The 72,089-nt window shown below is 32.2% G+C and overlaps 4 protein-coding genes across 7 annotated transcripts in view; 2 read left to right on the top strand and 2 right to left on the bottom strand.

The window, feature by feature from the left end:
- Window positions 1–1,281, bottom strand: part of LOC7455214 (aspartic proteinase 36) — a 6,536-nt gene extending 5,255 nt beyond the window's left edge. The window contains exons 1-3 of one of the 2 annotated variants that reach the window (XM_052449593.1): window positions 793–1,281; window positions 319–448; window positions 1–208 (exon numbers count right to left, since the gene is read on the bottom strand). The exon at window positions 1–208 is cut by the window's left edge and continues 40 nt beyond it. In XM_052449593.1, the coding sequence (XP_052305553.1) occupies window positions 1–208; window positions 319–448; window positions 793–1,016 (562 nt within the window). In that variant the 5' untranslated portion in view covers window positions 1,017–1,281. The remainder of the gene's footprint in view (window positions 209–318; window positions 449–792) is intronic. The other variant, XM_002325441.4, reaches the window with a different exon arrangement.
- Window positions 1,282–18,965: 17,684 nt separating this feature from the next.
- LOC7459228 (thioredoxin F-type, chloroplastic) lies at window positions 18,966–20,479 on the top strand. The gene is made up of 3 exons (XM_002325871.4): window positions 18,966–19,491; window positions 19,992–20,091; window positions 20,192–20,479. Exons 1-3 carry the CDS (start codon window positions 19,163–19,165, stop codon window positions 20,327–20,329), a joined length of 567 nt encoding a protein of 188 aa, XP_002325907.1. The 5' UTR covers window positions 18,966–19,162; the 3' UTR covers window positions 20,330–20,479.
- Window positions 20,480–20,526: 47 nt separating this feature from the next.
- LOC7455213 (THO complex subunit 2) lies at window positions 20,527–48,664 on the bottom strand. 3 transcript variants are annotated; one of them, XR_008058227.1, is made up of 33 exons: window positions 48,340–48,664; window positions 48,139–48,264; window positions 47,870–47,911; window positions 47,093–47,152; window positions 46,913–46,975; window positions 46,423–46,503; window positions 42,537–42,608; window positions 42,400–42,447; window positions 42,223–42,291; window positions 41,983–42,116; window positions 40,016–40,091; window positions 39,563–39,756; window positions 37,405–37,485; window positions 36,977–37,187; window positions 36,643–36,885; window positions 36,475–36,555; window positions 36,241–36,360; window positions 36,080–36,139; window positions 34,579–34,706; window positions 29,887–29,983; window positions 29,668–29,796; window positions 28,665–28,768; window positions 28,060–28,240; window positions 27,668–27,849; window positions 26,897–27,503; window positions 26,545–26,649; window positions 25,604–25,759; window positions 25,427–25,507; window positions 24,896–25,357; window positions 23,493–24,620; window positions 22,111–22,421; window positions 21,632–21,774; window positions 20,527–20,766 (listed from the first exon to the last, which is right to left on the bottom strand). XR_008058227.1 is itself a non-coding variant. In XM_024591376.2 (32 exons), the coding sequence occupies exons 1-32, from the start codon at window positions 48,478–48,480 to the stop codon at window positions 21,705–21,707; spliced, it is 5,643 nt and encodes a 1,880-aa protein (XP_024447144.1). In that variant the 5' UTR covers window positions 48,481–48,664; the 3' UTR covers window positions 21,421–21,704. The 3 variants fall into 3 exon arrangements, 1 of the variants encoding a protein (XP_024447144.1); XR_002979346.2 differs by lacking the exon at window positions 20,527–20,766 and adding an exon at window positions 20,902–20,920; XM_024591376.2 differs by lacking the exon at window positions 20,527–20,766 and having other exon boundaries at window positions 21,421–21,774.
- Window positions 48,665–66,568: 17,904 nt separating this feature from the next.
- The window catches only part of LOC7459227 (glutamine--fructose-6-phosphate aminotransferase [isomerizing] 1), a 10,018-nt gene continuing 4,497 nt past the window's right edge, over window positions 66,569–72,089 (top strand). Inside the window, exons 1-5 of the mRNA XM_024591500.2 lie at window positions 66,569–67,079; window positions 67,433–67,605; window positions 69,669–69,780; window positions 70,471–70,616; window positions 71,621–71,785. Coding sequence (XP_024447268.1) covers window positions 66,884–67,079; window positions 67,433–67,605; window positions 69,669–69,780; window positions 70,471–70,616; window positions 71,621–71,785 — 792 coding nt within the window. The 5' untranslated portion in view covers window positions 66,569–66,883. The remainder of the gene's footprint in view (window positions 67,080–67,432; window positions 67,606–69,668; window positions 69,781–70,470; window positions 70,617–71,620; window positions 71,786–72,089) is intronic.

The raw sequence follows: 72,089 nt of genomic DNA, 5'->3' as shown, positions 1-72,089 counted from the left end.
TTCCAGTGACTCGCTCGAACTGCACCGCGTCACTCACAAAGTATCCAGCAGTTGAGCTTCCATCCCCATAAACGACATTGTATTGGCAGGGCAATTCTTTTTTGCAATCAGGAAGTAAGCCATTGTATGTGGAAGTACAGAAATCGTCATCACAAGAAACCCTTGTTGCAGACACAGAGCTGGCTGGATCATACAGTGTCAATTTTATCTGTCACAAAATAACAGAAAAGAAGGCGATTCTTAAATAGAAGTCCTTGCATAATTAAGAAGACATATATAACAAAAAAAAAAAACAATCACAATGATGAAGAAGCATACACCAAGGTCACTTTTTGTGGGACACTTGTCACAGCCGATGCAATTCACCCATAGAATATCGCTCCCAGTATCCACTTGAACATAATAGTCCTTTGATGGATTGCCAAGCCCAATCTTCGCGAAGTAAAGGCTTAACCAATGAACGAAGTAAACCAAATAACCAGCCAGAATAAACGATACAATAATTATATCATGAAGAACCATATATCAATCCACAATATTCAAAGCAACAGTAAAATCAAACCAACTACAGCAAACCCCCACAAAAAAAAAAAAAAAACAATTCAACCGATCTTAACTTCGGATCCAAAACAAAATCAGACCAACCTATCAGATAAGTAGGTAGAAAACGCTAATACCAAATTATTATAATCATAAGAATACATACATATACATAATACAAAAAAAAAACAAAAAAAAAAACAAGAAAGCAACTGGAAGTGGTTAATACAAAAAAGAAAGGTAAAAACAAACCCAGTTTCAGCAGGATGACCATTGCCACCTAAAGGAAGGTCAACAGAGGAGAGAAGGCGGCTGTGACGGCGAGCATCATGGGCTTTAAATTCAGTAAGGTTGCGTAAACGGCCGGCAAATTTATGCTGGACCTTAAAAACCACGTTTCCTAATGAGAAAGAAACCAAACCCAATTGAACCACCAGCAGTACCATTAACAACGCCACCAATCTCCTTAGATCCATTGCCACCGACGCCACCGCCACCTTCTAAGAAAAAAAAAGGAAAGATTGTCCTTTTATTTATCTTATGCCTAGAGAATGTCGTTACTGTAGTTTCGGGGAGGTGGAATTAATGGCTTTGCCTTTGGTTTTGGTGTCTGCTTTTGTTTTTTGTTTTGGTTTGGGATTCTTGTAAGAGAGAGAGAGAGGAAAGAATTGAAAGGGAGGAGAATTGAAGAGGAAACAAGGAACGTGAGGAGAAAAAGCGCGTTTTCCACGGCAGAGGGCACGTATAAGCTTACATGTATGTTAACTGAATACTTTTATTTATTTATTTATTTATTTATAGAAACTACTCTCTGTCCTTTTGCTTTTTTTTTTTTTTTTCATGCTCCGTGGAACAATTAATTGGTAAATCCTTTTAGCTTCAAAAATTAATTAATTAATAATTAACAGTACTTCCATGTCATTAACTCACATACAATCTACAGGGATAAATTATAGGGAGGGAGGGAGGGAGGGTATTTAAAAATTTAATAATTATTATTTTTTAAAATATATTTTTTTATTTTTTAAAAATTATTTTTAATATCAAAATAACATCAAAACGATTTAAAAATATAAAAAATTAATTTAAAATAAAAAAAATTAAAAAAATCACAAACAGGTCTAAATACCATATTGTTTAATTTATTTTAATTTAACCTAATGTTTTCATCATTTCTATGCCTTATTTAAACTCGTCAACAGGAGATAGGAGACATTAAACTGCCTAGAAAATCTGGAAGAAAATATATGAATTAATAAATATAGAAATGTATAATTTCTTTTCGACGTGTCCTCTCATTGGCGTGCTTCTCCTTTGTGGAGTCTGAAAAGGCCTTTTATAAAGATGGAATTTTTTTTAGTTCAATAGAAAACCCGACAGGGTCTTGACTTTCGTTTGTCTCGACCATCTGGACTTCTATCTATTTTAAGAACCGCCGTTTCTCTTTGGTCGTTAGTGTTTGTACTCTGGTACGGTATATATTGTTTTTTCCTTTAAAAGTAATATTTTTTTAGTTTTTAAAATTTATATCAAAACTATATAATAACATTAAAACTAGAATTGTTCCTTGGTTTGATGAAAATTATTTATTTATTATTTTGACAAAATATGTGAAGAGAAAAATTATTATATAGAATCAGTCTCAAAATATAAAACTATATTATAAACTAAAAAATATAAGAATCAATAACCAAATGACATATTTTTATTGTATATAATTCTAAGAATCATGAAATGATGGCAAAAAAATATTGGTTATAGTAATTTAAAACATTGATTTTGATAATAATAATAATAATAATAATGTTCACTAGTAAAATAATGTATATGTATCTATAAGCTGCCGAATGGAGCAATCACATTTTCTAGGATAAAATACTCTATATTACAGTCCTTGTAACATGCAGGCAAAACAACATAAACAAAGATTAAAAATTAATAAAAGAGATTTAAATCAAATAAAAATAATAATATGAAATTAACTTTGAAAATATTAAACCTCGAATAGTAACTTTTTAACCTTATTTGAAAGTTTTTTTTTCTAGATTATTGCAAAATTATATCTAATGCAAAACATGATCTCTAGAATCTTTTGACATGATTTTAAATTAATTTAATAGTTGTATTAAAAGTTATGCTCATTAACATCAGGTTTGCAAGATAGAAAAAGATATCATGCATCAGTCTCTTCATATTATAAAAAACTCGTTTTTTAGTTCAAATTACTCTTCCTACGATCTTATAAATGTCAAATCAAAAGTTTTCAACTTTTTACATGTTTTTGTTAGAAATATCAAAGCTACCAGTATCATACTTATCCTCCCTAGCAACATTATTAATTTTAGAGTTACGATGAAGACCATGCACAACAATTCTAAGGACCAAACAATCTCTTTCAATTATCGTTTATATTATCATTAACAAGACTTCTGTTGGTTTCTCTAATTTTTTCATCTTATTCTTCGTCAATTGATAAGATAATTTTTCAACTTGTCTTTACAACTTTATCACTGCTAGTTGACGAGTTAAATATGTAATTTTCCTTTGCATATATTTTATAACTAGTTTTTGAATATTTTATTCCCAAGAGAGAACCTCTTTTTTATAACTAATCATTAGGAATTATTGGTCTTTGATAACAACTAACACCGATGGAAACAAAAAAAAAAAAAAAAAAAACAGCAAGCACAATCAACATAGAATTATGTCAAATAGGGCCACCTAACAAAGATCCTAATTCAATATTTTTTAATCAAAACTCAATACTACATTTCTTCTAGGCTAGTTATGTAGTAGGAAAAAGTCTTAAACAAAGATTTAAAAAATAATAATAAAAGATATCTAAACCAAATAAGAAAAAAAATCCCAAGTCAAATAGAAAAATATTGTAAATTCCAAATAATAACTTCTAGAACTTATTTGAAAACATTCCAATATGAAATTTTAATTTTATAAAAAATATAACATTTAGAATCTTCTATAAAAATTTGAGAAGAGCCAATAATTAGATAAAGAGTTATGCTTATTAACATGAGGTTGCGTGGTAGAAAAAATCTCATACGTCAATATTAAATTACATGTATTTTGTTTAATGCAGGATGGGTCTGCATGAGTTTGTGGTCTATAAAGGAAAATTCAACTTGGTTTCGTTACTCTACTCTTCAATAACAAAATGGGATGGTAAAAATATAGTGTCTGTCTCAATCTTACTTTTAATTTATTCAATATTTATATTTAAAATTATAAATATGAAATTTCACTTCACGTTCACTTAAATCATTTTATCCTCTTGATAATTTATCTTTTATTTTACTAATATTTTCGGTTTTAATTTATTTTTACGTTATCAAATATATCAAACACTTTATTGATATTTTAATAAACTAAATACAAGTATGTATATTTTCTATTGAAAGCATTTAACTCATTATATCGATTAATATCCTTTAATTTAAACTATAGTGGAATGCATATGTATACATATTGTATGTATATATTTATGTATGTATGTGTATATCATTTAAGATTAATCACGGCTTTTCCTGTATTCAACGGATGAGGCATATTATATATGGAATCATCTAGAATTAATGACGGTCCTTTTTATATTCAATGATTCATATACCATTGAATTTGTTGTTGCGGAAATTGTTTGGTAAAAACAATTAAATATATTTACAGGATAATAAAAATAAAAATATTAAATATTAAATTAAAAAAAAAGTACTTGTAAAATGGTAGACTTTCGAATCAAAACCAAAATCATGACAATAAAAAAAAGTTAATGTCAAAGATTATACTTTTTTTTTATAATTAAGGCTAAGTTACCCATAGTCTCATTACAAGTTGCCTTTTAGGATTTCAGTAAGGGGAGCACAATAACAAACAAGGCAGAGAGAAAAAATAAAAAATTTCTATTTACATAAATACCATGTCAAAATTAATTTTTTCAACAATTCTCCACGTGAATGAAAATTATTAACCAATATACCAAGATGTAATGAATCATAGGAAGAAAATGAATTGGACAATCACTATATCAGAATAATATAGTAATCAATAAATTTCATATTCACAAAGAAAGGTTTTAGACAATATATAAATACAATGTTAAAATTATTTTTTTCAACAATCCTCCACATGAATGAAAATTATTAATCAGTATACCAAGATTTAATGAATCATAGGAAGAAAATTAATTGGACGATCACTATATCAGAATAATATAGTGATCAATAAATTTCACATTCACAAGAAAAAGTTTTAGACAATATATAAATACAATGCTAAAATAATTTTTCTCACCAATCCTCCACGTAGTAAATGAAAATTATTAACCAGTATACCAAGATGTAATAAATCATAGGAAGAATATGAATTGGACGATCACTATATTAGAATAGATAGCTTTTGGTTGTGAACCTTCCTTATAAAAGTGCTATCAAATTTATTTGGCTAATTAGTGAACATGGTATAATGATTATTTTCTTTGTGTAAACTAAGACAATAATATTCACGTAGTTCTCTTTCTAGAGTTTTTCTTTATTAATTCTTATAGTTGTGTTTATTTTGGATCTGAACATCTCTTGATTTTGTTAGTGTTTTAGAGAATTCATATATTTTTCAAAAAAATTAAAAAAATGATCATATTTCTCACTTATATAAATAGTTTCTCATTAAACGTATTTCATTTAGTAAACCAAGATATGAGAATCATTAATAACACATTTTATCTTTATCACGCTACATCTAGCATCTTTTTTTTAATCATAGAAATAGACAAAATTCTAATTGCTCTTTTTCCTTTGCTTTCTCTATTTTGTTTTCTTTCTTCTCTAACCTCACACAATCTGTATATGATTTTTCTATTTACAATTCTATTGAAGTAAAGGTCATTTACTCTAAAATTTACTTTTAGAATATATGATTTTCTAGTGAGGCTTTCAAGCTCAATCCATGATTTTAGAGTTGTTCAAATGTTTTATTTTTTTATGTGCATCATCTTTGTTTTAGAAAAAAAATATATTTCTAGTTGTATTGGTTTGATTTATGTTTAAAACAAGTTTTCGGGCTCTAACCTTGAAAATTTTAAATTATTGTATGCTTTTCTACTCGTAGCAACTCGAGTTTTTCTTTTGTGTTTTAAAGGCTACCCGTTTCTCTATAATGGTCTCAATTTTATTTTAATTAGAGGCTATTTTATTAGTTTTTTAATTAAAGCCACTTATGTTTTTCTATGTCCAATTTATTACTCTTCATTCAGCTGGACAAACTTTTGGTCATACCCCAATGTTTTGTCTTTAGTAGTAACATTTCTAAAAGACCAAAAGAAAATGACCTTTCCTTCTTGTCTTGCTTTTATCATGTAGTTTACTTTGCATAGATGTGCAAACAATTCAAAAATTTTACGTAAGCATGCAACCATGCAATAATGTTAATTTCTATATGCTTGGTCTGAGAGTATTGGATAGGGGGTTTTGATCAAATTTATACCATGATACTAATGCATGTCGTAGGAATTGGCAAGTCTTATTAGTTTTTTTTATTGACTGTGCAACCAACAAAGTTAGAGTCTGAATAACTAATTAAATAGAAATTATTCATACGAGGGTACCAAAAACCCAATCTAATTGTTCCTTTAGATATCTAAAAATACATTTAACAACACGAAGGTGAGACTCTCTATGACTAGTTTTAAATCTAGCACATAAACCGACACTAAACATGATATCGGGTTTACAAGTTGTTAAATAGAGTAAGATATCAATCATACCTTGATATCCTTTGATGTCCATCTTTTTACCTTCGTGTTTGTCAAGTTTCGTGGTTGTGCTCATTAGTGTAGGACTTGAACATAGGGAATCCAAGTCAAACTTTTTTTTATTAGCTCCTTGTTATATTTAGCTTGCATGGTGAATATACCATCATTTTATTATTTGATTTGAAGTCTGAGGAGGAAAGCTAATTCTCCCATTATGGTCATCTCAAATTCCTTACGCATACAATGTTCAAATTCCTTACACAAGGATTTGTTAATAGCACCAAATAAAATATCATCAACATAAATTTATATGATAATTAAATTATGATTTTTGTATTTTAGAAATAATGTTGAATCAATCTAACCTATGTTAAAACCTTTTAAAATTAAGAGTTTACTTAGTCTCTCATACGAAGCTTGAGGAGCTTGCTTAAGCTTAAAAACATAGTTTGAAAAATTATGGCTTTCAAAACTAAAAGGTTGTTCTACATAAAATTCTTCCAGGATATAACATTTAAGAAAGTACTTTTCATATCCAATTGAAAAAAGCTTGAAAATTTTAAAACATGCAAATGCAAGCAACATACAAATAGATTCCATTCAACACGCTTTTCACATTCAATTAAAAAAGCTTGAAGATTTTAAAACATGCAAATGCAAGTAACATACAAATAGATTTTATTCTTGCTCTAGAGCATAAGTTTCATCATAATTTATTCCATCCTCTTGGTTTAATCTTCGGGTAATGAAGTGAGCCTTGTTTCAAACAACTCTGAATTCATAAAGTTTGTTGTGAAACACTCTCATTTGGTTTCAATAATTGAATGACCTTTGAGCCTAGGAACTAATTCCCATACTTTTTTTTTTCAAATTCATTAAGCTCATCTTGCTTGGAGAGTATCCAATACTTATCTTACAAGGCTTCATCATAACTTTTAGGTTCAAGTTTAGAGATGAAAGTAACATTACCGACTTGATTTATCATGGAAGATCATGTCCTAACTCCATTTGATAGGTCATTAATTATTGAATCTTGCGAAAGTCCTCTTAGTTTTCAAATTGATATGGAAAAACTTTGTGAAGCTTGCTCTATGTCGTGTTGATCATGTTCTTGAGGATGGAATTGAGGTTATTTCTTTTAACCATTCCTTTTAGATGTGTCTTCTTGTGATTCATTTAGGTTTAACCTATCAAAAATAACTTATATACCAACATATTCGATTAAACACATCATATATAGATTCTTCAATTACTAGAGTTCTTTGATTATATGCTCTATAAGCTTTACTAGTAGAGGAATGACCAAGAAATATACCTTTATAGGATTTGACATCAAACTTTCCCAAATTATTTTTATGGTTATGAAGCATTTTGATCCAAATACATGAAAATAAGAAATATTGGATTCTATTTTAAACTAAAACTCATATGAAGTTTTATGTAAAATAGATCGAAGGAAAACTCGATTTGAAATATAATAAAAAGCGTTTATGGCTTCCTCCTAAAAATACTGAGGCAAACTATACTCATTTAGCATAGTTCTTTCCATTTCTTGAAGATAATGATTCTTTCTTTACATAACCCCATCTTATTGTGGAGTTTCAGGAGTAGAAAAGTCATGGTTATAACTAGTTTTTAAAAGCAAGATTTTCAAATTCTCTACCATGATCACTTTTAATTTTGGAAATAAAACAATCTTTTTCATTTTGAACTCTTTTGCAAAACTTTGAGAAAACTTGAATTGCTTCATCCTTGTGAAAAAGAAATAAAACCCATTTAAATCTAGTATAATCATCGAATATAACAAATGCAAAATTTTACCACCAAGACTTGAAACACGCATAGGACCAAATAAGTCCATATAAAGAAGTTGAAGTGCATGATTTGTGAAAAATTGATTATTAACCTTGAAAGAGCTCTTGACTTGTTTCCCATTAACATGCATAACATATCACTTTTTTTATACATAAGATGTGGAAGGCCTTTTACAAGACCTTTCTTTGACAATTTAAGAATCAATTCCTGTTAGTGTATATGTCATCTAACCAATCAGTTGATTATATGTGATGCTAACTTTATTCATGCAAAATATATTAATAATTAACAAATACTTTTATTTATCTTTAATATTCATTAATTAATGAAGCTGATATTTTAGTAATGAATACAGAGTAAAGATAAAATTCTTGTAACAAAAATATTTTGCAAAGAAAATTATAAAGTGGTTACAATAATAAAAACTCTTCTTGATCACTTTTACTTTTTATGATTGATTTTAGCCTTCTTGTTCATGTTTGGTAATGAACAACTATTGTTCTTATTGAGTTGGCACATGAATATATATTTTTAGCATAAAAAATGCAAGAAATTTAGCATAAAAATTACTCAACAAAATATGGCACAAAAACCAAATGAATACAAACCACACTTGCAACAAATGAATATAAACAACTTTACATGAAAGTAATTTTAAAGTTAGAATTTTTTAGGGGAAAGGATTTTCATGTTAAAAAAAAACTAATACAATGACAAACATGCACACAATTTTAATTATAACTACATCAACCTAAAATTGGTTGTGTCATGGATTTTACACAAAAAAACTTAACATAACATGAAAGCAATCAAGCAATAACAATGAAAATAACATGACAACAAACATATATTTTAAGCAAAAATTTAAAATAAAATAATATGATTTTTATATCAATATCAAAATTGGTGTAGTAAAGGTCATGTACATAGCTCAAATCCAATAATAACTTTATAAAAATATATTTTAAAGCTAAACCAATCAAGCACAAAAAAACTTAATAAAAAAAATCACACTGAGAGCAAATTATAATGCCTTGTATAATTCAAATATCAACACTCAATCTTTTCAGCCTTATTATGAGATGTTGAACCTTACATTAGTACTCCTTACAAGTCCTCGATGATCTCTGCCCTAACCTCTAAATTAGTTCTCAATAATTTCCAACTTCTGAGACCTCATGCACTGGTACAATAAAAGTCTTTGAAATATCACAAATACATACAAATATAGAGATACCATAAAGTATAAAAAAGGATAAAACTACCCTCAAAGCATGCTAAACTTGGCTATTGACATGGTGGCATGTAAAGCCTACTATTATCAATACATGGATCCATACGTCTAGAGGTTAAAGTGTTGCATTATGGAGAGGGGGAGAGAGAGAGAGAGAAAGAGAAAAAAGGTCGTTAATGCATGTGATTATGTGTTGTTGTTACTACTGTTTTAGTGATGCATTTAGAGGTTACTCGTGATTGATGCTGATTTGTGGCTAGTTCATTTAGGTGGTCAATGATTATTGGTTTATTTAGGTGTTAGGGTTGACTCAATTGTAGTTCGTATAGGTGTTAAATGTGACTCAGTTGTGAGTCCATATCTAATAAAACACAAAGTGAATTTGGATTTGGAATTTTAGGCCCAAATCCATATGTCAAACCATATAAACAAAATACAAGTTCAAAAACTATTAACAAAAAATCCAAGATAATAAAGATATGTGCCTTAAGCTATATAAACCTGCCAAATTATATAATTTAAAAATAAAATCTAGTTCAAGGCTCAATTCTATTTTTCTCCATAAAACAAATCTATCATGAGAAATTCATTAGTGGCATTAAAATAAAACAAAATAAAAACATTCAAATAAAAACAATAATTCATTAGTGACCCAAACAATTTTGGAAATGGACCAATTTTATAAGATTTTATAAATGCATTTTTCATTTATATATGATCCTCTTATAGATAAAATAAAATGTCAAATAATACTTTTAAGCTATATTTCTTGATTTATAATAAATGACAATGTCATAAAGAAAATGATATCATTAAAAAGTGTTGTTTATCCCATATGAAATAAAAAAGAAAATAAATTGTTTCTGAAAGCAACATTTTAAAAGTTTGACCCCATCTCATTACATATTTATAAAACCATCTCATTCCATGCCCATTAATCTTCACATGATCTATGTTGGCAATTATATAGTTTGGAAGAGGATTTGTTCTTGTGATAGGCAAAACTAGGTTCCCTTCAAATGAAATCCAACTATGTTTAGTCAGTATTTAAACTTTAAAAGTTTGACATTACTAAATATTATATCCTACTAACCTTGCATGGTCATCATATTTATACTTAGGTTTGTATCCATGTGGATATGGTAGCGGGACTAGATTCTTTAGTGTTGTAGTGATTTATCTAATATAGTTAATGTGGTTGAGCAGTTCACTCAATATCATGGATGTAATATCTCAATTTTAATCCCTTCTTTCAATCATTTTTTTCTACTTTGTTCCAAAATAGAAAAAAAAAATACAAAGTTTCCATGGAAAATGCATTCTTGACACAATTTGAACAATTTTTAGCTATTTCACATTTTTAATCCTTTTGTTACCATTTTTTAAGAACAAACGACAATGTTTTTCTATTTTTCTTTTTCATATCCATAATAAAAACCTCATTTTTATTTTCTCATAAGAACAAACCAAAACTCATGCTTTATCTCTCTCTCTCTCTCTACTATTGTATGGCTAATTGCAGCCATAAATTCACCTTTAAAGCTCACATAATCTGTTATAAATCATGTCAAGAGGCACCCTTTCCATCCTTTTGTTATTTGTTTCAAAGTTAAGCCATAAAAACTCACATTTCCATCCATGTTCTACCTACAAAAAGAGCTAAAATGACACCTTTTCAAACCTCTTTTCATTCTTTAAATATTGTACAATTTATCATGAAAATACAACTCATATACCCTTTATTATTGCTATAAAAAAGGCCAAAAACCACACCATTTCATCCCTAATTACAATTGAGAAAAGAGTAAAAAAACCACACCATTTTGTCTCTTATTCCAGTTATAAAATCAACCAAAAGCCCACCTTTTGAAACCATTTTTTATCTTGCAATTGTGCCAATAATACAATCCTTGTACTTGTTGTCATAGTCTTCATCCTATTTTGTTGCTGCATACTTTGTATAATCAAGTAAAAAAATGAATCCTTACACCTTTTTTTTTGTGTTGCATATTCTTCCAAAACTTCAATCTTTGCACCTTATTTTTATGCTATAAAAGCATGCCAAAAAATATACCATCATAATTCATGCAACTGCTATACATTCTCCACAAAATAACACCTCATTATAGCATCTTTTTTTAGCTGTAAATGTTGTATGATCAAACCATGAAAAACATAGCTCTTCATCCTATTTTTCTTACAACCAAACCAAGCAAAAGATACCCCTATTTGTCTTTCAAAACCAACAACACCATTACCATAAAAGACACATTATTTCATCTTTAATAAAGACAACTAGTAAAGAGAGCTGGATGGAGAACATTAATTTTACAAAGTTAAGGGACAAGACTAAGTGTTGAATGAGAGGTTCTAGATCCTTATTTAAGGCTTATAAAAGGGCAAAAATATTGGAAAAAAGAGGGGAAAGAACGATAAAGAGGCTGAAAAAAAAGATATACACCAAGAAAGGTTTGATTTGGAAAAGGCAGACTGATCCAATCAAATCAAAACACTATTTGTTTTTTTAGTTCTAGTTAGAGCTTAACACCTTCTTTTCAAGCATTCTTTATCTTTTAGAAAGTTAATACATAGGACTAAAACTTTTATAAAGAGTCAAAAACTCAATCCTATCATTTTAAAGTTCTAAACATAAAAGAAATGAAGAAGTCTAAATCTGTCTAGAAGCTTACTACAACTCAAACCCTATTTGGTTTTTAACCTACATCTAGAGTTATATTCATAATAAATCAAGTTTAAGTTATTTGTAAAGATGAGAATGAGATCTAAAACTTTTGTAGGAGCCCAACTATAAATATTGTTATTTTAAGTCTCTAAATCTAGAAACAGTTGCATCCTTTTTGTAATAGCAGCAACAACCTTCATCAAGGTATAAACCCATGCCCTATTTAGAATAAATATTTTGGTCTATGTTTAATATTTCATTTCAGACCTTTTGAGATGCTCAAGTTATACCTAGCTTTTGATATGCATCATAATACCATGATTTTAAATATTATGAGTCTAGGTGAAACCTAATGTATTTTCCCTATATAGTTTGTGTTTTTGTATTCCCCCTTACTATTCTTTGTTTAAACTTTCTAAATATTCAGGTTAATAAGTTTCTTAGTTATAGAGATCGATGTAGACCTAACAAATGGTTTCTAACCCTAAAATGAGTTCAAAATGCATCGATGAGCTTTCATCGAGTTTTAGTCAAGTTGGCTATATTTTGATTAAACTTGATTTTCAATGGTAAAGATGATAAGTCTCCTGGTTTTAGGGATTGACATATACTTAATACATTATTTTCAACCTTAAAATGAGTTTGAAAATGCATTAACAAGTTTCCAATGAGTTTCTGTCAAGTTTTCATCAAGTTGGCGATGTTTTGGTTCAATTTATCTTTAATTGTTAGGTCAAAGAGTATCATAGTTTTAGAAATTGATGTAGATCTAACACATGGTTTTTAACCCTAAAATGAGTACCAAAATGCTTTGATGAGTTTTCATCAAGTTTTTGTCTAGTCGGTGATGTTTTGATTAAAGTTGGTTTTAATAGCTAGGTCGATAAGTGTACTTGATTAAAGACTTGTTGTATTATTTGAAATAAATAGATGGGCTACACTTCTTAATATCCAAGATAACAACTTATATTTCATTTATCTTACATACCAAGAGTGATTAGCAAAACATTTTAGACATGATGTTATTTTAATAGAAAAAGAAATGGGTTTATGAAAGATTTAGAATGTCGGTCCAATAAACCTTTTAACGTAGGTCAAATCTTAATGGATTTTTATAAAGAAGTTATAAGAACTCAATATAAAAACTTGTAATGTCATGAAAAAAAATTTCTTTTTTTTAGAAAAGATAATATGGAAATAACATGTAAAAAAAAGGACTTATAATAAAAAGCCATTTAAAAAGTTCTAATCCTCCAATTTCTAGATTAACATCTAAAAACCTTGAATTTTATTTACGAAATAAATAATTCATCATATAAGCAATTTGAGCATGTTTTTTTATACAAACTCTAAGATACTTATGATTTTATGTCTTTCCTTCCATTTTTCTAGAGCACATCTAAGATTGTAAAAATATTGGATCGCAGAAAATAAATTTTAATGCATATCAATAAGTGGTGGAGCCACATAGAGATGAAAAGGGGCAATTGCCCCTTTAATATTTTTTAATATTTTTATATTAAAATATTAATATAATAGTTTAGTGAATGGTTGATACACGGAAGGAAAGTTGTTATTGTTGACTTATATCTTAATAGAATATATATAATATATATGTCCAGCTCTTTACCCTAAATTTTTTCCTTTTCTTTCTTTTTCTTACCCTAACTAACCGAGAGTCTTTTTTTTTTTGAGCTGTTGTTTCCTGTCTCTCTTCCATATGCAAATTTCTCTTCAAGTACAGTTAAACAATTAACCTCTTTTGCTTTTTGCTTTATGCTTTACGTAAATTTCCTTCATTTTTTCTATTTGTTTCATTGTCTAATTTTAATTTTATTCTTTTATAATTAGTTATTAAAAATATTAGGGTTTATGATAATTTAAGGGTTTTGATATTATGGAATCATTTAATTTTGTGTTCATGCTTTATTATTTGAGAATGATACTAGCAGTTACTAATGAGTTCTCAAAAGCATTACAAAGAAAAGATCAAGACATAGAAAATGCTATGAGTTTATTGAAAACATAAAAAAAAAACGATTCAAAATAATGAGAGAGAATGATTGAGAATATTTATTAGAAGAAGTGTATCTTTTTGCATCAAACATGATATTAATATTCTAAACATAGATTACGAGTACAAGCTTTGTGGGCGTTCAAGGTGAAAATCTCAAGGGATTACAAACCTACACCATTTCTGTTATGAATTGTTTAACAATATCATTGACATGCAACTTACTGAGTTAGATGATCGTTTTACTGAGACGAGTATGAAGTTACTTCTTTGTGTGGCATGTTTAAACCCAAATGACTCTTTCTCTACTTTCAACAAAGAAAAGTTTATTCGCATTGCTCATTTTTATCCCAATGAATTCTCTATAGTGGACCTTATGGTACTTGGTGACCGACTTGATACGTATATTATTGATCTACGTGGTGATGATGAGTTCTCTGGTATTGAAGGTATTGTTAGTCTTGCAGAGAAAATGATAAAAATAAAGAAGAATTTGATATTTCCATTAGTATATATCAAATTGTCAATACTTTTACCAGTTGCAACTGCTACAGTGACAAGAGTTTTTTTCTGCTATGCATATTGTCAAAAGTAAATTGTAGAATAAGATGAGAGATACGTGGATGAATGACAGTTTGATTATATACATTGAGAAAGATATCTTCGATAAGATTAATAATGAAGTTATATTATGAAGCGGTTTTAAAATATAAAAACTCGAAAAGAACAATTATAATGTAAATTTTTTTTATTTTAAAGTATTTTTAAATTAATTTTACTTAATATGAATTAGTATATATGTTTTGAATTGATTTCTAACACATATCTATATAATATAATATAATATTTGTTAATAATTTGCCTACTTGTTTAAAAAACTCTGGCTCACCATTGATATCAATATTATGTGATTTTTATGTGACTTTAAATTAATGACCTGCATTTTATTTGCCTCTCATAATTTCAAGGAATAAACATTTATTATTATTATTATTATTTTACAGATCATGAAAGTACATGCTGGCTTATCAAAACTCATGACAGTAAAGTAATAAACGCAGAAAATATACTAAGAAACCCTAAACTTTAGCCACTGACAATTATTAACCACATGATGAACTCTCTCGGTTTTTTAATTGGGTTATCTTTCTATTTCTTTTCACAACATAAGCTGAACTGATAAGCCTAAGCATTTAGAAGGGCAAAAATTAAAAAACTGGGTTGCAAAAAAAGGTTAGCATTGGATCAGCATGTTACTTAAAGGAAGAACTAGCAGCCTAACATTCTCTACTTTCTGCAGATTTTGAAAACTGGGTTTAGAAACGATTCTTTTAGAAGGAAAGCAACTATCTACTGATCTTGCATGTATATTGACATGCCAACGTTCGTAACTGGAAAACAAAATCAAGTGGCTGTTCATCTAAATTCCTTGGAATTCCGGTGAAGAAACACATTAGCCCGAAAGCACATGCTCCTATATTTCTTTTCTTACTTCTATTCCATGCAAAACCTAAGTGATAAACTTTAAGATTCTAACAAAACAAGTTGGTTAAGAAAAGCCTGAAGTGCATTCAATTTTAAATCTACAAACATGCAAAAATAAAACACGTGTCATGTTAGTTTAATATGTTTTGTAGTCAATCGGTTGGTTATACGTGGTATTATTATATTCAGGTAAATATATATTCATTATTAATAAAGAATTAATTTATCTTTAATATTCATATCATTTAAAATCTATATTATGTTCTTTTCTTTGTGAAATGATGCATTTGTTCTCATAAATAAAGATATAGGGGATACTTAGAACTAATATGTAGGTGTTTGTCATAAGACATGTACACTGAATTGAGTCGCATGAGAATTTCATATGGTAAGATCATCTATGTCTATAGAAAGGTTCACATGACAGTTGTATAAGTGATCCTTAGACTTGAGATCACTTAAGTTATCTTATATAAAGAATGTTATGTTTGATTCTGTTATATGTTATATTAATCAAGGAAATGAAACGGCAGACATTCGATATAATATTGCATGCTTCAATTCTAGTTATTGGCTACTATAAAATAATATTTCTAACACTTAGAATATTGAATCAAATCTAATTTGATTATTTCCCAAAAAAACAAATTTTATTTAACATAAATTCCACAAATATTTTTTCAAAATTTAATAAGAAAATTAATCACATTAAAATTCTTATTAATATCCTAAACTATTTATTAAACAAAGGCATAAGATAATAAATTTATTAAAAATAGATTTTAAAAATATTAAACATAAGTTCAATAAGAATTAAATATGTTGATTTTCTCATAAATAAATATATGCAAGTGATTGTTATTCATAAAGAAAAGAGGTCAACTCTTATAAAATAAATAAAAAAAGTAAAGAACATTTCTTGGTTTTGGATAAAGATTTTTACTTGTGTATTATATAGCTCATCATATTATTGCTTATTGTTAGCCTGAAAATACCATTTAAGAAAAAATTTGGGTTAAGATTGACAATTTAATGTTACTTAAGAAAGCTATCAACTAACCAATATCTTCTCTCTCTCATTCATAATTATAAAATTTATTCTGATAAAACTCAAGTCACGAATTAAGAAAATCAATTTAGATTAATCTAAATTGATTTAATTTACTTTTTAATAAATATTATTTCTACACTTGAACCTTAACCCAAAATCAAATTTAAAACCCAACCTCCTATAACATCATAATTTTTAGGTAAAAGTTTTTCATTATCCTTTATTAGCCCATGTTCAAGTAATAACCACCCTTCACTCCTTTCTCTTTTTCTTTTAGCTTTAGTTGTTATTTCAAGTGGCAATGGATATAATTTCTAATAGATCTACTTCTTGTGCTCATTAATCAGATTAACTTTAAAATTATAAAATCTCATCCCATATAATCTTGACTCTCTCTTCTTCGTTTCTCATTGTGACAATTGATTTTCATCATTAAATTTTTGTGTGTAACTTCTCCATACGACACCATCAAAGATTAGAGCCTCCCACAAATTATAATTTATGTTCACTAGCCCGAGTATCAACTCACTAACTTGGTTTTCTTTCTCTCTCTATTTTTTTTTCTTCTAAGAATGGAGGTGAAGCAATGCAACAAGAATTGATTTCGTGAAGTTATGAAGTAGAAAAAGGATCAAGTTGATCATGCTTTGTTACCAAGATATTTAGAGAAAGTAGAAAATATTATGAATGTGAAGCTTGGAGTTGATTTACGTGTTTGAGGATAACCAAGTCAGGTTGGGAACTAGATTTATTTTGGGTTGATTAGGTCATGGGTCGACCTGGATTTTAACTGGTTCAGTCCGAGTTGTTTCTTTATTTTTTTTTCAACTCAAACCACCTCAAATTAGTTAGGTCCCATGTACCCATGTAGGCTTTAAAACAATGCTCCCACTTGTCAACATATGACATGTATATAAAAGTGAAAAACTTTACAACACTTGAGACTGCAAGGTATAAATACGAGAAACATTTTGGATTTCGTTAACTATACTCTCTTTGTGCTTGATAGCTGGAGGTCGGCCACACGATGCAAGGGACTAAAGGAAGCATCAGTACTGGCATAGCCATACTAATTAGTACTGTACCAATTAAGGACATTTTTCTATTCGTATCTATTCAATCATTTATTCATGAATATAAAGATTTCATAGCGTTCTTCGACTTCTTCTATTCGAAATTAATTTGGATAGCATCCAAGGGATTATAGCTTTCTAAAAGCACTAGACGTATTTGGAGGATGCATTCATAACATTGTTGAGATGGCAATTTAGACTTTGTTGTTGTATAAGCTAACTCGAAGATATTTTTAAATTTTGAAAATATATATATAAATATTAATGTTCGGGTTAATTTGCGCGCATTTTAAAAATATATATTTATAATACAGATAGTGAATGGCTATAAAATGAACATTAGATTACCATGTCATGACCTTATAATTGATTATCATGCCATGACATAAAGAGATGATCAAGGATAAGTAAAATAACCGTGAGAAATCAAATTAACAAAAGAAAAGGTGAATAGAAAACATAAAAAAATCAATTGATTTTAGTTTTAGATTTGACAAACCAAAAAATCAAACTAATTTTCTTTTAAATTGAAAAAAAAAAAGCTTAGGCCAATTACATTAAAGCCTAGAAAAAGCCTAATTAAAAAAATCCACGAAAAAATTTTGATTTTTAAATAGGTAATAGAATTGAACTGATTTTTTTAATAAAAAAAATAAAAGTTTAGGCTCATTGGTATAGTTTGGTTTTCTATTTAAAAAAATTGAATTTATCCATGAAACTCTTAATTGAGTTTTTTTTTAAATTTTTTTAAATAGAAAGCCAAACTATACCAAATTATTTGGTTTGTACTAGTTTTTTTATATTTCAATATAAGTTTTTTTTTTTAAAATAATTTAGTTGAATTTCTTATATAAATTGAACCAACTGAAAGATACTCACATCTTAAAATATCAACGACTTAATACTTATGAGGTTATGGATAAAGATAAAACTAAATTTTCATTTGTTAAAAGACTGGAGAAAAATTAAGATTTTTCAGAATCACAAGTTTTTCCAAAATCATATATTTAAACAAAAATCAGATTTTCCTTTTATCATCATCCATACGTTTTCTTTTACCCTAATTATCTCCAGCAACTATCCGGAGTCTAATGACTAAAATATCCCCATTTTTCTGTCTTTTCTCGAATTCAATTAACGGCCACTAGTCTCTTGCACTTACTTGCAAGATGACCAACTTACCCGCTCCCCGTCTCTCAATGAAATGGCATGGAGCTGGAAACTGGGAGGTTAATTCTGTCATTCAAAATCGAGAATAAGACTATTTTTTTTTCTTTCCTGGCGTGTCTCAGTCAAACTGTCTCCAGCCTCTCTTTTCTTGCCTTAAACTGACATAAACACCCCCAAGATATTGTCTAAAGGAATCCCAAAATCATATTTCCGTCAATCTCCCTCCCATCTTTCTTCTGCAGCTCATAGAAATTTCCACCACCGGCAGCAGTCCACAAGCTATTATTAGATCACTTACATACAGTCGCACAGCACAGAGTCATTTGCTGATCAACAATGGCTTCGATCCAGTTCTCACTGTCTCCTACTTCCTCCATCCGCTCCTCACCATCCTTTGCCGGTTCTCCTGCAAACCCCATCACGCCCCAATACTCCTCTACCCCCACAAAGGATCTCTCCTCCTACTGCAAGCTATCGTCAAGGCAAAAGAATGTGATCAAGAGGAATGGCAGCAGAAACCTGGTTTCTACAGTGAGGTCGAGCTTGGACACGGCGGGTCCCACTTCCGCTGTTGGACAGGTCACTGAGGTCACCAAGGACACCTTCTGGCCCATCGTTAACTCAGCCGGGGATAAGACTGTCGTCCTCGACATGTACACCCAATGGTAATACATATGTTATGTTTGTTTTTCTTATCTCTTCTTTTAAAATCAATTTGCTCTTCGACTCTTCATTGGATTGGATAATAGTAGTATGTACACCTACGGGTTGCCCATCTAGATGTTCATACAGATTATACTACTCCTTGTCAAGAATTCAACTCTCTGGCTTTAAGATTGAGCTTGATTCTGAGAGTCAAGAACAGCTCGCCGTTTGACTGGTATGAAAATGAATCGAGTTTTAATTGGATATAGCATGTGTTTCAATGCAATTAAACATCGGCGTTTTACCCTCACCATGCTCATTCATCCTTTCCCCGTTGAGCTAGCTACATCTCATGGGACGTAGTGCTTGTCAAGCAATTTCACTAGCTATAAGAAAAACTATCGCGTGTTTCATACTGATTGCATAATCCGACCACATCTCTGGATTGATACTTGCTTCAATCCTTCCATTTCAGTTCCCATTACTAGTGTTGACTGTGTTTGTTCCTTGTGATTTTTAGGTGTGGCCCTTGCAAGTTAATAGCTCCAAAGTACAAGGAATTATCCCAGAAGTATGATGATGTTGTGTTCTTAAAACTTGATTGCAACCAAGAAAACAAGGTAAGTAGCTGCCATACCTTATTGATCGAAGCTTAATGACATGCACACACGAGAAACACCACCTGGGAGACCACCCTCTGAATTTGATAATTGTTGGCAGCCGTTGGCAAAAGAGCTTGGCATAAAGGTAGTACCGACCTTCAAGATTCTCAAGCAAGGCAAGATCGTAAAGGAAGTCACCGGGGCCAAATTCGATAATTTAGTTATTGCCATTGAGAGTGTCAGATCCGCCAGCTGAATCTCCTTTCTACTATTCCCTCTCGTGCAAACCATTCTGCTTCGAAATAATTACTCTTCCTCTGTGTGTACTTATTTAATGTTGTACGGGTGGAAATGAAATGGTTTAAACCTACAGTTAAAGAAACTGCCTGTGATGGATTTTTGTTTTTCTTTTCCTCTAATGTCGTTTCTCTGGAGCAGCCCATGCATACATAATAATCCAAGTACCAAGGGTAAATTACATTTAATATGATTTGTTCGTGGTAGGTAACAGCATTTCATGTATTAAATAGTGCATAAATTAGGTGGCGTATTGTGCTGTAAGGATTTGAGGTGCGAAATGTTACCACACTCATTGTTGTGAATCGCATGGCATTAACTTGTGTCACGCTTGCCCTGCCTTTGTTGGGAGGTAAATCCAGAGCCAGTGCTGGAGTTTTTTGATGGGCACGCCAACTGTCGATCAAAGAGAAAAATAGCCTCAGCTTTCTAGGTGAATAAAATGACTTGCATAGGGAGGTGGCAGAAGCACTCTTCCATAAGAACAAGTTATCCATAATCTTTCTTTGTTTTGCGGAATATTTCATGTAGATTGCTTCATGTCTTGCATCTCTTCAAGAACAAGGAAACACCTATGGGATCTCATATAAAAACCAAAAGAATATAAAACTATCTCTGATATCAGGTTTTCTTTAAGACGAATCAGGTTCTCTTTATGGCCGCTACTTTCCACAATCTTTTAACATTATTGATTACAGAAGCGCCAATCTCCCCTTGTATTCTTCTTTCTTTTTACGAAAAAAAAGAAGAATAAAGCCCTAAAACACGCTAATTATGCATTCAGACAAAAGCAGCTCAATTTGGTGGCACAAGGAACTGATGGATAGAGAGGTGACTGATTATGGCGCTGGAACCCTTTTACCGGGAAGTGCTACTTGCATGGAAAAAACAATATGACTCACTAATCATGTCCCACCAGCAATCATGAAGTAAAAGTCTCTCCCTTTTTACCAATTATAGCAGCTAGAAGCAAACATAGACTACCATTATAACAGCAGCTCTTGTCATTCTTCGAGTATATTGGATGCATCACCAAACATAGAAGGGATAGGAGGCAAGAAAATCTATCTCAAAATTTATTTTTACACTTAGTTTAGGAGAGAATTGGCAAGTTTCACTGTACTACATAGCTCACACTTTTACAATAGCATACAAAAAGGGCATAAATCTAACTTGCCATTCCTGAAACTTTAGACAACTGGCAAAAATCTTGAACTGTGGTAGAATTAAATGGATAAAAGAATTAAGACCAGGAACTCACACAATCAAGCACATCCATTCCCGCTCAAGCTATGGCCCATCCAGAAAATACATCTCAAGCTATGGCCCATCCACTACTTGCGGTGCCTCCGCTTTTGTTCAGCTCTCTGCCTCTTGTCCTCATCCCATTCCCGGTCATACATTCTAAAAGCTGATTAAGGACTTGCAATATAAAACAACGATCTTCAAAGAAATAGCGAAGCATGCATTGTATTCGCATCACAAGCTAGCTTGACGGCAAAACTACAACATTGTAATGCTGCATGCCTAATGCACATCATGTCCACAAGCCAGTACACAACTAAACGCAAAATGCAAGGTGTACAGCTTAATGTTGAAAAATTACCCCATCACAAATTACAATTTGCAGCGGACAGGGAACAGGGATTTAAACAATTTTACTGGCTTCCAGATCCCTCAATTGAATATGCACATGATGGCATGCATTATTAATTACTAAAGAATGGATTTTAAGGATACGGATCAGCATCACGACGAGCCATCTTGCCAGCTACGTCTTTACCATGAATCCTTATGGAAGGTTCCTCCAAGTAACTTGTACGCTGAATCGTGCCCCCCTTCCGATCTCCCCTATCCCTACCATCATATGATTGTGACATGCCACTACCAAGGGGAGGAGGTGGTGGGGCAACAGGAGAATATTCACCAGCTTCCCCAGTTGGCAGATGATCTCTTTTAATTTTCCGTCTCTTAGCAGCTGCACCAGCATCCATTTCCTCCTTCAAGAGATGGGTTTTCTCCCTCTCCCTTTCTCTTTCCCTCTCTTCCACCTACAAATTACCAACTCAGAGATATAAGCAAAAACCTCTCTTCTTCTAAACACAAAGAGACCAATAAAAGAATAACAGCATCTAGTTGTTCTAAAAAAATAAAAATAGACCATCATCTATTTCTCTTTAATAGTTTGGATAATATTCAAGGCTTATTTTTCTTGGATGATTTCATCTTTAAATGGTACAATATCCAAATTGACAATTGTAGTTCGTACAGTGTAAATCATTCCAGACTCAGACTCTCACAAATTTATGATGTCAAAGCATTTGCACATAATGGATGAATCAGAGCACGGCTGTATAAATATCCAGGGGAGAATCTCTTGCTTGTCTAAGTCGGTAACAGTTCCAATTCAAACCAACAAGCACCAAAATGCAAAACATGATCCATGCCAAGAAGCGATCAGATGAACTTGTAATTTATATTGTCTCTACTCAAACAAGGTAGAACATGTTAAGCAGAGTGTTGCCCTCTGCAAAAAGTGCTAAATATCCAGGACAAAAGAAATTATTCATGATACAGATGACTGAAGCCATTGGGCTACAAAGAGAGCCAAACACCAAAAACTATGGAGTCCAACAATGGGTATGTTATCAAGACCACAAGAAATATCATACATCAACACGGCCCAATGAGAAAAATTTGCTTGACAAGCAAACTAAAACAATTATGAATTACAAGTGAAACTATGACATTAAAACAGCTCACTTTTATGCACTCATGCTCAGAGTCCATATGACCATAAAAGATAGCATTCTATCAATATGCCAAAACATGGAGGAACAAATACCATATGACAGCAACAGTTAAATTATGCAGGTGGCAAATAAAACAAACCTCCTATCACAAAGGAGAGCAAGCGACTATAAGAAACTAAAGAAAACAAAAGTACAAATATCAGTTATACAGGTATATGTTGTCCTCTATTAAATGTCATTGCCATTCCTAGAAATGATAAATCAGATTCAACTGTTTCATACTCAGTCCAATCTTGCATGTATTAAGTGCTGAATGGCCACTTAATTAAGAATCAAAATGGAATCAACGAGTTAGCGGCTAATTCATACCTTAATTGACAACCCCTCTCGCTCTTCTCGCTTTCTCTCACGAACATCATCTTCTTTTCTTCGTTTTGTATCATCTTGTGAAACCAAGGAATTTTCTTCTGATCGTCTTCGTTCTTTCTCGTCATGCCTAGGAGAAAGCCTCTGGGCATGTCTGGTAGTTCCAAACCTTCGGTCAGCATCTTCATCTCTTCTACCAGAAGTAACTGACTGGGGAACCATGTGAGGAGGTAAAGGTGGTGGTGGAGGCAAGTTTTGCCCATGAAAACGATCATCACCCTGAGATTTTTCAGCAGATGTATCATTGTACCGTAACTTGCTTCTGTCATCTTTGGCTTTGTCAGCTAGTCTATCGAAACTCCTATCAGTACCCCTATCCATCCCTCTCTCATCCGAACGCTCTCTTCCATATCTTTCCATTGATTTGTCTCTCGATCTGTCAGCTAAACTATCATCCCCATGGGATTTATCAGGACGCTCCGATCTTTCCCGATGATCCCTATCATATCTATCATTACCTTTATCTTTTGACCTATCCAAAGGTTTATCCGTACTCCTATGCTTATTCTGTTCATCATTTCCCACTTTATCAAGATCCGCAGATCGAGTATCTGTAGACCTCTCTCTTTCAGAGAATTTAACTTCACCCTCTAAATCTCTCAATTCACCATCCCCTTTTCGCCGTTTACTTGATCTGTCAGGTTCTTCAGCAGGACTCGCTCTTTTTTGCAACTTATCACTGGACTTTGAAGCAGCAACAGAGTTATCATGCCTAGGAGAATGAACAAGTTGAGGTGGCTTCTGCACATCAGCAACTTCAGTTGCTTCAGCTTTTGGCATAGGTTTGTTAAGTCCACTATCTGACTTTGATTCAGCACCATAAGAATCAGATGCTCTTGTAGACAGGGTAGATATTTTTCCGGATGTTGAAACTGCATTACCATTCAATGTGAGTGCAGAAGAAACATTAGCAGCACCCCCTTGCCTGCCCTCTGATAAATGAACCTGGATGTCTTTGTCACTTGTGGATGAGGATGGAGTTCGGCCAACAGCTTTTCCAGATTTATTATCATCTTTTACAACATCTTGCTTTGGTGTTTTGGAAACCAGCCGCTTTGTGGAAATTTTCATCTGTCAATAAAGAGAAGGAAAAAGAAAATCAGCCAAAGGTAAATTATAATATATCCTTTTAAGGATTCAAGAAATAATAAATATCTTGTGGGTCCCAAATTGTAAAATCACTACCTCGTGTCTATTTCAACAGAAAAAAGGTATTGTTTCTTTCCCTCGACACAAGGAAAAAAAAATCTCACTACCGCTGTTCAATAAGAATGTTTAACATTGCCTTCATTGACGCACTATATAAAATTGTCTATGTACCATATTGAACACAATCTAGACAATACCTCAGACTCCGCTAAGTTCTTTGGAGCAGCTCTGACAGTGCCATCCTCCAATGTTCTATTTGATGAATCATCCACCCCCTTTCGATTTTCTGATCTTGATGCTCCTACATGAACAGCAGCTGCAGAACCAGCTGACTGGGCATTTGACCCATTGGTTGATGAACCACCTTTGGATTTTTGATGCCCTTGATCAAATTTCGAATGTGAGACATTGTCTGTTCTATCTGACCTCCCATCAGCATGTTTTGCCCTGGATATCTGCTCTCTGGTTGAATTCCCAGGATCTCCATGTTGGCTTCCAGTGTGAGGTGCTCTTCCCTCAGCAGGTTCACCTTGAGAAACATTAAGAGCAGAACTATTTTGTGCTGCAGCTGCATTTCCAGATAAAGATTTTGATGCAGCAGATGGAGGCTTTATTTCAAGATATCCCATGCCAAATTCTTCATCTGTAATCCACGAAGGCTGCAAATAACAAGAAATTTTTTAAATATGTAGCAAGGGAAGCTAAATTCACTAGTGAATCCCACCAACCTTTCTAGCAGCCAAAGCTGCAGCAACACCTGTTGCCAAAACTTTGAGATCCTCCCTTTCATCACTTTTGATTCTAGTTACCTGTATAGAAAAGGAGACAAAGGAAAAGAACTGAAGTTATGGTTTGAAACCATAAAATTAAGATAAATAAAGGTCTCCTTTCTTGACGTCTCTTACTCGTTTTTCAAGGTTAATACCACTCCTTTTAGTAACTGGAAAAACTCCTGAAATTTTTGTCAACAAAATAAGAGCGTTTCGAATTTCCATGTACTCAGATGATTCCAGACACTGAATCAATAGCCGAGACATTCTCTGACTCCATTTCCAGTGTACCTATCACCAAAAGAGCAGATAAAATGAATAAACAATTACCACTAATATGACCAATACCCAATTATGGTATAAAAGTAAACACATAATATCTGGTTTTAACAGATGATTCAATAAATCACATATCTCTGTGCCTTAAATATCAGTAGTGACTGACCAAAAGGTTGAACTTGGCCAAAGGAAAATGATCAAGAAAAGACGAGAGTAAGAAAAAGCCAGCAAAGAAGGGAAAAGTAAGAGGCAGCAATGGGTCAAGTGGAATAAAAACAAAAATGATCTTCAATGTAATATTATCAATGAAGAAAATATAAAAACTATAGTGACCATTCATAAAAAAAAATCTCAAGAAATTAATTTAAAGCTTAAACTTTTTCCGGTTCCCAAGAGGATTTGCAACCAGAATCAATATCATTTAGAAGACCGTAAGACTTCTAGATTTCAACTAATGCCACATATTAGCACTAGTGGATACTTAAAGATGACTTCAGGATTTCCTGAGCATGACTAGTTTCAATATGGGGATCCTACATAAAAATTAGTCCCCAATTTAACACATGTCCAGATATGAACTTAAGAAAAGTAAGACCAATAAGCTCAGTTTGAAAAGTACATTAAAGGCTGAACAATGCATTATGTAGATGAATAGAATTAAATGCAGAAAGGTAGATAAAGAATCAACACTTGATGCAAAGTCATCCAGATGACGAAATATTCAGAAAGAGATTTCAGTTTGTGAAAATGACAACCAGTTGAAAAAAATAAATACAACTTCCATCTCAAGAACTAACCTTGATGAATTGACCATATGTAACCCGTTGGCTGTTTGGAAATCTATAATACACAGCAAATCCAGGCATATTTCCACACTCATGTTCATATATAGATTCATCACTCTGGTAGCAAAGCATTCAATAAAAGAAAAGAAGAGCATTGAGTTAGGGTGCAGGCAAAAAGAAAAGCAAACAAATGGTTATTTCAATCAAACACAAGTGCTAAATTCAAACAAGCACACTCCCATGTGCACTTGCATATAATTTAATTTAGCAAAAAAATAATTTCTTTTACTTTATGAAACAAACTCCAATTAGTGAAAGCAAAAATAAATCTGAATAACAGAAAGGACCATGAAGTTGTCAATACCTTCCAGTAGTAAGCAATCTTTAATGTCTCATACAAAAACCTTCCAAGTCTACCTGCTTCATATTCAGTACAGCAGCATATCATAGGTTGTAATGTCTTACATATCAGAACATCAACATGGTTTACTGTGTTGAAAAACGGAGTGCCAAGTGAATGAAGAGTATGTACAAACATGGCACAATAAACAGCATCTGGCATGCTGAAAGTACAACGGGGAAAAATACAACGCTGAAGGAACTCCATATTGATTTTCAAAGTATCAGGACAGGAAGTCAGCCATTTGTCCTTTTCACAAGAGAGTCGTCTACGAACAGATGAAACATTATCTTCATGTTTACGGAGCTCACTAGTCAAACGATCAAGAGATTCTTGAATCCTTTCCTTCTCTTTCTTCCTTTTAGTAATTGCTGAACTAGAATTATCAGAAAGCTCTTCCAGAGCTTTAAGAGCAGCATGCTGCTTGGCAATTTCAGACTCGTAACGGTTTCTAGGAACATAGAGATCATAAAGTGTGAGTCCCCAAAAAGTTGCATAGAGATCAGGTGAGAGACTATTCCAGGCTTTTGAAGGCAACATGGTTTTCACAGTCTCAAGAAGATCCGACCACCTACATACCATTGATATATGATTATTCTTTACTATAAAAGTAACTTTCTTCATAAAATCGTTGTTTCTTATTAGGTATTCCACACACAAGTTAGTGTATAAGAAAAAGAATCACAGGCCAAGAAATGCTACAGAATAAAACAAAGTAAAAGACAAGATTATTACGTTACAGACTTATGGGAAGAGCCAAGATCCAGAATCACTCCGCCAGAACATTCTATGGCTTCAGGCTCCAGGATTGCACTTGTATTAGTTACTGTTTTATTGTTTTCCAAGGGCCAGAAAACATCTAAACTGCCAGCGCACTTGAAAAGCCTCATGACTGGGCGATATATTAAAAATGCAACCTAAAATGCACAGAGAAATGAAGATTAAAGTTATGTACAAGCATAAGGATACCTGTCATAAAAACTAAATAATACTGCACAGTAAACAACACTCTAAATGTAATTTATAAATGATCAAGCAGACATAATAGGATAAATCAATGACCAAAATACAGAAAAATTAGAGGCTTGAACAATACAAACACACACAGAGAGAAAGGAAGGAGAGACCTCAGGATCAAGGTGGTACAGGTGGACAAGATCATCAAGAGAGGGAATCAACTGAGCATATGCTGAGGGTGGCGTCACAGCACTACAGAGGAATTCCACATATTGAAGAAGGGTTCCATGACACCTATCGAACTGCTCACTGACCATTTTAATGTAAGGTGCATCCGCATTTATGACAACCCTAGAGGAAAAAAATATATGATAAGTCAGCACTCCAACCAACATCAAGCACATCCCATGGAAAAGAGCATGTCAAAAGTTAAGACAGACAGCAAAAATTACTCCAGAATTTTAACATTAAAACAGAAAAAGATTTAAATAAGAAAGAGGACCAAATTGCGTAAACATTCATGAATAGATGCAAAAAGAAATAATTAGGGACATATACCCATTTCAAATATGCACACAAGAATATTCAGATACATGTTGCACTTGGTGGAAAAGGATTTGTATACAGAGGATAAAGTAAAAAATCATCCATGTTTAAAAAATAAACGTCCTTCACAACCTACACCATTTCCATGTTTTCTTCTCAGAAAATATCCTTTAGAAAAAAAATCTATTATTTTAAGCAAATATATAAGAAATAAAGTTGTACTGCTTACACAGAACGATGTTGAGCAATAAGTAACAAAAGGGGGATCGCTGGCTTCGGTTCATCCTTAGGAAGCAATGAGTCTCGTAGCCTGTTAGCAGATTTGAACAGTGCCTGCACAGAGAATAAATTAGACATAGCTTGTAAGTTGCCCTGATGTGTTGGAAATTCGGTCTGGGAATGTCTGTGGTGTAAAAGTGAAAAGGAATATTGCAGAGTCAAAACTTCCATACTTAGCAATAACAATCTCATGCTCAAGTAGCTTGCAGATATATGCTCAAGTTCAGCAACAATAGGAAATGTAAACTAAATCATAACCACAGTACACTAACTACAGGAATATGTAGCAAGCAAGGGCAAACGAGGGAACCCTAGGATGCCTAGCTTAATCTAATAGCATATATTTGCTCTTTGAGCAAGTTTAGACAACTGAAGAATCTGTCATGATTTTCAAGCTTCAACAAATGGAATCCCCAAAGCCCAAATAAGAAAATCCTACATTTCCAAATGGAACTTGTATTTCAATAAACTAGTTTCCGCAACGGTGTTGATGAAATCACCAGGTCACAAGAAACGCTTTTAGCCCAACATCAGGGTATTTTGACATCACATAACCTTGGATGTGTAACATTAGAATAAGCTTCAGAATCCTCAATCCCAAACTAGAGGGTTTGACTACAGGGATCTATATCATTCACTTTTGTTTGTCTATCACATAAATGTTTCCAGATAATATATAAGAATATAGAGGTAGTATATAATGAAATACCGTTTACTAAAGTATGATTTACTTAGTTGATTTTAGTGCACAGAGAAAAGCTAGATCATTGTCTTAATTAAAAAATAAATCTCAGTGAAAAGGAAAAAACAAATGAGTTTTCCACCATGAAATCCAAATTCAGGAAGAAACTAAACCACTATTTTACTCGGGCATGTGCCTCCATTGAAATAATCAACTTATTGAAACATAACTTGCTACAGTTGCATGGAACACTTAAAGGGAGCAATGAGACCTTGTTAGTTCGGGTTACACCAAAAGAAGTAGCTTGATACCGAAGAGTCTCACTCCCTGCCATTGCATCCAACTGTTCCTCTGTTAGGTTCTCTGTGTATTGAACATTTGCCATTTGTTGAAGAAGCTCCTGACATAATCATAAGACTCCACTATTAATAGGCAACTGGACGTCTAATTATAAGTTATAAATTTTGTAACTTCTAGATCTGAATGATACCTGCAGAAGAACAAGCTCAATCCCCTGGCCCTTTTTCAACTGATTTCCTAGATACTGGAAAAGGCCTCTCAATTCCATAGATGGATACTTCTTACACCTGAGAATAAACAAACTCTCTTCATGCAATTTCAAGTAATCAAAAACAAAAAAAAAAGGAGAAGAAGAAGAGGTAGTTCTTTACATAAAGTTCCAAGTTCATCAACAATATTATTTGTATAACGTAAAAGAAATCAAAGAAAAAAAAATTATATCATCATCATGATCCATGGAGAGGAAGGGATAGCATTTCATCAAATCACTACAAGAACACCAGAACTTCATAACACGTTATGAACAAGTATGGAAATTAATGCATCATACAACAGATTGAGCATCTCTTAAATGCATAACAGCTAATATATAAGAGACCAAATTAGTAGAAGCAGCCACAAGTGATCTCAACAAGAGAAAGCCCAGATAAAATAATTCCACCAATTAAACTTGATGAATTTTTAAGTGCAAATAAAATAAGTGGACTAGGAAATTAGCAAAAGCAATCATCTTAAGAAATTATGAAAGGCTTTGATGATTTTACATTGCACATAGCTGAGGTGGGAAATAGTCAAGTGGAATTGATCTTTAATTTATTAATGAAACTATTTCAAATAAGTGTAGTATCATAGCAGTTCAAATAAATTCAAAAGCTACTAAAACGGGAAATCAACTGTCACATAACTTCAGCAGGTGTTGAACTTGGTGTTTTTGAAGCTTGAAGAGATGGCACATTCAGCATACATGAGCGTAATAAACTAAGACAATCATCAAAGCCATTTATCCATATCGATGCTACAAGCCCCAGATGGTCAACCAACAATCTCATCTTTACCAGTGACCATGTAACTGTTTGCTTGTCTTGTATCTTATTACATCTCTACTCTTTGCTTTATTAATATAAATTATCCAAGATAGTTACCAAATTATTATTATGCAGCACTGCTATCATTAAGATATGTTCTGACAAACAAAATTCAGACACTCTAACATGTGATACACGCCTAACTGATAAGAGCATTGTAGATCAACAGGATTCTTGTAATTAGCTCCCATCACAATCTAGTAAAGGCCGAAGTCGCCAATTAACTTTGATACTGAAACAATATTTCATTACAATAGAAGTGAATATTGAGGATGCCTAGGCACGCACAGTAATGAAGAATGGGAACAAAATGAAACAACAATAGAATCATGAGTTAATTAAGGAAACATCAGCTGTGAATAAATACATCTACACTAAATATGATATAACCTTGCTAAAAGGTAGATTACCAAATCAACACGGCCAAAATCAAACCTCCTATTGATCCACGGACACAATATACATAACTTTAAAGAAAATCCTTATGTACCACAAACATATCCCGCAGACCAGTCACCTGATTCAAACTCTGATTCTATGACCAAAATCTCTGTGGACTTCACCTCAAGATCCTAAAGATTATTCTCACAGTCAACCAAATCATTTACATCCTACCTCCCCCAGTTCCTCTATCTGCTACAGATAACTAAGCTTGCCAACTGCCAGACTATAGTGAAATTTCTGTTCATAAGGAATTGGAACCAAACCCAAAAGGCCACACCAATCACTTCACTCAGACCTTATCCAAACTCATAAAATGCTACTCGGTAAAAGAATCAGCCTTCTGGATTGCATAGGATATATGCAAGAATAAGAAAAGAGGTGATGGATGTAGTGTATACGCACCTTGGATGAGGGCTTATCTATTAAAACAGGATTCCAAAAGGATGGAAATAAACATGGTGTACATTTAACAACAAATTGAGGGCATTCTAAAAATACAAATTTGGAACATGTGGATTTGGATGCTTGTGTTTTGGTATATATGTGTATGAATGAAAGCATGCAACTAGAATGAATGATATTGACCATGACCACACAGGAGGAAAAAATTTTAGTATCCCTGAACAGATTTGTGCTTATAAGATTATTTAAGCCATGTAATTGGCCACAATAACATCAAGAAGAAGAGCTTTGAGAACGAAATGCTCAGACAGGATAAGGAGGCAAACCATGAAAAGAGGGAGAGGAATAAAAGGGGAGAAAAGGTCAATGTGAAAAAATGAACAGAACCACTTAAATCCCTCGAAAAGTTTGTTAATTTGGCACAGTAAAGACGACTGAAGAGGATAAGGATCACAATCACAGACCAGAACCACCAATCATTAGAAAAGTACAGAAAAGCAATTGATAAGTCTGATATAAACAGATGAATTGTCCCCACTGCTCAAGAGGTTTGATTTTTTCTTAGCAAACTATGCTCCTATAGCTAAGATGTCCAGAGGTAGCAATGACACTTCATTAGCATTCAACACATCCTTTATAGCAGCTATCAGGAAATAAAAAAAAAAATTGATCTCCCTTAGTTGAAACCTAGACAAGAAGTCTATCAAAAAGCAGCCAAAGCAGCATTACCTTCCCTGCTCCCATCTCTCTCTCTGAAATAGGTTTAGCACAGTATTAAGAAAATAACATGAGGAATATTAAGCATGTGCAACCCAATTTTATGACAGTGGTCCTTGATGATTATCCAGTGACTATGCAAAGCACGGAATTTAAAAAGAGGCACAGAAAACTTCTCTGAGACATGTCAGTAAACCCCCATACAGTATTCCCCACCAACCTAGTTGGATGACTAGACAAAGACACAACAAAAGAAATTAAAAGGAAAAAGAATAAAGAATAAACTACAGGTTCTAATCGCCAGAACTTCTAAAAAGGAAAGGGAGTCAAGACAGTTATGCAACCCCAAAAATTGCCAGCCTAATATTTCTGAACATGCATGTGTTGATATGACACTCTTTTTCCAGAATAAAAAATGTTTTGCATATTAAAGATATCCAGCAGCCTATGCACATGCACTATAATCAACAAAAAGAAAAGCAAAGTTTTGTGGACTAAAGTGAACTACCCCCATTCAATGTCTTACTGAACAGCCAGGCAACATTGAGAGCTCTGACATATTTCTGAGTGTCACCTCCACAGAGTTTGATTTTACTTCAAAAGCCTTCATGCCACGCATGGCATTCCAAATTAGCTATGCACGCCTTCCATAATCATGAAGAAATTGTGGAGCCCTGGAGAACATTAATGTCATCGCCAATACAAGCTAATGCAGCCACAATCAAAACAGAGTGCTCTCTCCCCATGTTCAGAACACTCGTCTCATAAAACAACAATACACTTCTGCAGGACTCACATTGGTAGGATGTAGTGAACATCAGTTCTGACAAAAACATATACTGCTTCCACGTTACATTATTGGAAACACTCATTGAAAGAAGCATCAAGGAGAAAGACAAGTCTGACAATAATCTGAAATATCCAGAACCAAACTGCCTTCAAATTTCAGACCATACCTAAACATAAGCTCTTCAGGAGGACAGTAAATTAAACACCAATTCCTAGCCATTTACATGTTCGCTGAGAAAACCCCACCAAATAGCACAATTATGCATGCAAGAGACTTTCCATACATTCCACCATCAATCAAAATCTGCAACTTAAAGAGTATTTCAACAACAAGTACCTTTCAACAATGAACCGTATATCTCCGTCCCTTTTCTTACTTCAGGGTACTAGCTTGCTACCATTTTCCAATAATGTCTTCATTACAGTCACCAATATTCCAAGTTGCATTAGAAACTCTAACGGCAAGTTTTACTGAAAAATCCACCTCTGACACAGAAACAGCCCTTCTTTGAACAGGTTAAGTCATCAATCTTATCTGAATATTTATCTTGAAGAGACATAGAAGAAATAGAACCAAATGGAAGTTTGAATAATGCAATCCCAATGAACCAGGCGACCAACCCCCAAGCACAAAGCCAGCTTTATTGTAAATTTCCACTGTTGATTCATAAAATAACCACCAACAAGGTCACTCATGAATCTCAATGATCAAAGTAAGAATAGTCTTTTTCACCTCCAATCTCAAGTACGTCAAACTTGAAAAGTTGTCAAAGAAATAACATTATTTTCAAGTTTGAATAATGTAATCCCAACTACCCTTCACTTTTCTTCTTTTTTTTGTTTTTTATCTGCCAACTAACTCTCTTACTCAGATATCATTTCCCATTCCAACAACCTTCGACTGTTTCCATCTCCAAATCCCATAGATTTCTCTGATTAGTGCCTATTCAATGCCAAGTCATGTTGGAATTGTGCTAACCTCCTAAATCAGGGACTCAGAAAATCTGCAATGTCCACAACAACCTCAGCTCCAGTTATCCTGCTTTTGCTGAGTTAAATCTGAAACCTGGAAACTGATGAAAAGCTTCCCAAGATACACCTAAAACTCTTAATAGAATAGTTTAACACACAGATAGACTCCAAGGATAGACTCCAATATAACTCATGCAAAATATAATAAAACAAAGTTGACAAGCAGATACAAAAACCAGAAACCAAAAGGGAAAACACCAAACACATACTTATGATTGTGCATATCAAAGTTCAGCAAGACATCCAACCTTTACAATAGATTAAAAGACTCTCAACATTGAATTCTCATCTGCTAAGCAACCATATTTGTTAAAGGCTCTAGTTTTGATACAGGGGCAATATAAATTCTACAAGTAGAAAAACACACAAAAAAAAAAAAGCAGTGTTTTGGAAAAGAGGAAATGTAAACATACAGGTGACCCCAGAATGAAGCCAGTGATTGAAGCCAGTCTGACAAATTAAGGCCATCATCTTTCAGCTTATCACGGCCACCTTGCGCTAACCGCTCAATAACAACATATTCCAAAATATCATACTCGAGCTGCACGGATAAAGAGATATATTGAAATGACTGTCAATAAGCATCCCTAAATAATTGTATACACAAGGATATGCAAATTGTTCATTAATTTTGCAAACATTGTTGGAAGGGTCAACAGATCAGGACTCAGGCTTTTTTGTCAGTGTTCTTGCTGTTCAGATTAATGACCAGGAACACAATTGTTCTATGTGAAGTTGTGGATGTACAAATTGGGTGGTGGTCCCATAGATGCCAAATCCAAACACATCCATAGCTGAATTTAGTTTAGGCAAGTTAGCATTGTGCCTGCATTTTTTATACATACAAATATTCTTAGTCTCTTATTTTGTAAACAATTTTAATCAAGGCTAAATATGTAATTTTCATCAAACACTTTGCATACACTCTGTGGTCTGTGCAGTCACAAGAAAACATCTGCAAATCTTTCCCTCCTATTTAAATGGATGTTACATCTCTCTGTCTCTTCAGCAAGAAGTGAATCTTTTCCTCCTCAAAACAAAATATCATCACTGTTGTCTTCAAAACCAAAACGATCAACTTCAGAAACCTCTTTTTTTTTAATATACCAAAGACCTCCTTTTCTTTTACCAATACCTCTTTCTTTCTTTTCTTTTTTATTACTTTGATGGCATCATAACTCATGCCATTTTTGTCAATTACAGTATTACCAATCTTCTACTTCTAATTTAACATTAAAATAGAGAAAGCTACTGGTCAGTTTTAAGAGCACAATTTCAATCAGCTATGTCTGTTTCCTATCTGAAAGAAAGTAAATAACTTCAATTTCAATTGCCTTAGCAACTACTCTGATATAGCTTTGATGAAACAATGAAATTCCAATCCTGAATTACATGCAAAAGGAAACGAAGGTCCGTCTTTCACATGGACTGTTTTCAAGAAATAGAGATGATAAATTGCAGTGGAAAAATTAGAGAATGAAAACTAGAAACATGAATATCAATTGAAGAGAGAGGAAGCATTATTTTGGAAAATGAAATGACAAAGCCAAAAAAGATTCTCAACTTCGAAAGGCTGCAAGTACAGATACATTCACACACCAACTACAGCTAGGAAGACATGCTAAACCAGTGATAGATGATTCCAACATTTCTAGTTCTTAATTGATTAACAGATTCAAAAATTAGATTTGAAATGTCAATAATTAAAAGAAATCATGTTATTGGAACATAAATTAAATATTTTTTTTCCAGCTAAAATCACATGAAACTGTAAGATTACAGTGAAAAAGTTTGTGGACGTGTAAAAGTAGAGAAGATCATTAGGTCCAATGCAAGAAGCTTTTATGGCTAAGTATGACTTCATATTTCAAATGCTCAAGGAGAAGTCATTGTAAATTAAGAGAGAATTCAAACCTGAGTCAAATACTTGAAAGCATCTACAACAGGAGAGATCATATCCCTGTACGACTCAATCTGCATGCCAAAAATCCAGCAAATAACTTTACCTTAGATTTGATTTATGAAATACAGATCAATGACAACAAATGCAGCATTTTCTTTAAAAAAAAAAGCACCTGGTGAACAATTGTTCTAAGGACAGTCATCGGGTTAGCATGAGCTAATTTTGCAACCATCCTACCCAGCTGCTTCAAATTTTCCTTCGCAAGCCTTTTCAATATCCTTCTAGTATCCAACTGCATGATAACAAAGAGAAACATACAACAAACACCAGTAAATAACAATGAATAGAGTATGATTATCTTAAAACACCAAGCTTGCAACAGTAAATTAGGATATGCATATGGTACCTTGGCTGTTTGTCTAGCAGCCAAAATCACTGGATTCCGCTCATCATCTTTTTCCCATTCACCATATAAACGATATCGCACCTGGTAAAAACAGAAGAAATTTATCTGTCAAACTTAACCAACATCAAAACTGGAAGTATCAAAAGACGGTTATAATGAAAGGCCAACCTCGTAAGGAAGGAGACTCATTACTTCCCAGATCTCCTGCCCAACAGCTGGATTTGCAGGTACCAACTGTAAAGAAGGAAGTAAACATGCTCCAAGGGCTTCCTCAACCCTTGACCTAGCTTCCCTTAGGTGCAAACGAGGAACTCGATTTCCAGGAATAAGAAGTTCACCATTTAGAGCTCCATCACCACTATCTACAAGCTCAAGTGCAGACATATAGTAACCTCTTAACACTCTACACACCTATCCATAAAGAAACCAAAAAAAAATTAAAATAAAACAAATACAATGTAGATGAAAAAATTCACCAAATATTAAAAATTAAACCATGCACCTTGTGCAGCAATAATGTATCACGGTAAAGATAAGGTCCAACAGTGACAAGCATCTGAAAAAACTCTTTGGGAAGATCAATGAAAGAGACATGGCCTGAAGAACTTGTCACGCCCATAGCATCAATACCAGCAATTCTTGGTGACCCACAACTTTGAATATGTGTTTGACGAATAATATTATATGCTGATGAGACCAACTTTTCAATGAGCCTGAAAATATATCACATCAAATACAAACAATAAAATTTCATTAATTTTCCATGCTGATGGGTGGCAGAAATAATTGGAACAGAGAAAGAGACTTCTTTGTTTAGATTCTAAAAATTTACATAGTAACCTCAGTGCACATTCACAAAGACTATAAGGTGTGTGTGTGTGTGCCTGTTTTACAATGAACGCAGATATAAAAATAAATTCAAAACTTTACCTAAATAAGCCGTTACATATTTGAGTATGTGCAACTGGATTGAGAGGAGAGAGACGTTCAAAAAGTACATGGGCATGATACCTGACAAAACAGAAGCCACATGAATATGATACCTTGGGAAAAAAGCTATGCATTACAATTAAACTAGTGTTCTACCAGTACATTTCTGTGGCACATAACAAAAATATCCATATGTTTGAGCTGGAAGAAATCATCTTTTTATGGAGTATAAAAATGACACTCATTTGAAGCAATAATTATTGCAAAATAAGAAGAAAAGGAAAAAAATGAACTTAGTGGCATTCTACTAGTGAGACCATTTTTAAAAACCAAAATATCTCTGTTGAAAAACAAAAAAGTTGAAATGCATCAAAAGCTGGAAACAGTTTACCAAAACAAAACTCCCAAAACTACACATACAGTTTCACACCAAACAATATAATCTCATCTCATAACCCTAGAGTCAAAACGCAACCTCGGCGGCTAAGATAACTCCTAGTAGAAAAAACATAGAAACAATGGATGAAAATATATTATCTCATGTTCTTTTCCTTCTTTTCATCCATTCCCCCAAACTCAATTATATAAATGAAAAGTCCTAGATAGTTAAACAATGAATAAAAAGGAGGGATCACATCATGGATGAAAATAATTATTTTCAATACTAAAGGAAAGAAACCAAAGAACATCACTTGACATTTAATTTTACCATAAGTTTTAAATAGCAAAGTAGGTTACAGGAACAAACATCGGCAAAAATAACTGACATGGTATATTTGAAATCAAGAATATCTACCAAATATCTAAAAGTAGAGTCCAAAATTTATTCAATCAATAAGAATCATGGTGCAAAAGGGGAGAAGACCAAACAAAAAGAAAGACAGAAGGAAAACGATGTTAACATTACAATCTGCAGACAATATTAAATCAAAGGTTTAGTATATTCTCAGATGAGAACCACCATTCAAGAGAAAAGGCAGTGGAAAAGTCTTCTAGGTAATTACAAAACGAAGACTAAATCAATAGAATGGAGACCAAGAGACATCATAAGCAGAGAATAGCAAAGCCAAGCAGGAGTTATTTCCATAAATAATAACAAAACAGAATGTTAATAAAAGAAAATATGATAGACATTCAGAGAGCCATCTCTTCATCATACTGCATCGATTCGATTAGAAGAGAGTGAGAAACAGGAGCAACTCTGGAAATCACTCAGAGAAAAACAAAAGTACATGAACATGAAAAAGTTCCTCAGCAATGCAATGTCATTTGTGGAAAACATCAAAGCAGTTGCCAACTGACAATGATGACAATGGTATCCAGAGAAAACAGTGGCAGATCAATGGTAGACATGGATGGACATGCATGAAGAGAAGAAACCAGGTGGACAAGACCTATCCATTTGGACCTTTAAAGCTTTACTTTTCACTTTGTTGAATATGTTTCATGACATTTTCTTGGAGGGATAGGTGACAGTCCAGTGAACTGCATCATCCAATTTCAAGTTCAAATGTAATCTTGCAACATCACTAGAGAACTTTCATGTTCATGTACCTTTGTTTTTCTCATTGAGCTATGATATCTAGAGTTCCTCTTGTTACATGTCCAATTAGGTGTGATGCAATCAATTCAAAGCAAAAACTTTTTATGAATGGGAATTAGCTAAGTAATTCAGGATATTTATAGTGCATCTGTTTTGCTGAAAATATTTTCCTGGATCTTGGAGAAAGAGCTGTTTTCTATTGTTTGACTATATTAGGGAAAACAATTTCTTGAATAATATATTATTTTCATTGGTAGTTGTGAAGTAATGGTGGTAACATGGTGATAGTGGGGTGATTGTAGTAGTCTGGGCATGGTTGCATTGGTATAAAGGTATAGGTGTTAAAGAAGTGGTTGCAATGGTAGTTATGATTGTAACAGGGTGGTGCTGCTGCTGGTGGCAAGGGAGAGGTTGTTGTTGTGTGGTGGTGGTGATGTGGTGACAGTGGTAGTTAAATTGGTCTGTTGATTGTGATAAACATATTCAGAATTGGCAGTCCTATGAAAATATTTTGTCCTCCTCCATGAGGCTAAAATGTTCTCCCCAAAAAAAGCACCATTTATAGTTTACTCGGATTATATTTTCCTTAGAGCAGAATGTCAAGATTAAACCTACCAGTCATCCACAGAAAGGAAACCAGTTAGCAAGCCTAAAGTTTGATTGTTTTCAAGCTCAGAGAATCGTTCGGCTACTGCCTCAGCTTCCATGTCTAAGGCAGCAAAAAGATCTACGGTCACATCTCCTTGTTTCTCATCATCCATGAGGTCTTTTCCAGTAGCAGCCAGATTTATTTTTCCAATTTTGTTAGCCTGCAAAAATTTGCATAGAAAATCAAATCAAGAATGCACAGATTACAGGATTAAGACTAAGCATACTCTGAATAAAACAAAGCACATAAGCACTTCAAACAAACAGAAAAGGAACATGTAAAGCCTTCACTACAAACCATTGATATACACAAATACATTGAACATGATGGTAAAAAATATTAAAAACGAAAACAAAACTGAAAGCAGAAAGACATAGTGGAATACTGTAACAAGGAACAATAAGAATATGGCAATATACCTCATCCAGCCGTTTAGAAGAAAATGTATTATAATGCTCAAAAGCCTCGTCATCCTTGGGAAGTAAATGTGCACATCTGCAATGATGAGCAAATTAAATTAGTTCAAAAGATAAAAAGAACAATCAAATAACCAATTGATACAACAAAGCAAAATAAAAGAATGATCAAATTACAAAATACAAAACATAAAAAAAAAAAGCTGCAGCACAAAATAGAGGCATGAACTAAGGCATAGCGCAGCATAAACTTCAGAACGCTGTATAAAGAAGAAACAGGTAACATATCACAAACACAACAATATTTTCTCACAGCAAAAATCTGATGCGCATTGCCAAAGTTAGCAGCTGAAATCAGTTGTTTGATCAGTGAAGGGTTTTTTTCATCATAATAGGAACAAATTATTAAGTACATGTCTTAATATAGGTAAATGAATGTGATCCTGTTCAGGTTGATTTATCAATTAGGATAAGCCTGATTAGTTACTACTTGAACATTTTGGCTCTTATTTTGTCAGGCACAATACCATAACCAACCTCAATTGACCATCACATGACTCACAACTGCCTCCTAGGAACAGCCTAGAAAATCTAATGAATGAAGGAATCCCAAGTGAACACATGTACATTCAATTTACGAATCTTTTCTTAGAAGTAGGGATCCTTGAGTGATCTACAAGCAATATCTAATGAAAGGTTGGCTAAGCAATGCGTATTAAAATGCCTTGTTGATAAGTGGCAATTTGATGGGCATCCATCCAATCCGATCCAAATGGATAGGTTTTTTAGGTAAAAAATGGTTTTGGTTTGGATTTGGATAAAATCTGAAAAAATATTTGTGCTTATGGTTTTCATGCTATTAAAACCGAAACCCGAACCATATCCAATCTGAAACACAGACACACACACACACATTAAGTACAAATATAATTATAACTGGAAAATATTTGCAGTTATGAGAACCATATCCGATCTAAAACACAGAAAACACACACACACAAGCTCCCACGTTCATGTGTGCGTGCATGTGTTGTAATACATTTTTTTTCATTACTTATAAATACTCACTAACTCTGCTCACAAGCTCTAAATCTAGAACAATCTCTAGCTCTCTGCTTTCTGTTTTTTAACTTATTTAGTTGTTGTTAATAATATGATTATATGTTAATAATATTTTTGACCAATTTATTAAAATTATTGAATTAAAAAATAAAAAATCACGCACTCAATTAAGTCTTTTTGAAAAAATAAGTGTATGGATAACGGTTAACCAAATGGATATTTGAAATCCAATGGTTTGGATATTGTTATCCAAGTTCCTTAACTGATGGGTACTGGATAGGTTATGGTCATCCTACTATCCAAAACCATGGGTACCCGTTGCAATCGATTTTTTTTGGTGTATTGCAAGACTATAAAGACCCTAGTCTAGTATCCTGTAGATAAAAAAAATGCATGATACTCAGCAAGAAATAAATCATCCTCATAATTGAAAATAAAATACCCTTCAAGATAAAGCGCACTCATTTTCTTGTTGATTATCCACTCATTAGACTAGAAGGAACACTATCCTATGCCACACACAAAAAAAAAACACAGCTAAGCATAAGGAACCATGAAATTACAATCAGCTGGTAACCATGAAAGCACTTGAAATAAAATTAAAAATGATTAAAAAAGCATCAATGCTATCTGCAAATTAATTCCAATCTCACACCCAATGAATTCTAATCATTAAATGGATACATTATTTCCATTTAATCAATTCACATAAAAATAACAGGTTAAGTTTCTCTTTTTGGAAACTAGCAAAATAAGTATATTGATGGAATTTAGATGATCAGCTAAAGAACTTCTGACAACTAACAGTTCTTGAAACATTACAAGTATTAAGAATTAAAGTAATCAATGATCACAGAACTTTAAGGAATCACTGTGCTATAGAATAAAAGCTTGGGCAAGCCACTTACATGCTATCAAGATCAATGAACTCTTCCTTCACCAGCAAAGCTGTAAGCTTATAGAGCCCAAATGGGACATGGCTATTTAATTCAATTCGCTGATAATATTGAAACTTAAAACCAAGAATTTGCGATGCATGCGACTGAAGAAAAAAAAATCAATGGTATGAGCAACCTGAACTTGTGTGTTATTTAATCATAATTTAAATTTTGAACATTTATGCCAACCTTAACAACAATGATTCATACCTTAGGAAAGATGGGTATCAATTCCAAAAAGACATTGCTATCAGGCTGAAGTTCAAAATACTCTAAAACCTGAAGATCATGAAATAATTGCAATCCAACAATTAACCTCTGATTATCAATTTCTGCATCAGTACAACAAAGTGAACTGTATGAAAGTAACAAATAGGAACAACTTACAATGTCAAAAACACGATTTGGGTCCAAATCAAAATGACCAATCAATGACTGCAGAGATTGCATTAATAAGATGTGAGAAAAATGAGGGTCAGTCCAAGCTAAATTATAAGTCAAAAAATGCAAGCCCAAGTCAAAACCTTAATGATGCCTATTGTCGCTGCTGATGTATTTTCAGTTGTATCTTCAGAACCTTGATAGAGAAGAGTAACCTGCACATCCACTTGAACAATAAATATCATAACGAAACCTACTGTACATGCGAGACCAATTATGCAGTATAGGCACAAGAAAGCTCACTCATTCGTTGCTAGTTTAGTACATTTAAAATTTTATTATTATTTGATAGCTTTCTAGAATTTATTTTTTGTTAAAAGGTAATATTTCATAAGGATGATTCATAATCTGAGTATCTTTGCTATTACATTGTTCTACATGGACCAATAAAGTTATCTGACCATACCATACCTAAATAGATTGAGTAAAAGAGAATTCAAGTGAAAACAGCTAGCCAAAAGCTTAGTGATGCAGGACAGCCTACTGTGCTATTCTGAATCTGACTTTTTAGAGGTTGTTTAGGGCTGTTATGTTGTGAATTTAAGCTCGAATATGAGGAAGGAAGTGGATGGATTCTAGGATTAACACCTAGAGGATAGAAACACAAGGGGAGATTGAGTCACACAATCTAAAGCAAATTGCTGGAATTTTATTCATCAACTGTCAGTAAATTATTAAAATACTAGATAACCTTTATACTCCTAATCCAACAAGGACTCGTTTTCCTATATAAGAAATCTATTTAGAATAAGAAAAAACTAAATAAGCTAATTACTTTAGAACTAATATAATACTAAACAGAAAATAGCCTAGACCTAGAAAATTTTCCAAGACTTTCCAGAAAATCTGAAAATTACAGAAATACCCTTCTATACAAAAAGATATTATTCTTCCTTCTTTTGCAGTCTGCGCCCTTGCTTGGCAAAAACTCAACCTCGAGTTTTGAAGTGTCGATGTAGCAAAACCCACATAATGTGCAGTGACCTCCATTAAATATGAACCACTTTGTAGGAGACAGTAATGATAATATGAATTTTGTGCTATAAATTTCAAAATCAAAATCATGAACAATGACTCCATTTGCATTGCCAGTTGCACTTTGTCCTTGCTATCATTGCTTTCATTAACATTCTGCTCATCAACATTTTTCTTTTGTTTGGCTACATCAAGTGCAACACCTATTTCTTTAAGCTTTGTAATAAACTGATTAGAGAATGCCTTTTCTCGTTCACTCTCCAAGTCATTGTCAATCTGAAATACATTTGTTTCTTGTAGAATCTACCCTTCGGAAAATAATTCCAATTTTGTCTTGTCAGCAAAAGCAGGTTGCTCTATCTCTTTTGCATGCCATTTTGTAGTTTCAGCTTGCTGATTTTGCTTCTCAAGTTGCTGATTAAGATTTTCAGTACCTTCTTCCATGATTCAGCATGCCATTGGGATCTGTTGCTTGATCATTAGCCAACCCTTGCAAACCTCGATTTCCAATTTCAGTGCTAGGTTTAGGGGTTGTTTCAACAGGATACTTGCTTAGAACAGCCTTTGTCAAACTATCTAATGCTACTTGCACCCTACCAAACCTAGCATTGTGAGATGTTTCCATTGCATCCATCCTATCATTTGTAGACTTAACTCTTGCCCAACTGCTTGCATAATGCTCTCAAACTTAGAATTCAATTCGTTGACAGACAGTCACCATAATTGAAGTAGAACGCATCCTAGGATCTTGAAGCTCTGATACCAACTAATGTAGGGCAGCCTAGGAGGCTGTTCTGAATCTGACTTTTTAGAGGTTGTTTAGGGCTGTAACGTTGTGAATTTATGCTGGAATATAAGAAGGATGTAGATTGATTATCAGAGTAACACCTAGAGGATAGAAAAACCTATGCTTTTCACCTAGGTTCTTAGGAGTCACACCTAAGGGGAGGTTAAGTCACACAATCAAAAGCATATTTCTGGAATTTTATTCATCAACTGTCATTGAAATATTAAAAGGCTTATTTTAGACTACATAAACCTTATATAGAGATGCCTACTCCTGGTCCAACAAGAACTTATTTTCCTATATAAGAAATCTATTTAGAAGAGGAAAAACCTAATAAAGCTAATTACTTTAGAACTAATAAAATACTAAATAGAAAATAACCTAGGCCTAGACATTTTTTCCAGATTTTCCAGCAAATCTGAAAATTACAGAAATACCCTTTTATACAAAAGGACATCAATCATGATTTTTTTTGTTGTCTGCATCACTTAGGGAACATACTTGGCATGTAGAGAATAACTCGACAAGTGCATGTGCTTTATAATGGAAGACAAAAAGACAAACTTCAACAAACCAAACCAAAACTAAAGATAAGCCATCCCAGCTTCTATCAATCATATAGGTGGTAAAAAATAATCTAATCTTAAAATTCAGCTCTGACCCAATAAGATTTGCCCCTTGCAGACTTCCACTTGATATAAGACTCCAATTCTAAGCATGACCAAGCAAAGCATTATAACTAAGCAGCAAATCATGCAAACCTGACCAAAAACAGCAAGAATATGATGCATAAAAATTGTTTCTATTGCATAGAGTAGTCTCATCAGGGATGCAGCATTACAGCCTCATCTACTTTCATAATATTTTTCATTTACTTGATCAGGAAAAAAAAAAAGGACACCCCGATTTGATCATGTCAAGATACAATTTTACAAAAGTAATTTAACATTTGATGTAATATATATACAAACATTGCTCAAAAGAAAATCACAAATAAAAAGCTACATTCCAAGCAAAACAAAATATCCATACAGCTCAAGAAAATGCTCCAATCATTTATTACATAAGAGATAGAGACCAAGAAAATAATCCCCTCAAAAATAGCTAGTACAAAAAAAGTGCACAAGAGAGCCCACTTGTTAAACAGAAATAAACAGAGGGAAAAACGGGGTGGAAGAGACTAAGAGAAAATTAAGATCTTGTTACCATAAATATAGCTAAAGGGTAGCTGATTGGCTGCAACTAATTGTCGGTAACATGATAAGGCGCATTACCTAAGCTAGGACTGACTGAATAAACAGATGCTAAGAAATATTTCCTTTGCACCTAGGTTTTACAGACACAAACAAAATCTCAAGTTTCAACATTAACCACATGGAACTGTTTGCTATAACTCCAAAAATATATACATGCAAACATAGGCTACACTTTTAATTCAGATATCTATTAATATTTTGTGGACGTAGACACAAACACATCTTGAGAAATGTCCCAAAGCAAAATAAACATAAACGGTGAAGCACAAGTAAAATAATGAAATGTTATTTTTTTAATTCTTTGTTTTCAAACAGCAGTCCTCTATCAAGGAAAAAAATGGAGCCTGTGCATTTTTCATTCATCTAATAACAGCCATATTTTGACCATTCTTCAGTTGGACAACTTTCACACAAACATGATTTTTCACTGTGTTCAATGCACAATCTAGACTGTCCAAATTGCCAAGTTGCAATTGCTTTGTCACTCCAATTCCAAGGTGACATACAGGATTAAATTAAAGAACTTTATGGGATACACTATCAGCAGTAAGAACATGATTTGTTCTCATGCAAGCAAACCATTTGGTTATTAGAAACATAAAACGCAGTTCTGATGATGAACTATTGCACTATTAAAAATACAGTTATCAAAGAACCCAAGAGCAAACAGTTTTAGAGCCAAATGTGCCTTGCGTAGAAAAATCTATTGGGTCGAAGCAATAATGTACCTCCCAATATAGGTATACAGATTAAAATTAAAGAAAGCAAACCTCTACTTGAAAGCCTCCAATATTTTATATGATGAGAGAAGAATCAAACAAAAAATCATATAGTGATATGACTAATTGCAACAAATGTTCCCTCCATTGGCATACATTTATAAAAGGGTGATCAACAAATTAACTTGAAAACTTTACAAAGAGCAAAGAAAGAATCAAATATTTAGCATACCAGTTTGGCATAGCCCTCACTCTCTTCGCGGAGAAGGTTAAATTTTGTTTGCTGATAAAGAAGACGTGTGTTTACCCTGACCTGAAAGCAATAGAAAAATATATCAATTGCATGCAGGATTAAGTAGTCTCATAGAACTCTAATGCAAACTGCTTCAAGTGATTATCATGGTCGAAAAAAATAAAATGATTAACTCATCAGCTGCAAAAACAGATCTTCCATGTCTTCCTCAAATTTCATTTGAACGAGTGCAAGATCAATTAACTCATCCAAACATTGACATAATTTCTTGTTATTTATGAAAAGCAAAAAGCTATATGCTAATCAACATTCAATGATCAGATCAGGCGTTCGGAAACAAAGTCCAGAGGATGTGCAGGGGATTAAGTTTACTGAAGAAACCAGGCTGGATATACCCAAAGTTGATGAAAGTAATAGCTCCAAATTCAAAACAATAGTTTTGTGTTAGTGAACATTTTAATTAATTCACCTCTTTGCCCTTCAAGTCTTGAGCCTTTATCTTTATCATTTCAGCTTCCCACAGAAATTCCTCCTGCAAACAGAAAACATGTACTTAAAAAAAAAAATTTTACTAAGGTCTAATGAGAGACCAAATAAGTGTTATGAGATGATGAGCAGCAAAAACATTTTAAACGAACAAAAGATCCACCTCACAACGCTCTTGGAAAAACCTCAATGGGACCAATGCAGATTCGACCAGCCATTTTGCCTGAAAAGAAGGAAAGGACTTTATATTAAATAATGACTGCATAGTAACACTCAAATGGGGGAGAAGCATGGAAAGCCAAATATCAAAAAATGAAGAAGATATAGGTTATCCCACACATTAATAAATAATTCAGTACTGTGCAAGGTATATTGCATGTTTATGTTAACAAATAAATGGCATACAGACACTGAACAAACAGAAGAGACTAGACAAACAAAGCATTTGACTCACAAGTTATACTAAATGCAAAAGGCACCACCCTACAAGCCCCACGGCATCATACTGAAAAAGGACAATCCAAGCAATACTTATGTTTCCTTTAGGATTCTCATATATGTTCCATCCAAACCAAAAAATGATGCATGGACAAGAACAGGTAACCAAATACACATCATAGCATGGCACTATCAGTATATAGCAGATGATGCTTTAGAATAAGAGGGAAACATTTAGTAGTGAAATTCACATATGTTGTAAGACTAAATTTGGAGGGTTTCCAAACACGAATGCTATGGTTGAACTGATAAAGTGAACACAAAATTAAAGAGCATGTTCTGCACTAAGCAATGTGAGATTCACAAGTATAAAGCAGATAACTGGAAACATCAAAATAAATAGCAGCAGCAGCATAGAGCAGTTATTTCCACGCAACAAAAACAATCAGAAATTTGAGCATCAAACATACAAATAAAGCCCTTAAAAATTATCAATACTAACCAACTTTATGAGACGAGAACGGTACTCTCCAGACATTGTTAGCTGCAAAATCAGTCAAGCACATGAGTTTATAATAAAAATCATTGATTACCACAGATAATAAGAGATCAAAAACTTAGGTTCCAAAGCCACAGTGTAGATTAAGCAATACAAAATAGCATATCAGACAATAATGATGATAGTTATAACTATGTGAAGACAAATAAGTCAAATTCACGTTAACTCTGATATACTCGATCATAAAAGGAGAGGGACCAAAAAAAACCAACATCTTGAGCCATTTGAGTAATAATATCAGCGAAATTCGAACCCAGCCCTACGGCAGACACTTTATCAACAAACTCCACAGAATCCAGAGCCGCTTTGCACTTTTGAAACGGCAGTTCTCCTCGAACCTAAAACAATCAATCGAGACATATTCAAGTAAAAATAAACTCAAATTGGAAAGCAAGTATAAATAATAGTAGTACCAAGTTCCAGGAGAGCTCGTAGAGAAATCGAAGAATAGGCACAGGGTGAGGGAGACGGAAGCTATGGTTTCCGCCCTTCAATTCACGGAGAAATTCTTCAGTTACATACAAACACTCCATGGGAGGGAGAGTTGTTGACATGTTTTTTTTTTTTCAGTCTTTATTTTATATTTTAAAAAGAGTTATGATTTCTTTTAGGGTTTGGAGAATTCAATTCAATTCAATGGGATCATGACATAGCTTTGTGGAGGAAGAGAGGGGGGAGGGGGAGTGAAGTAAACCCTAAATGAGACGATGAAATGATAGAACAGAGGGTGCTTGTCTCAGTCCTCGTGTATGATTCAGCTGTGAGCGTAAAAGTTAAAACGCTGCGTTTGAAACTTGGATGCAAGAGATGTTTCGCATTAAGTTTCAACCTGTTTTTATTTTTTGGTTAAAAATTGAATTTTATTTTTAAATTAATTTATTTTAGTATATTTTTTTTTGGTATATAATGATATTAAAAAATAAGTTATAAAAAATAATATATATTTTGAAGAAAAATTATTTTAAAAAGTATTCTCAATCATATTCTCAAACGACTTGTGTGTTTAAGAACACGATTGAAATTGCATTTTTAAAATTTTGAAAAATTTATTTTGCTTATAATTAATTTTATGAATATTTTTAGATTATTGTGTTGTGTTGATATCAAAAATAATTTTAAAAAAAATATTATTTTGATGTATTTTCAAACTAAAAACACTTTAAAAAACAATCGACACTACACTTTTAAACAGCTCATACCAACCATCATTTAACCCGCGCTCCAGTATGGATAGCATTCCAAGTTAATTTCTAATGCAAGAAAAAAAGACATTAATATAAATGCATTTTAGATTATTGTAAAATTCTTTTAATTAAAAAAATACTAAAATAAGGCCTTTTGTTATTATTGTTCACCTCCTCACACGATATTATGGATTGGAGCAGTATTTTTTTAATTTTGTATTTGATCTTCAAAATTTTATTTGGCGCAATTTAACTCTTTAAACATAAATTAGCACCCAATTACATATTTTAATAGGAGAAATTGTTAAATTAAAAGATAGGGGACTGTAGTGAAAAAGATGGGTAAAATAGGTGGCGGATTTAAAATTTGTTTCAAAAGTTCATTTTAGTCCCCCATCTTTTTGAGTTATTAAGTAACTAGTCCGTGTAATTTTAAAAAATTCAATTTTAGTACCAAATTTTATTTTCCTTATTTTTCAATTCTTTTTTGGTGGGAGGAGTGAGAGGGAGTCGTTGGATTCTAGCGTAGAAAGAGAAAGTTGTCGTTGATGATGATTTTGGCCACTTAAACGATCGAATTTTATGCAATGATTCTATATGATAAGGAGAGTTCAGATTAGTTTTTTTTTACCTTCAAAGTGTCTTAAAAAACATATTTGAACTCGGGAATATTTAGGTTTCGGGTTAATGTTAGGTTTTTTTGGGTCCCATATGATGACAATTCCATATTATTATTTTTTTTTGAAATGGTTGGGGTGGATGTCGTCCTCCCCCATTAACTCTAAAAAGAAAATAAAGACGTGTGTGCGGCTGTTGCTTGATAGGCCATGTGCTAAGCTTAGCTTAGCAAGCTCAGCTACACATTTGGCCAAATTCTTCTCTTTTAAAATATAATAAATTTTTTCTTAATTACTGTCTTATTTTACATGTATTTTTTTAAATAACTTTTTGGGTTTATGATTTAATTAATATTTTTTCTTTGTGATTTTTTTCTCTTATTTGGCCATTTTTAGATTGTGATTATTTTTTAGCGATATTGTGTGTGTTTAATTTTTAAAGAACTTGGTATGATTCATCTATAATTTTTCTAAAATTTTATATATATTAAATTTGTTTTTTTGTAAATATTGATTCTTTTTTAAGATTTTTAATACATCCGGTTTTGCATAGTATTTTTTTCTCTTTTATTTTATTTAATAAATTTTATGTGTGTGTTAGTTTCTAATATAAATTTATTTTGATAAACAAATTCATTAAACACGACCACATAAATTACCCGTGTTGCGATATTAATTATCTTGATCTATATTTATCTTTTAGTTTTTTCAATTTTGTTTGTATTTATTGTTGATGAGTCTTTTTTTTTCATTTTTTTATGCAATGCTTATTGATTTGTTTAGTTAGATGTGTGCATAACTTTTTCGAATTACATATTAGAATTGTTTTATATAAAAAAACATGTTGAAAATTTATGCAAGATCATATTTGTTTATTATGTTTCGAAGTTTTTTATTTGATCCTTATTCCTATTATTTCTTTTTTTCTCTTTGACTCTTTTTTTTAATAAAAAGTTCATTATTTTTAATTTCACCCTTCAATTAAAGTTTATAGTGTATTTTTTTTATTTTATTCTTCATTCTTTCTATTTTTGTCATGTTTTTTAATGTTTTTATTCTTTTCAATTTAACTCTCAAATTGAAAATTTATTATTGCCCTATGATTTATTTTTATTTTTTTGCAATGTTAACCCTTTTTTTATTGTTGTTTTTTATTTTGGATTTTTGTGTAGTTTTTTGGTGTAATTTTAGCCCTCACAATTATTTAATCTATACTGCTTCCGATCTAATGACCTAGGTCATGGTTTGAAAAGTTAATAAGCTTTGAAAGTCTTTTTTTGTCTTATATTTTTCTTTAAACATAGTCGTTCGATAATTTTTTTTAATTTCTGGTTTTTTTTAACCCAGTTATCGAATTTCTCTTACTTCTTTAAAAACATAAACGTCTCTTAAGCTTTTTTCGCAGTTAAAAAAAATTGCCTTAACCCGTGGCTTCGCTCAAGCCACCAATCTAGTTGATAAACTACGAGATTGTTTTTATATATAATAAAATAAATTCAAAAATATATAAATTAATAAAAAAAATTTATAAAATATAATTAAATAATAAAGCATGAAGTTATATTTATAGTAAAAGTAAAAGATAGATATGTAGATAAATAATTTACTTTTTCTATCATTTTTATTTTATAGTTTTTCATTTATTTTATTATAGAGGTTAATTTTAGTTGTTCAGAATTTTTTTTTTTTTTATAAATGCATCATCCAAATACAACTTACTTATATATAATATACAAGGAAAAAATTAAGAGAAAAATTACAATATCTCCTTAAAGTATAATAAAAAACTAAAACAAATAATGAAAAGTAGGGAAAAAAAGTCAGATGCTCTTGGACCGCTAGGCCAAGCTAGCACGCCAAATTAATTTTATTTTTAAGCCATTATTTTTATAATTGGATGACATGTTTTTTGCCATAACATACGACATGTCATCTACTAGACAAATATATGATCACTAAAAAATTTAGGATCAAAGTTTTTAGACCTTAAAATCCTATTTTTTAACTCATTTTCACCTAAATATACCTCAAAATTACCCTTAGAACCTCAGTAAACTCCAACACCCTCTAATCACTCTAAAATTGAAAATTAAACGAATAAAAAAACTTTATAGACTCCTATCAAATTGTTTCACATGGTTAAAGAATAACACCACCTCTATTGAATTCCTCTCACAAATATAAACTTGTTGACACTATGATCCTTTTTGGTGGTTGAAACTTGACCTTCTGATCACTCTCTCTTTCCATAAAATTTTATAGCAGCTATCTCTTTCCACTCTCAACATTATAAAAAAAACCTAAAGGATATCAGTCATTTATTATAGACTCTGAGGCAATTCACTCTGAATTAGCAGAGTGAATTATCTTTTTTACCCTTTTTCAAACAAACTAAAAGCCTTGCTAGTAGGGGTAGAATCATATTTTTCAAGCGATCCATTGGGCATTGCAACATTAGTACTGAATTAGCAGAGTGAATTATCTTTTTTACCATTTTTCAAACAAACTAAAAGCCTTGCTAGTAGGGGTAGAATCATATTTTTCAAGCGATTCATTGGGCATTGCAACATTAGTAGGAGACAAATTGGCTAGTACACTTTTTTTATAGTTGATTTACTTTGTTGCCTTTAAAAGCAAAAAAAATATACATCTTTGGTGCAAGGGTTTTTTTTGTCTTTTTTATTATTATTTGTGATGTTGCCCAGAAAAAATAAAAAAAATTAAAAAACTAAAAAAATGATCAATGGAGAAAATATGAAGAACGCCCAAAAAATTGCTAAAGACTGGTTGAAGATCTAAATATCCAAGGTTGAAAAATTGACAATTTAATTTTGACTAATGAAAGCCTTATTAACAAGGAAAATTCAATTTGTGAAGGAAACTTTAAAATTGGATATTTAAGAACTCAATTGGAATTTTACAGGGTTTAATTTAATTTATTGAGGGCTTAATTACAAGAAAAACTTATTTTTGCAATCAATTTAGGCTTTTATTGGAAGAAATTAAACTCTAGGGGTTAAATTGTAAATTTGAAGGGTTAATTTGGTCAAGTTAGGGGCTTAATTGCATAAATATTGAGGTTTGATAAACAATTAGAGACTTGATTGGAGAAATCCAAAACCAAGAACCAAAACGAAAAAGTGTGTAAATGCATGGTTTGAAATTGATCAAATCGGCGGCCAAAATTGAAGATATTTGAAAGTTTGAACAAATTAGAAACTAAGGATCAAGATGAAAAAGGCGTTGAACTTTAAGGCTGATAATTGAGTTTGACAGGGGTGAAATTACATGAAATTAAAAGTTTAGAAGGCGATTATGGGTGCAATTAAAAAAATTAGAAGAATAGAGACTAAATTGAAGTTTGTCAATCCCAAATTAAAAAATAAGATGCATCATTTGGCCACTATTTAGCTTCTTCTTTGACAGTTTTGACTGATCGAGGAGGCACCTTCAAGCGAATAAAAGTGACGTTTTTTACCACCTGTAAGCTATAATCATCACCATTCAATTGAGAAACACCCCCTCTACAAAGATCAACTACTCTCATCAAACATTTACATCATATTTTCTTTAATGAACTTAACAACATTTTGTCCCGATCAGCCATTACTATATTTTCATATTATGGGCCGATCAAGTTGACACTTTCAAACAAATGAATGTGAAGTTACAAACCTTTGAATTTAGCCAGGTTAGATCCAAACAAAAGGTTTGCACCCCCTTTACCAACTTCAAATGGTCTTCAATGACGATGACATCGAAGTTTCTCAGATGGAGCCTAAAAAATAGGTAACTTAGTCATCGATGGTTGTGATCCCTATTTTGCAAAATCACTAATCGTTTTCTTGTGTTCACACTTCAAGCCTTCTTAGTGGATTCTTATGAAAGGTTGACCACGTTTCTTTCAAAATTAAAAGGCCAAGAACAAGCTTTTTGGTCTCCAAATGTGGAAAAACCATAACAATCTTCAGAAACCAAGTTTATTGCAAAAACACCATTGTAAAACCAATATAGGTACAAAGCTCACAACTATAAAATATACCCAAAACTCTTTTATTTTGATCAGAAGGCCAGGCTTTAATGAAAGAGATCAATCTTTAATTAAATCCATAAAAATCCTAGTTTGAAACCCTATAACCAGCCCTTAGAAATCAATTAGAAAACAAAAATAATGAAAAAAAAGGAGAAAGAGGAACAAAAAAGGGAGGAAAATATTGATAATAGACCCCTAAGGGTGAAGGCTCAAGAGTATAGCACTAGGTATCCTCAACTTTGAGAGAAAGTACCAATCTTGAAAAAGAAAGGGCAACAACCATTATTAGAGCTTGAAGGGTATAAAACCTTAACTTAGTCTAGTAGATGATGTCCATAAAGCACATCTTTAGCTTGTTTATGCATTTTTAATGATATTTCAAAGCATTTTTTTATATCACAATAATTGGGGATTTGATTTCAATTAGTATATAAAATGTTGACATTATTATTTAATTCTTGCTTGAAGCTGTTATTGATGCTACTAGATGTTAAGACAATATGTTTGCGACAAATTTTGATAAAATAAAATGGTTTTTATATTATGTCAAATATAGTTTGAGGTGTTTAATGTCTTGTTAAGGCTTGTAGGTGCATGTTTTGGGTTCCTGAAATTTTGGTTAAGTTATTTTGAGTGTCAAAATGTCAATTTTGAATCCCACATTGTTGAATATGTATGTTGTTTTAAGTTGGCGGTTTTGAAATTTGGAACTTCTTGCATGATTTTGATGTTATTTGTTAGTTTTTTTTTATTCAAACATATTTGGTTATAGTAATGTGGTTTGTAAGGACTAAAAGCAGTGTGTTTACAGGCTTTAAATGTTAGTTTTGGAGGCTTGACAATGGCTGGGTTTTCTAAGGCAATGTTCTTTGTGCTCTTGGAAAGAACATTGTCTTAGCTCTACGGTTTATACCAGTTTTGGTGTATTCTTTTGCATTAAACACTTCGTTGGACTTTATTAATTAATAATTTAGGGTTTTTTTTTTCATCAATAACAAGTTTTGGGGGGGTTTTAATCCTAGGACAAAATTATATTGATTATTTGATAATAAAAGTGAATGGATAAAACCGAAACCCATTTTGACAAAATTATGTTGATTCTTTGATAATAAAAGTGAATGGATGCTAGATTATAGATCCTTACATGATTTCTAACATGTTCATGGACTTGGTTCAATTATATCTAGCTTGGGTTGAGTTTCACGTTGCTAGATTCATGTTTGAATGTTCTTAGTGTTCTTCATGTTCCTCATTTATTTTGTGTTTGATCCAATTTGGCTAAGAAATTATGAGTTTTTGTGTGTTTAATATGTTTTTAGCTTTTTTTTTTCTAGTTTTTTTAGTCAAACCCAAATCTTTGGTTTGGTTTATGGTCGAACCAAGGATTTTGAGCTAACCCGGTTAGGTCAAAATGAGGTCAAATGGCCAAGGCTTTGTTTGGCTAGCAATGTTTTTGCTAAAAGTTTATTTTTTAAAAGGTGTACTTGGCAAACACCCTCTCAGGCTTGTTTTGGTAGTTTTATGATAAAAAAAAAGGTTTTTACCAAACAAAGTTTAAATTTAATTAAAAAATTTCTTTATTTTTTTATTGCATATGGCCAAAAATCCTTTAAACTATTTGAGCATTTTTTTAAAAAATCTAAAATACTTTGGCATTTAAAAAAAAAGATATTGCATGGATTTTACAACAAGTTTGTAAAATTCCAAAGGATTTTGACTTATATTTTGAAAATATTAAAAAATTATTTCTGCCAATAAGAATATATTATTCACTTCTAATATAAGGATAAAAAAACCTAAAGGGGGCTACTATCCAAAATATTATTACGGATAATAATTTATTATTACTCATTTTAAAACAATGATATAAAACTTATATGAGGTTAATATCCAAAATATTATTTGAAGAATACAACTCATTCACTTATGATATAAGGATAAAAAAACATTGTAAGGAATTTTACCTGAAATATTATTTGGAATGACACAATAGCAAAAAATTCCAAATTCACCCTGAAAAAAGCCTCAATGATAATTGAAAACATTTAACCATTATAGACCAAATCCTTGACCTAGAAAACCAGAGTTTGTTTATCATAGCAAACCCGTCATAATAAGAATAGAAACATCATCAGACCATAGCAAACACAGAGAAAAAACTAGATGACGACTCTCTTTTTCTAATAAAAAGACCATTAGTCCCTTGCTTAGAATCTTTAAGAGACCAGTTATGGTTCTTAGTAACCATAATACCAGGTGACGACTCTCTTTTTCTAATAAAAGACCATTCCAGGACATCGCTTAGAAAGTGTCGCCGCACCCCCGCGAGGAGGGCACAACAATTTGTATAGTAAAACTATGGTTATACCCTTTAGAGATAATAACCATTAACTTCTATATGAGGCTTTTTATATTTTTAATTTTTTTGAACAATGAAGTTATGGTATTACCTTTAAAAAAAAAAAAATTATATGCATGGTTGCAAGGGTTTTTTTTCTTACTTATAGTTTTTTTTTTAATTTTTGGTTGATCAAGGGGCTATTTAGTCATTTTAAAAGATTAAATCTTATTAAAAATAGTTGCAGCACGCATCAACATGTGACAGTTCCCGTGCTATGTAGTAGGCGTGGGCAAGGCCGTCAACTTACTAGATTTCACTAGCCAAGACGGTGTTAGGAGTGATGTATCATCTTTTTTCCGGCGGGGTGGCACGTGTTTATGGGGAGGCACGGTTGGCCTCAAACAAGCTTTTTTCTCTCTCCTCGTATCTTTTTTCTCTCCTAACCTAGAAATTCACGTAAGCCCATCCAAAAAACAATCGTGTCCTCCGGATTGTATTTCTATCAATTTTGTCTATCATTCTTTTGATTACTATCTAGTTTGCTTTTGATGTTTTTTTAAGTTTAGATTTTGTTTTCAATTTCATCATTGAGAATTTTATTTAATTTTTGTATCTAATTTGATCCTCATTCTTTTGATTGCTATTTTTTTTGTGTTTTATCATTTCCTTGATTTATTAGTTTTTCAATTTCATCCTCGATCATTTTATTGCATTTATTTTTTTATCCAATTTTGGTCCTCTTTCTATTGATTACTATTTTTTTATCTTTATTTTTCAATTTCCCTTTAATTTCTTATTTTATTTAGTTTTTTAAATCTAATTTGGGTTCTCATTTTTTTTATTTTCTTGTCGTTTTATTAATTTATTTTGTTTTTCAATTTAGTATCTAATTATTTTCTTTGATATAGTTTTTATACGAGATTTGATCTATATTATTTATGTGTTTAGATTGTTTTGTAATTGGAAATTTTACTTTGTTATTTTTACATATTTGCCTTTCTACATGGTAATCCCAATCTCATGACTTGTGTCCAATTTAAGTTCTTTTTTTCCCTTTTATTATAAATTAATTTTTTTCTTTCAAATTCACCATTTGACATTTTGGTTATTGGGCCATGAACTTTGACATTTGTTTCACTTTCCTTTTTATTGAGTTATTCTAATCTCTTATCTCGAGTGATATGTTAGTTAAGTGAACTCAGATTGACTCAAGTTTTTTCCTGGATTTTTTTTTATATAAATAATTTGTTTTTGCCATTTTATCATTTGGCATTACATTTTTGACACTTGAGCTCTATGCTTTTTTTTTGTTTTTCTCTATCTCAAGTGCGGATTAATCAAGTTAACCTTGTTATATTGGTTTTTTTAGCATTTTTTTTATTTAGCTTCGATCTTTTTTGGCAGGTTCTTCTTTTGAAAGTCTAAATATTTTTATCTCAATCTTATATCACTGGTGGTGGGTTAGTTGAGTTAAACTAAGTTAACTCAATTTGTTTTCTTGACCTTTTTTTAAATGATTTTTTTTCACTTTCATCAATTGGCATTATTAGATTACTGGTCATAGACCTTTGTTATTTTTGTTTTGTTTTTCTTTCTATGAGGTTATTCTAAGTGCGAGTTTTTCAAGTTAACCTAGGTTAGTTTGTTTTTTTTTTTCAAATTGTTTTTATTGAACTTTGTTCTTTTTTGCTAGGTTTTCTTTTAAAAATCTATTTTTTTTTCTCAATCTCATATCTTAGGTGGTTGGTTGGTCAAATTAACTCGAGTTGACCCGAGTTTTTTTCTTTGACACTATTTTTAAAAAATGATTTTATTTCATCATTTAATATTAGACTATAGGACCTTAAGTTTTGTGATTTTTTTTCTTTTTGTATGCGGGTTTATCTCGATCTCATATTTTGGATCATGTGTTAGTTAAATTAACTCGGATTGGCTCAGGTTATCATTGCCTTGACATTTTTTTATGTTAGGAAAATCTTGACTCGGCCCCCGGTGTAATGCGAGCCACCTATCTAGTTATGAGACTAAAATGTAAAAAATGAATTTTGGGAAAGAAATATAAAATGCTAAAACAACAAGGACTAACTGCCATATAAATCAAAACTTTAGGGATTAAATGAGAGTTTTTTGTACAAAAAAAAGAAAATAGGGTTGTTTTAGTTTTTTTATTTAATGTAGTCCTTGTTCTTTTAAATTTTTTATGTACAATCTAAAATTTTATTTTGCAGAATCGAGGTTTAATTTATTGTTTGAACATTCCTTGACACTTGAAATGTGTGAGAGCATGTAAAGTGAAAGAAATCTCAACAAATAAAATCATGCTAATATAACTTAGAATGATGAGCTTGCAATGAAATAAATTTTGATGAAAATTTAAGAAAAATATTGATTGTTCTAATCCATAATAAAATATGATAGAGTGAACAATGCAGAGCACTATTCCTTTTTCCAGTGTTTTTAGTTTTATTGTGTGTTGTGTAATGTGTAATTTCTTGTGTCGTTGCTTATTTTAGGTGAAAAATAAAATCTTCTCATGAGCTTTATCATGAAATTAGTTTTGTTTTTTTGTAAATATATTTTACATGAAAACCAATCTTATGCCCTTAGTATATAATTAATTATCCATATATAATTAATTATTTCATAAGTTAATTATATTATTATAATCTTTGTTTTTATGTTGTCGTAATCATTATATTTTTATTTTTAATATTTCTACTAGGCTTGAAAATAAGGATGCATTTAGTATGATTTAGAAAAATTTGGAAGGGAAGTGTTAAAAGGAATAAGAACTAAGGGTGAAATATTAATGATGTTGTTGCTATCCTTTTTTTAAAAAAAACCAAAAAATAGTGACAAAGAAAAATAAAAAATATCTATAAGGGAATATACATGAAAATGGCCTAAAAAGAACCGCCTAAGTTTGTTAGTGAAAGGCCAAAATGCAAAGTAAAAGTTCATAGACCAAAATGTTTGAGATTTGGCAAAATTAGCAATCTAAATTTTGATTAACAAAGGGGCAATAATAAAAATGCTTTATTTTGGTGTTTAAGGACTCAATTGAAATTTAAAAGGTCATATTAAATTTATTGAAGACTTAATCGCAAGGGAAATAAGCTTTTAGAGTTAATTTTGGATGTTAAGTGAAACAAATTGAAGTTTGGGGACTGAAATTGGACTTTGAAAAGTTTAATTAGTTAAATCAGGGGCTTAATTATATAAAATTTCAAGTCTGGTGAGCAATTATGGACTTAATTGAATAATTCATGAACCAAAGACCAACTTGCAAAAGGTACACGACTTTAGGGACTGAAATTGATTAAATCAGGGGTCATATCAAAGAAAATTAAGAATTTGATGGTTATTTAGAGGTCTAATTGAACAAATTAGAGATTAAGAACCAACTTGTAAAATTAGAAATTTAGAGGGAATTACTAGTAAAATTAAACGAAATTAGGAAAATATGGATCAAATTGAAAATTGTCAAATCCCAAATAAAAAAAACCATAATCTACAGGGTTTAACCAAAATGATGTCGTTCAAGATACTGTGAATCTTCTTCTTTAGTTTTTGGCTAATCGAGAGGGCACTTTTAGGGGAATGAATGTGGCGTTTCTAACCACTTCGAAGGCCACAGCCACCAATATTTAACTGAGAAACACCCCTTCTACAACCCTATGTCTTTAAAATCAAACGTTTACATCCTATATTTTTCATTGATCTTCACAACATCTTATCTCTAGTCAGTCATCACTGTAGTTTCAGTTGTCATGCTGTTTGAGTGGCTATTTTCAAACGGTTGAGTGTGGAGCTATGAAAACCTCCAAATTAAGCAAGAATAGATTTGATTGAAAGGTATATACCCCGTCTACCGAGTTCAGGTGGTCTTAGACAACGTTGGTGTTAGAGTTGCTTCGACGAAGTCATAAAAGTGACCAACCTAGTCAGCCTTAACTAAGATATCCATTTGTAGAAAACCATTTAACTCTTTCATATGTTCCCACTTAAATCCCTCAAAGGGTTCCTATCAAGATCTAAAGGCTAAAAACACCTCACATTAGCCTTTAAGTTTCTTACAAAACCACTTAAACCCAAATCTATTGATTATGTGACAAAACCAACTTAGTTTTAGTTTGTTAGAACCTTAACAAACCCATCTATAAGCTCTGAATCCGCCTATAAACGGAGAGGTAATAAGGAGTAGAGAGGCAGAAAAGAAGGTATAAAAAGAGAGCAAAAGAGAGAAGAAGAAATAAACTTTGGCTAAGGTGAAAGAAATTCAATCCACAAGGGACTTTAAATCTTCAGCTTTTAAGTCTGAAGATAAAGGAAAAGGAAGGCAATATCAAAAATCGATTTAGATTTGATGATTTTTAAGCTAGGAAGGTATATAAATTCAAACCTTGAAAGTGGAGTCCATGAGGCTTGCTGGATTGATTTATTGTGTTCAATGCAAAGTTTTGAATGTTTTGACATGTTAATGATTACCTGTACACATTATACTACATGTTGTTTTGATTTGATAAATGCCAAAAGTTACAACAAAGAGGAAGGTATTTTCTATAAATGAGATGGTTCCATGTTCTAGGTATGTGGTTTAGTTTTTTGGAATGACAAAAGATGAATTTTGAAGGCCAGATTGTTCAAGCATGCCTTTTGTTTTGAGTTGGTAGTTTTTGGGATTGAAAATCAATGTATTATTCGAGTATTGTTTTTGTTTTGTTGTTGTTTTTGTCCAAATTATATTCATCATTGATAATGTGTTCTCTGGAATAGAGAAAGCATGCTTTAGAGGCTCAAAATGGTCATTCTCAGTTTGTTTTAGTTTTCTAGGTTTTCTGGGTTTTGGTTCCTATAGATTCATCCGATGAATCTTGCCTTAGGTATTAGTTTTAGAGCTTGTTTTGATTAAATTTTAGTTTATGTAAGTTTGTCTGTCATTGTTAGTAAATAATATGAGAGCTTGATGCATCAATAACATGTTTTACTGAGTTTTAATCTTAGGGTTTCAGTTTTGAACTGAAACCTATTTTGGCAAAATCGTGTTAATTTGATAACCCTTGAAGCAAACGAATCCCCAATTCTTGTTTTATGCATGATTGTGAATAAAACCATGCCCCTCATTGTTCGGGATCTGGTCTGGATTGAGACTTGTGTTAATAGAGGTGCTGATGAATGTTCTTTATTTATTTTTGTCTTTTATGTGTTTGATCTGTTTTGACCAAAAGATTTTTAGGTTTTTATGTTTATATGAAGTTTGATCTCTTTTGGTTTTGTTTGTCTAGTTTGTTTCCGAGTCAACCCGATCGGGTCAACTGTTTCTAGGTTAGCCCAGTCGAGTCATCCCGGGTGAGTAAAAAAATCAAATTAGTCTTTAGGCTTTGTTTGGATTGATTTTAATTGAATATTTAGCTTAATAATGTATTTGGCAAAACCCCTTTAGATTTTTTATAGTTTTTATTTCAAGAAGTCTACAAAATATATAAAATAAAATGTCTTTTTGCGTGATGCATATAACCAAGTCTCTCAAAAATAAAAATAAAAGTCATATATTTTTCTTAAAAAATAAAATACATGATATGTTTTATTTTATTTTTAGCATGCATTTTGGATTTAATAATCGATTTATTGAATCCATGAGAATTTAGTCAATATTCCAATAATCACTAAAATTTTAATTCATGAGGATTAATGGTTAATATTCTGGTATAAATGTTAGACCTCCAAGTGAGATTGATATTTAAATATCAGAATTTGACCAGAAAATTCTTAAAATTATTCTAAATATTCACCAATATTAATTGGAAATATTTGTTTCACCACAACACCTGAGTTGTGGAAAACACAACAGCCTTCCAAGAGAGGTGAACCCTGTCAAGGCACTAATGTGGATCCCTTCCATAATAATTTATTTGGGTACACTAGCCTATAATAAAATTCTAAACGCCCGATTTATTCACACGAATAAATTCTCATCATAAGCTATAGACAATCCACCGGTTAGGAACCTATCAAAACCTTTAAACCACATTCATACCACATAATGCAACTTATCTCAGGTAGGGTGCGATGGAGGTGTTAATACATTCCTTAGCCATAAACAATCCCTTACCCTTAAAATCTCTGATAAAACTAGTACACCCAGGTTTTCTAGCGACCTTGAATCAAACAATTAGATGATGACTCCTATGACCTCCCGACGCTGCGTGTCCACATGCGACAGATGTAAGAAATCTTAAAAATAAATAAGTCTTGAGAATGTTTTTAGAATGGTCATCAAAATAAATAAAATCAATTTTAAATTGAATAATATTACAAAAAAAGTTCAATAATATACATTTGTGGTTCAAACTATAAACAAAAAAGAGAGAAAATGCTAAACTAAAAAAAATGATGGAAGAGAAAAAAAACATGAATTCTCACATTTTAAAATTTATTTACCTCTTTCTCCCAAACTTAACAACTAAACTCTTTTTTAGATAAATTTTATAATATTCAAGTTGTAACTACCAACACTTGTAATATTAAGAGCGTGTTTGGCAGTGTGGTTGCGGGTGCTTTTCAAATAACTTTTCGTGCCAAAATGCATGCCAATGATGTTTTTTCATTTTTTAAAAATCATTTTTGACATCAGCACATCAAAACGATCCAAAACATACAAATCATATTAAATTTTAGTAAAAAAAAAAAATTTCAAATTTTTTGGAACGCAGCCGCAGCCGCGTTCCCAAACGAGCCTTAAGATAGAGATAAACACAAGAAGTAAATAAAAACATGAGAGAGGAATTCTTATCACTTTGTTGTAGAATGAGATGTTATTTTCTCTTTCCTTCTTGTATTTATCTTTCTCCTAATACTATAAATATTTGTTACGAATTAGATTTACTTATTGGACATGTAACAAGGTGATATCTAGGGGTGATCATTTTCGGTTCGATTCAGTTTTTACCTATAAAAACAACTAAACCAAAATTTTGTAAAATATAAAAAAAACCGAAACCTATTCCAACTGACTGGTTTTAGTTCAGTTCAGTTATTTTTAATTAAAAACCAAAACCCAACCGACCAGTTTCGGTTCGGTTCGGTTTCGGTTCGATTATTTTATATTAAAAACTAAAATTGTATTGTTTTTGGGCTTTTTTTTTTAACTTTCTAATGGGTTCTTTTCAGTTTGGTTCAGTTTTTTCTGGTTCGCTTCGGTTTATTTCTTAACTAAACCGTTTCGGTTCGGTTTTTTTTATTTCAGGCTTATGAAATCAAAACTGAACCAAAATGATTTTTTAAAAAAATATTCTAATCGGTTTAATTGGTTTTTTTTCATGGTTTGGTTTTTTTATTATTTTTTTTAATTTTTTCGGTTTAATTAGTTTGTTATTTTTTATATTAAGTAGCATCATTTATAAGGGTATAATTTATAAATAGTAGTGTATATGGTTTCCACAAACCTCCTTTTGATATTCCATACAACATCTTTTCTAAAATCAACTTAATGCATGTATGCTCTGTTATACCTACAGTATACTTGGTTTTGAGAGTCCTAAAATAAAATGTTTAGTTTTTTATGAACTTTCCTAGATCTTGAACAATTATGTCCAAGTCAACCAACTTTACCTCTAGATCTGTTTTGTAAAAGTGCTTATAAAAATGAGCTTCCATTTCCTTCCAATTATTACTGTATTTAGGTGGCAATGTAAATAACCAAACAACTTTAGTTCTATAAAGAGATTGGCAATACCATCATCACATTGATTAATAATTTTGGTGTTATGTTCTCTCATTGACTCATTATTCTCTATAAAGAATCTTTTAAAATCAACGATGATGATTCATTTAGGAATTAAATGGAGTTGATCAACCCATTTTAAACATGGCTAATGGTATACATGCATTATTGTATGCCCAACATCTATCTATATCTCTTATACATATTGGATTAGTTACATCATATCAAAACATCTTCTTAGTTGCTAGTCAATAATAAGTCTTTAAGGTGTATAAGTATTCATATTACCTTATTAGAATACAGTCTATAAGGCATTGTATTGCCCAAGTACAAGTTAGGTTATCAGTAAGTAATGTTGTTAGGCCATGCAATTAGACTAAAATTCTTTTATGAACTTATTGAGTATGTGACACTTCATATATGATCATGCTTCAATGCCATGGGGTTGATGTTGTGTTTGCAACATATGCATGTGATTCCTAGGATATGATTGAGAACTTTAATACACCATTTTAAAGATTAGGCACAAAAGAATAATTTGGCATGATCTTAAAGCAAGTGAACAACTAAACTGAAGCATTTAACCAAGCTAATAACAAGGGTAAAAAGAATAGACAATGATCAATCCCACCATGAAAAAGTCATTTATGTTCTTTACTAGCGGTAAAAAGATTCAAACAATATAGAGTAAGGTAGGATAGTTGTATGTGTGACTTTAATAAAACACTTGATTCATCAAACATTTGTTTTAAGAATATGTAGCAAACCAACAACTTGTGCTTAAAGGGTAAGAAAATTAAAGAAAATGACACGATACCATATAGCAAGTTAAGCTTTGAAAAATGGTGATCTATGTTTCTTACCTAAGTGATATCTTTAGAGAGATTAGGAGCACTGTTACATAAATCAAAAGTGAACTAGTTATTAGGTGATATATCAAAAACCAAATGGTATCCAGAAAAATACACTAATCTTATTTAACCTAAGTGGTCACATTATCTCGATATTCCAGGTGATCACATTGTGAGATGACCAAAGTCTCAAAGTTCTATATGGTTACCCTATTAAGATAACCAAATATGTCTCAAAGTTTCAAGTATAATCACCCTATTAATATAACTAAATCTTATTCCATTAGGAGTACATGACTAAGCCATGTCCATCAAGATCACATGATTGAGCTTTACTCAATAAGGATGGTCCAAGCCATGTCCATTAGGTTCACATAATCATGACTTGTCATATTAGGATAACTAAGTTATATGAAATCAATATAGTGCTAAACTAAACACCAAAGGTGATCACTTTGTCAAGATAATTAACATACAGTCACTGTATCAAAATGATCAGTCATTATTAATTCTAGGTGATCACCTTGTTAAGATGATCGATACGAGGTCAACATGTCAAGATGACTAGTCTTTAGTAGTCATAAGTGATCACGCTGTCAAAATGCTCAACATGTAATAATCAGATAAAAAATAAAAATTGTTACAGAGATAGTAAAAAAGTAGGCACATACGATCATCATGTCAGATGGCCATACTTTTAGCGGTAGTTAGAAGTAAGCATATCATATTTAGACGACCACCATTTAAGGTCACATATTTTCTTTACAAGTATGCTAAGCTAATATGAGCATCATTCAAAGTAACATTTTTTTTTATAAGTTTTTCTTCTTACAATGGTCATGTAAGTATTACAAAAAAAAAAAAACAGTTGTCATCAACACAAATCTTCTCATATAAAAAAATCAATCTAAAAAAAACCCCAAACAACAGACCTAGGCTACCCAAGCACGCTTAGTTAGGCTATACAACTTAGGTCTAATATGAAATAAAAATAAAAATAACAAAAATTTTAAAAAGAGAAACCCAAGAATGATTGACCTACACACCACTATACATGCATCCATACCTTAGTCTTGTCACATATGGAGAGAGAGAAGGGGGGGAACACTAGCAAAAAAATCAATCCCCTTTTCTCTTCCTTCATCCAACCTAAAACTAATGTAGTGTCATTAATCTTCTACTGTGTCTTATTATCAAACACGAGCTAACCCGTCCAAGATTGTTTGGCTATGAGCTTTTAGACACCGCTAGAGTGACGTCAATTGAATCCTCAAAGATATCCCATGCGCCACGAGCAGCTTTTAGGTGGGCTACCTAACATGCCACTCTTGCCTTTTCATCATCGATCCATGTTAGTTTTGTATTTTATGTAATCGAGTCTTTGGTTCTATCAATTTTAGTGGATGTTTATTCCTCAAACTTTTAATTTCTTTGATTTAAACTTCATTGGGTAATAAGTAATTTTTTGAATAGATGTGCATTTGTGAACATTTCTTTTTGTACAGGTAAAAAATATTATAGCACTTGATTTTGGTCTTATTTGTTTTTGCGGTTGAAAAATACTTTTGTAAAATCTGAATTTTTTAGGTGTTTTTAGATTATTTTGATGTGCTGATATAAAAAATAAATTTTAAAATAAATATTATTTTAATACATTTTTAAATAAATAAAAAATAATTACCATCACAAAAAAATATCTTTATCTCAAATGCTTGGAAGCTACTAAAAAAAAAATCTTTGGTCAACGATGATGCTACAATAGCCTACTTTTTTGCTTTGTTTTTGGTGTACACGTGAAATTCAAAATAGGCTAGCTTATTCATTCACTAAGATATGCCATTTTTGCACGTTTAATTTACTTATAATTTGCGTTGTCTCATGATTGCTTAAATTGAACCTATCTAAGTTTGATGGAGTCGAGTCTAGATCTAGTTTCTGAGACCGACACGAATCCGACGAAGAGGCTTTTATTTATAACTAATATTATCTTCTTTCTAGTCCTAATTTATGTTAATATTATTAAAAAAAACTTATTTTCCTACGGTTGGCTGATTGACTGGGCTTTGCAATGGTGATTAAGGATTTCAACAAATTGAGAGAGGAGGAAAACACCGAGATGGATCTAAACGAGGAAAACAAAGAGAAAAGTCAAAAGTCAAGTCTCTCTATATAAACTAGAACCAGGAAAACAAAAACAGAAAGGAAAGGATGTGTGGGATATTTGCGTATTTGAATTACAACGTCAATAGGGAGAGGAGATTTATTCTCCAAATTCTCTTCAACGGACTCAGGCGTCTTGAATATAGAGGATATGATTCCGCCGGGGTTTCCATTGATCACAACCAACCTCTTGTTTTCCGTCAGGAAGGAAACATCGAATCCCTTGTCAAATCTGTCTATCAAGGTAACCAATTCTCCCTCTCTCTCTCTTCTTTTGATTGATCTACGAGAAACCCCGGCATCTTTAATTCTTTTCTTGCTTGATCTAATTTGATTATGGAATGGATTTAGAAAGAGACGTGCACTTTATTTATGATTTTTGCGGAAAACCCAGTTCGGAGGTTGTACCCACCCACCCGTATTGATTCAACTGGGTCGGGTGAAGTCGAGAAAGAAGGAAGTCCTATTATGTTTTATTTCCTAAAAAGTGGGTTTAACCAGCTTGCCAACTGCATACGCATGCACATGATGGACCGCTCTACTTTACTAGCCAAAATTCTCAAAGCAACTCATTGTTTTAATCTTTTGTATTTCCAGAGGCTGATGCCATGGGTTTAGATTTGGAAGAATCCTTTTGTGTCCATGCTGGAATAGCACACACCCGCTGGGCTACTCATGGAGAGCCTGCTCCAAGGAATAGCCATCCACAAACATCTGGTGATGGAAATGAATTCCTTGTTGTTCACAATGGCGTCATAACTAATTATCAGGTTTGCTTAAGCCTTCGCTACCAGATATTGTTTCTTTCCTCACCATCACCCACAATGGTGATGTACCTCTCTAGATTATAGTGGAAATGATATCTTTGTAATGATATTGATGTAAGTTGAAGTTCCATAAACACTTATATTTCCTTTTACGTAGAGATATTTGTAGGAAGCCTCCTCGGTAAGGGTACGAGTTGTTGTTATGTGATCAGGCTGATAAAGCTGTGTCATATTTTCGGCTTGCACGTTATGTCCACTTTTCTCTGTTTCTGTTTGCTTACGTAAGAAATACATGTATAATGTTATGCATCTAGCTCTGATAAATTTGATGCCCATGTCAAAAGCTTTCATTTATACACCCTCTTAAATTGGCAGTGGTTTTGTATATTTCAGTCTAGTAATTAACTTTTGTGGTCGGTATCCTTGGTGAGAAACTATAGACTTGTTTCAGATAGTCTAGGATTTATTAGTCTCGAGTTTCATTTACTTTCTCCTAAAGCGTTATTTGCTCAAATGACCAGTCTTAGTCTTCTAGCGGTCTTTCTTCATAGTATTTGCAAATATGGTCCTATTTTTTAACTTATAATTGATGTTGAGGCTGCTTTGGGACTAGCTTGGAAGAGTGGAAACCCTTTTCTATTACTAACCCACTTTCTTTCAGATGTATATGATTGTTCTGATATGTCTGTTCCTCCCACTAGTTTCTTGTTCTTTTTGTGTTTTTCATGATAGCTTTCCTGTAAATTGTGTCAAAACATGCAGACAACGCCGATGAAGTAATGAGGAGGTCAATTGTTATTGACAAAACTGGTGGTGGTGTTGATTGAGATCATAAGGTAGCGGGTGTTCAGTCATTGTGTTAGTCTTAGCATTGCTTGTGTGCAATGGATACATTGCTGGAAACGTAGGCGAGACTGAGTGATAGTTGACTAGTTATGAACCTCACAATTGTTGGCTGATGGTGGTGGAGTGTGGTGCCAGGCAAAGAAATAACTGTAGTGTTGCTAGTGATTTTGCAGTGGTATCAATTCCCCCCCTTTACACCCTTTTATTTGGTGACTGGAATGTGAGGTTGGCTGGACAAGATGTAGTTGTATTAGTGTTAACAGTGGCACAGTTGTTAGGACTGTTGGTGGTGATGGCAATGGTGATGTGAATTAATGGAGGAAATCACAAAAGTTCCTACTTTGTGAACTCCCTCCCTCTCTCTCACCTGAAAACTGCCAATAAGTCTTTCTCAAACATTCTGTTATGTTTTTATTTTTCTTTTCATTTCCTGTTGCAAATTATCGGTAGTGCTTAATAAATGATGCTGGCAATTATATTTGAATATTTTGAGGACAGAATCGCTGTTTAGAAACTTAGCTGAGTTCTGCAGTACAAGAACAAGAAAGTTTACTTGTTTGTTTGTAATTCAGTATGTTTAGAATTTTATTATGAATTTTATTTCGTATTTTAAACTCATATTTAGTTTAAAATACCAGGTTTTCTTGGTGTCTATATAAAGACCATATACTTTGTAGGAGGGAATGATGATGATATATTAAAACTCGGAATTGAGTTTTTCTTCTTCTTTTTATTTGAACTCTCTCCTACGGGGTTTTCTTTCAAATCCTTCAGCCCTTACGATAGGGATTTACCCTCGTCTATTGGGTTTTCTTCTGTTGGGATTTAGCCTTTCTTTAGGGTTTTCTTTTTACTTGCTCTACCATTCCCTCTCTTATAGGGAATTTGGCTTCTTTTATCTTTGTTCTTACCCTGTCCTACTTCACTGAGTCAAGAGCTCAACAACTACTGGATTTGTCAGGTTGTATCTTGTAGATTGTACAAAAAAAATACCAGTGCTTCCTTATGACATTTTAGATGAAATTAGCCATTCTAATTACTGCTTTCTGGCTTTCTGTTTTGCTAGTCCATCCTTTCCTGTACTTTGAAATTTCATAGCTCATTTCATTTTTTTAACCATATAAATGTGCTACATGATTACTTGTATGCTTTGAAGTGGGCAGTATTTTTAATACCAGTAAAATTATACTGAATTCTTACTTCACTATTAAAATCTTCAGGTGTTAAAGGAAACACTTATTCGACATGGGTTCACCTTTGAATCTGAAACCGACACAGAAGTAATACCAAAGCTTGCAAAATTTGTCTTTGACAAAGCAAATGAAGGAGAAGGTAGTTTTCATTTTGTGAATATTTATCAAACAAGGCTATTACTTTGTTAATGTAATTTACTTAAAGGAAGTGAGGTACCAGAATCCTTTTCATACAAACTGCTCAGAGGATGTGAAAGTCCTATTAATATAGTTGCTATAACCTATAGTAACCTGAAACAAGATCTCTCTGTTGTAGTGGGCATAACTGTATAGAATTATGATTCTTCATAGTTGTGTGAATGGTATTGCCTGCAAGAGCATCGTAGTGATAGCTTGTAATTTCTACTAACTCAAAGGATATAATATCAAAACAGAAGAGTGTTTAATCCTTCCACTTAATACAGCATGTTGGAAACAACTATTATTTGTTGCCAACAATTTTCATGGACATGAAAATGATTTTACATTGTAGTTGGTGATGGGGCTATTCTATATTGTTTGTTGTGCTTTATTTATTCATTAAGGCCTATCATCTCCCAAGGCATTGTAGTATTGCTGCATGCCATCTGGAGTACACAACAATTAGATGAAAGTCAAACTTTCTCTGAAAGTTTTTGTAGAATTGATTTGATTGCATCTTGTTACTTATGACAGTGATTTTTAGGAAATTGATTTCATGTTTCTCTGAAAAAGCTTTGCGACATTTATAGTTCTTCAGAAGTGAAATTTAAGGTGACATTAAATTACTCAGTTCCATTTTGTGTTGCAGGTTCTCATACTGTCACATTTAGTGAAGTTGTGCTTGAAGTCATGAGGCATCTTGAAGGAGCCTATGCCCTCATTTTTAAGAGCCTACATTATCCAAATGAGTTAATTGCATGCAAACGTGGAAGTCCATTGCTCTTGGGTGTTAAAGTAAGTTTGTTGAAGAAGTATACAAGCTTCTAACAGCACTAGTTTCTCCCTAGAAATTTGAATCTATAAGTTCTTGGGTACAATTTTTTTTTTACCGGTTCTGGTTAGTACTCTGAAAAATTTGGGTTAAAGCCATGATTTTAAAAAATATGTAACTATTCCATTTGAGAATTGTTTTCTTCATTTTTCTTCCCAATATACATATTGATTGGTTGTCCATAGCCATTCTTTGGGTTGGATGATATGTGAAACATGTGCATTTGGGAGTTAGTTCATGTGCTCTTGCTTTAAGACAACTTATAGGGGCTCAATTCTGGTATCAAAATTTGTTCATGTAATGAAAAACTGAGGATGTACGTAGTCTTGAAGTTGGAATTTGACTAGCCTTTGTTTGGTAGATTTTGCATTCAGATAACTGCATTCATGGTTTTCCATTTATTTTTTATTTTTTTTATCTGACCTTTAGGATTGCTATTCTGCTTCACAAATTTGGCTCATTAGAAATACAAATGTAAAGCTGGAAAATTATGTTTGTTTATTTTGTGAAAACATAAATTTGCGTCCACTATACTATAAGGTTTCCTATATCCTGTATTGTATAAACTCAGGTAATGATGACATAAATTAGATGATATCAAGGACTGTGCTGCAAGATATATCCTGCATTGCAAGCTGTAATTAAGATTGTTTGCTTGTCTTGCTTCTCATGGTATTGAGAGTAAGAATAGCAAGTTAACACTGTTACAGATTGCTTTTTCCCCCCTTTATTCTTAATGCAGCCACTAGTCTGTTAGGAAGTGATGCCTGTGCTTTTACTTCAAAGTATTAATAAGCATGAAAAAATAACAACTTATAATTGAAAGCTTATGCTAGCTGATTAGTTGATGGTTTACTCTTCATGATGGATCAGAAAGTCTGGATTATTGGCATTACTATATCTTTTCCCATGTTTGTATCAGCTTCATGCTTCTGTTAATATTAGCTTACGGTTGGGCTTCTATCAGGAATTAAATGAAGAGTTTAACAGCGGACCAACATTTCATGATTCTAAATTCCTCTCAAATAATGACCATCCAAAAGAGCTGTTTCTGTCCAGTGATGCTCATGCTATTGTTGAGCACACAAAAAAGGTCTTGGTGATTGAGGATGGTGAAGTAGTTCATCTTAAGGTACTCCTTTGTCTTCGTTAATTTTAATTCTCTTGTTATGTTATGTTTTCCCGATATTGTATCTCTTTTTTAGGTCGATATTTTTTGCCCTTCATAATACTGATCTTAAGATATTCTTCTTTGTCTTCTTCTTCTTCTTTTGGGTTAACATATTCTTGCAGATGAATGCTTAATTGACTTTGCAAGATGAAAATCTTATAAGTTCAAGTAATTGATTATGTGCCTGACAAGAGAATTAGTACTTTCAATATCACCTCATTTCTTCGCATTTATACATAAAAAAATTGCTTTACTGTTATGTTGT

Source organism: Populus trichocarpa, chromosome 19, assembly GCF_000002775.5.
Source record: "Populus trichocarpa isolate Nisqually-1 chromosome 19, P.trichocarpa_v4.1, whole genome shotgun sequence".
NCBI classification, from domain to species: Eukaryota; Viridiplantae; Streptophyta; class Magnoliopsida; order Malpighiales; family Salicaceae; genus Populus; species Populus trichocarpa.
Note: the sequence above shows the minus strand (reverse complement) of the source record. Positions and strands in the feature narration are given on the sequence as shown.

What these genes read in the sequence shown, in the direction of transcription:
- LOC7459228 (XM_002325871.4), top strand. Translation starts at nt 19,163, where the DNA reads ATGGCTTCGATCCAGTTCTCACTGTCTCCTACTTCCTCCATCCGCTCC. An exon ending in CTCGACATGTACACCCAATG is followed by an intron (nt 19,492 to 19,991) that starts GTAATACATATG and finishes TGTGATTTTTAG; the next exon opens with GTGTGGCCCTTGCAAGTTAA. An exon ending in ATTGCAACCAAGAAAACAAG is followed by an intron (nt 20,092 to 20,191) that starts GTAAGTAGCTGC and finishes AATTGTTGGCAG; the next exon opens with CCGTTGGCAAAAGAGCTTGG.
- LOC7455213 (XM_024591376.2), bottom strand. Translation starts at nt 48,480, where the DNA reads ATGTCAACAACTCTCCCTCCCATGGAGTGTTTGTATGTAACTGAAGAA. An exon ending in GTATTAACCTTGAAAAACGA is followed by an intron (nt 25,508 to 25,603) that starts GTAAGAGACGTC and finishes TTTTCTATACAG; the next exon opens with GTAACTAGAATCAAAAGTGA. An exon ending in CAGCTTTGGCTGCTAGAAAG is followed by an intron (nt 25,358 to 25,426) that starts GTTGGTGGGATT and finishes TGTTATTTGCAG; the next exon opens with CCTTCGTGGATTACAGATGA.